At 33.6% G+C, this 72089-nt stretch overlaps 1 long non-coding RNA gene and 1 pseudogene across 1 annotated transcript; one reads left to right on the top strand and one right to left on the bottom strand.

Moving 5' to 3' along the window:
• Positions 1-3373: 3373 nt before the first annotated feature.
• LOC122221724 lies at positions 3374-25487 on the top strand. The gene is made up of 7 exons (XR_006203413.1): positions 3374-3635; positions 10438-10570; positions 11013-11195; positions 12451-12568; positions 21217-21358; positions 22120-22223; positions 22904-25487. It is a non-coding gene; the product is annotated as an uncharacterized LOC122221724 (long non-coding RNA).
• A 14689-nt stretch (positions 25488-40176) lies between these two features.
• Positions 40177-40669, bottom strand: LOC122222514 (annotated as a pseudogene).
• Positions 40670-72089: the final 31420 nt, after the last annotated feature.

Consider the following 72089-nt stretch of genomic DNA (forward strand, 5'->3'; position numbering starts at 1 on the left):
ATCTATTTGGGTCCTCTCTCTTTTCTTTATGATAATTCTGGCTAAGGGCTTATAAATTTTATTTATTCTTTCAAAAAACCAGCTTTTACTTTCATTGATCGATTCTACGTTTTTTCTTTCTATATCATTTATTTCTGATATAATCTTTATTATTTCCTTCTGCTGGCTTTGGACTTTATTTGCTGCTCCTTTCCTCGCTCCTTTAGGTATAATGTTAAGTTGTATATTTGGGATCTTTCTTGCTTCTCGAGATAGGCCTGACTGCAATGTACTTTCTTCTTAAGACTGACTTTGATACATCGCAAAGGGTTTGGACTGTCGTGTTTTCATTTTCATTTGCTTTCCATGTATTTTTTTATTTATTCTTTAATTTCCTAGTTAACCCATTCATTTTTAGTATGATGTTCTTTAACCTCCATATATTTGAGGGATTTCCAAATTTTTTCTTGTGAATGATTTCAACTTTCATAGTGTTGTGATCTGAAAATATGTATGATGTGATCTTGATCTTTTCGTACCTGTTGAGGGCTGATTTGTGACCCAGTATGTGATCTATTCTTGAGAATGTTCCATGTGTACTCCAGAAGAATATGTATTCAAGGGATGCCTGGGTGGCTCAGTCAGTTGGGTATCTGACTTCGGCTCAGGTCATGGTCTCACAGTTTGTGAGTTCGATCCCTGTATCAGGCTCTGTTCTGACAGGTCAGAACCTAGAGCCTGCTTCAGTTTCTGTGTTTCCCCCTCTCTCTGCCCCTCCCATACTCATGCTCTGTCTCTCTGTCTCTCAATAATAAATAAACGTTAATTTTTTTTTTAAAAAAGAAGAATGTGTATTCTGCTTTAGGATGAAATTTCTGAATGTATCTGTTAAGACCATATTGTCCAGTATGTCATTCAAATCCATTGTTTCCTTCTTTATTTTCTACTTAGATGATCTGTTCATTGCTATAAGTGAGATATTAATGTATTCTACTATTATGGTATTATTATTATAAATGGGTTTCTTTATGTTTATTATTAATCAATTTATATATCTGGGTATTTCAAGTTGGGGGCATAAATATTTACAACTGTGAGATATTGATGGATAGACCCCTTAATTATGGTATAATGCCCTTGTTCATCTCTTATTACAGTCTTTGTTTTAAAGTCTAGTTTGTCTGATATAAGTATGGCTACTATGATTTCTTTTGACATCCATTAGTATGATAGATGGTTCTCCATCCCCTTACTTTCAATCTGCAGATGTCTTCAGGTCTAAAATGAGTCTCTTTCAGGTACAATATAGATGGATCTTGGTTTTTTATCCATTCTGAAACTATGTCTTTTGACTAGAGCATTTAGTCCATCTACATTCAGAATGGTTATTGAAGGATGAAGCTGGTGCCGTTGTGTTGCCCATAAAGTTGGTGTTTCTGGTGCTTTTCTCTTGTTCTTTATTGTCTCTGTTGCCTTGGTCTTTTTTTTTTCTCCACTGAGAATCTTCCTTAAAATTTCTTGCAGGGCTGCTTCAGTGATCACAAACTCCTTTAGTTTTCATTTGTCTGGGAAAGTCTTTACCACTCCTATTCTGAATGACAGCCTTGCTAGGTAAAGAATACTTGGCTGCATAATTTTTCTATTCAGTACATTGAATATTTCCTGCCACTCCCTTCTGACCTGCGAAGTTTCAATAGATAGGTCTGCTGGTAACCTTAGGTGTTCACCTTTATAGATTAAGGAACTTTTTGTCCCTAGCTGTTCTCAGAATTCTCTTTATCTTTGTATTTTGCAAGTTTCTCTATGATATATCATAGTGTTGACCTGTTTCTGTTAATTTTGATGGGAATTCTCTGTGACTCTTGGACTTGAATGCCTGTATCTTTCCTCAGATTAGGGAACTTCTCAACAATAGTTTGTTCAAATAAAACTTCTGCCCCTTTTTCCCACTCTTCTTCTTGTGGGACTCCTATGATATGGATATCATTTCATTTCATGGAATCACCTAATTCTCTAATTCTCCCCTTGTGACCTAATAATTTCCATTCCCTCTTTTTTCAGCTTCATTATTTTCCATAATTGTATCTTCCATATCACCTGTTCTGTCTTTTGCTTCTTCAATCCTCATCGTCGCTTTATTCAGTTTGTTTTGCATCTCAGTTTTAGCAATTTTTATTTCTTCCTGACTAGATGTTAGGTCTTTGATATCTGCAACAAGTGACTGTCTGGTGCCCTCTATGTTTTTTTCAAGCCAAGCTAGCAGTCTTATGACTGTTGTTCTAAATTACTGTTCAGATTTGGGGCACCTTGGTGGCTCAGTCGGTTAAGTGTCCAACTTCAGCTCATGTCATGATCTTGTGGTTCATGGGTTCAAGCCCCACGTCAGGCTCTGTGCTGACAGCTCAGAGCCTGGAGCCTGCTTTGAATTCTATGTCTTCCTCTCTCTCTGTGCCTCCCACACTAACACTCTTTCTCTTTCTCTCTCAAAAATAAACATTAATTGTTTAATAAATAAAATAAATAAATTATTATTCAGATTTATCACTTACATCTGTTTTGAGCAAGTTCCTGGATGTGTTTTTTTCTTGACCTTTCTTTTGGGGGAGAATTTCTCTGTCTTGTCATTTTTTATAAATTTCTGTGTCTGCATGTTTTTAATGCTTGTTATGTTTCCTGCACCTAAGAGCACTGTTATATTAAAAATGGCTTATACACTGTCCAGTGCCTGTCAGTTCAGGAAGTGTTTCTGGTGCATGATGTGTGCGCTCTGCTGATGTGTTTTAGCTGCTCTTCCCGACTGGTCAGTCCTCTGCAGATATCCTCCTTGCTTGCAGTGGTCGGGTTCAACACCCCAATCTGGGACCCAGCAAGGCATGGGACCCAGAAAGACATGGACCCACTCTACCCTCCAGAGAAGATCCCTACAGCACTGTGCTTGGCACTGTTCTGTCTCAGAAAATCCATTGCATGGCCACACAGGTACCTGGAGCTTATGGTGAAACACAGTAAAAAGCTGCAGCCACTTTATCTGCCCTCTGCACACACCTGTGTACCCTGTGGTTGAATGGTCACTTAAAGGCACCAGCAAAGTCTTTTGTCCTTGGAGAGGCATTATACCCTCTTTCAAATGCTCTCCAAGAAGGGTAACTTTCTCCCCCAGTTCAACCAAAGGGATCCCCACACCACACTGTCTGATATCCACTCCTGGGCTTCCCCTTTATTCTCCTCAGGAAAACCACAACCAGCCTGGATACACTCCAGCAAATGGTGCAGACTTTGAAGAACTCAGAAATTGAGTTCCACTGTTTATAAAAGCTTGTAATAGTCAGTTTTTCACTATTCCCCCATCAATGGTTTTGAGGGAGTGCTTTTCTTGTGAAAACTCAATGCATTGCTCTCTCTCACTGTTTCCTTCTCCTCTCTGCAAAAATGGCTCCTACCCTTCTGCAGCACCACACCTTTTCTCTTCCCCAATTCCCTTCTCTGCACCATATACCTGCCACATTGTCTCCCTAAAATTGTACAGAATGTTCTCTTAATCCTCAAATCAATTTTTTAGGTGTCCAATGTGATTTGATGTTGATCTAGCTCTGTTCAAGTGATGAGACTAGATTTCGGTCCCCCTACTACACCACCATCTTCTGCACTGTGATTTTGTAAGGTTTTTTTTTTTAATTTTTTAAAACGTTTATTTACTTTTGAGACAGAGAGAGACAGAGAGAGAGAGAATGAGAGAGAGAATGAGTGGGTGACAGGCAGAGAGAGAGGGAGACACAGAATATGAAGCAGGCTCCAGTCTCTGAGCTGACAGGACACAGCCTGACATGGGGCTTGAACCCACAAACTGTGAGATCATGACCCGAGCCAAAGTCGGATACTTAACCAACCTAACCACCCAGGTACCCCAAGTGTTTTTAGATTATTTTCTTTTTTTTTCAAGATTGATTAAAATCTATTGATTCATACTAAGTTCACTTAATATATTCCTCTTATGTCAAGACTAATAATGAGACTATCCTATGAGATTTTTATATCATTTTCATTTATAAAGTTTCTCTCTCTTTTTTTTAAGATTCTTATTACTTATGTGACATTGGCTTAATTTTATTTTGTTCCACATGTTTTTTAGTTATAATGTGAACATGTTTATCATCACTAATTTTAAATACTTGTTAGACAACTAAATACTTGTTTTAATCTTTTATTGGTATATGTTTATTTTATGTTCTCATTCTATTTATACTGTGAAGCATTAATAATCTGGTGAGCCATTCATGCTGTCTTTTTTTATTTCCAGAATTTTTTTCTCTTTTCTTCTTAATATAGTATTTAAAACTATCCAAGCAAATTAATTAATAAACTTAAATTTAAATTTAGGTAAACAGTGAATCTTACCATCTTTTGCTTGGTTGAAAAATAGTCATTATTCTCATATATATACATACATATATATATACATACATATATATATATGTATGTATATATATGTGTATATATATGTATATATATACACTTTATTACTATATAGTTCAAGGTGGACAGAGATGGGTTTCATATAAAATATGACATGAAGAAGCACTTCAGGCATAGTTAGGCCAAAACATCCTCAAGGGCCAGTGGGAATTCTCACATCGGTAAGCATTTTGTCCTGAAGATACTGGAATACCTCTCAGGGTATTGTAACACTTCAGTGACAATGAGCCTCTGGTTATTCTACTCAGAAATGTGGTCACCAGTGATTCTGGTCTCCATGATTAATTTAGTGTTGATCAATGTCTCTTAGTATAACAGAATCCTGAATTCTCAGTGTATGCCATGTATCTCATTATAATGGTCCCTTTTATAAGTGTGCCTGGATAAATGATGACTCCACAAATGGATTTTGTTGGAATATGAACAAAGTGAGTAACAAAAATTAATTTTATGAGCTGAGGTCTAGTCCATGAATCATGCTGAATAAAAATGTGGAAAGGAATTCAGTTTGGTCAGCAAATGTTATTTTAAAAAATGCTATGGTATTGTAAAACAAACATGCTGGCATATTCTAGAGGATATGAGTTGTAAAAAGATGTATATAACCAACTGTGGGATGATATAACTACTCTTTGTGTACTTGACTGCCAGTGTTTACACATGTGTCATAAGTAGACCCTGGGGAACCACCACATAAATAATGAGTCCCATGAGAAATGTTTGTGACTATGCTTGAGTTATTCACATGTTTGAGCTGCTGGAAACTTCTGAGTGATGATGGGTGTCTTTAGTGAGCTTAGATTGTCAAAATCCAAAGATATTATGAAATTTTACTTATCATTTTCTATTAAGTAAAACAATGTGTGTTTCAAGAGTAGGCACTCTATGTTAAATCCTCACAGTATATTTTAATTTCCTTGTCAACCCACATACTAGGATTGGAACAGTTGGTTACATATTGTTTTCTTTGTTTTTTCTATGATCTAAGCAAGAAATTTCATATACTTTTGAGTGATGGCTTCAACTACATGGTAGATTAAACATTTTTATATGTGAGACAGTTATATTTTAAATTCTTGTATTCTTACATGAATTACATTAGCCTTTTTCATTTATCATATATGGGTTTCTAATGTGTGTAGAGAAACACCATAGTTATAATAAATCATTTCTCAGTGAATTTACTGGGGAAATTTTTAGACAAATATCTTAGAAAAAATTATTTCTGTACTGTTGAGATCAAAATTGTGAGCATAACAATTGTCATCAGATGGCCCAATGAATATCCATGAATAATTCTTATAATTTTTTATAACTAAATATTCCATTAGGAAAATTTTGTTTTGCAATTTCTCTAACTTCCTATATACTTTGTAGGTAGAGTGTAGTATCAGAATTCCATGGAATCTCATCACTGCACCAATGAAGTGCTGATTTTGAAGTGATCCCTTATCTGGGAAGGGAAAAAAACAATATACTCCTAATTTTAATACCAGACTTGTAGCAAATTTATGTATCTCTGTTGTCTTATTATTTTTTAAGTAATCCAAATTTAATTCAATTAGTGTATAGTTGGTTAATACAAACTATTATTAGCATTAATAATTGTGGGAATATGTGAAGTTTCAGTCTCCTTTATTTTTCAGATTTTACTCTTTCTTCTACTTTGAATAACCAGAAATATCCTATAGTAATAATAAATTAGTGTATTTTTACAGAAAGGTACATAGTGAGTACTCCTGCCTAGTGCAACTTTGACAAATGGTCATATATGCCATTCATCTTTCCACATTTATACTTTTTAACCAAAGGTAGGTGTGGGCCAAAAACTAGGTTTCATATGTATGAATTTAATCCTTCTCCTTGATGTATGACATGAGAGAAACTGTTGGGAATAATTCTGCCTCCCATCCTAAAGGGCCAGTGGGAATTCTAACATCAGTAATCATTTTGTCCTGAAAGTGCTGACATTTCTCTTAGGGAATCATAATACTTCAGTAACACTCCAGTAATACTGGCTACTCTGGTCAGCCATGGGGCTGGGTAAGCATTTCTCAAGGTGATAGAATCCTGAGTTCTTGAGTGTCTGTCACATATCCATTCTAAAGATCTATTTTATAAATATGCCCACATCAATAAAGACTTCAAAAAAAGTGGATCTTGTATAAATCTGAAGAAAATGAATAACAAGTCACTTCTATGAGCTGAGCTCCAGAATAGGGACCATGCAAGGCTAAAACTGTGTAAAGAATTCAGTTGTTCAGGTAGTAGTACCAACAGGGTACTTGAAAACTAACCTGACTACATATTAAGCAAACTTAATTGCAGTTAATTATAGTTGTCTATAAATATCTAATTGTTGGGTAAAATGATAAAATTCTGTTTGTTTCACAGGTAGCATCCATATACTCATACTAAACAGACCATGTAAAACAAGCACATGAGTAATTATCTCAGTGGAAAATGGTTGTGCCTATGTAGGACATTCATGCTATTTACTTAGATGCTACAATATGCTTAATAAGGAGCGGTCTATTGATGTCAATTAGATAGCTTATTTGAAGAACTTATGACTCTTATTTGGCATATATCTCTTAAATAAAATAAACAATTGGTAATTTTAAAGTTGGTTTTATTACTGTGAATGTTTTAGAGTGTTTTAATTTGATTGATGTTGCAGTCACAGGAAGTGAAATAGTTGTTTTTTGCTATCAGCCAGGAGGCAATTTTCTAGACATTAGAGTAAAGGATTCAGGTAGATGCTACATAAAACATTTTAAAATCATGAAATAATTAATTTCCAGTTCTTGGTATTCAAGGTAGATTTAATTTGCTAATATTTCCCCAGCCAATTTTATATGTATTTAAAGGTGGATTATAGATCCACAGCTAATATCATCCTCAAAGGGAAAAAACTGAGAGCTTTTCCCCTAAGGTCAAGAACACAATAGGGATGTCCACTCTCACCACTGTGGTTCAAGATAGTACTGGAAGTCCTAGTCTCATCAATCAGACAACAAAAAGAAATAAAAGGCTTCCAAATTGGCAAAGAAGAAGTCAAACTTTCACTCTTCGTAGTTGACATGACATTCTATGTGGAAGACCCAAAAGACTCCAAAAAACTGCTAGAACTGATACACAAATTCAATGAAGTCACAGGATATAAATCCACATACAGAAATCCATTGCATTTCTACACACCAATAATGAAGCCGCATAAAGAGCAATCAAGAAATTGATCCCATTTACAATTGCACCAAAAGCCATAAAATATCTAGGAATAAACCAAACAAAGAGGTAAAGGATATATATGCTGAAAACTATAGAAAGCTTATGAAAGGATTGAAGAAGTCACAAAGAAATGGAAACACATTCTTTGCTCAGGAATGGGAAGAACAAATATTGTTAAAATATCTATACTACCCAAAGCAATCTACACATTTAATGCAATACCTGTTAAAATAACATCAGCATTCTTCACAGCTGGAACAAACAATTCTAAAATTTGTGTGGAACCAGAAAGGACCCCAAAGAGCCAAAGTAACGTTGAAAAAGAAAACCAAAGCTGGAGGCATCACAATTCTGGAGGCAAACCATAAGCTGTAATCATCAGGACAGTATGGTACTGGAACAAAAACAGACATATAGATCAAAGGAACAGAATAGAGAACCTACAAATGGACTCACAAATGTATGGCCAACTTCAACAAAGCAGGAAAGAATATCCAGTGGAAAAAAGTCTCTTCAACAAATGGTTCTGGGAAAACTGGGCAGATACATGCAGAAGAAACTGGACCACTTTCTTACACATACACAAAAATGAGCTCAAAATGGATGAAAGACCTAAATGTAAGATAGGAAACCATCAAAATCCTAGAGGAGAAAACTGGCAGAAACCTCTTTGACCTCAGCCACAGCAACATCTTACTAGCCATATCTTCAGAGGCAAGGAAAACAAAACCAACAATGGGACCTCATAAAGATAAAAGCTTCTGCACAACAAAGCAGTAAACAAAACTAAAAGCCAAGTGATGGAATGGGAGAAGATATTTGCAAATGACCTATCAGATAAATGGTTAGTATCCAAAATCTGTAAAGAGCTTATCACACTCATCAGCCTCCCCAGTGAAGAAATGGGCAGAAGACATGAATAGACACTTTTCCAAAGAAGACACCCAGATGTCTAACAGACACATGGAAAGGTGCTCAACATCACTTATCATCAAGGAAATACAAATCAAAACCAAAACGAGATAGCACCTCACACCTGTCAGAATGGCTAAAACAAACAACTTGGGAAATAGCAGATGATAGCGAGGAGTCAGAGAAAAGGGAAAACTTTCGCACTGTTGGTGAGAATGCAAACTGGCCCAGCCACTCTGGAAAATAGTCTGGAGGTTCTTTAAAAAATTAAAAATAGAACTACCCCAGAGCACCTGGGTGGCTCAGGACTCTTGGTTTCGGCTCAGGTCATCATCCCACAGTTCATAATATCAAGCCCTGTATCAGGATCTATACAGACAACATGGAGCCTGCTTGGAATTCTCTATTTCCCTCTCTCTCTGCTCCTCCCCCCTCTCAAAATAAATTTTAAAACATTCAAAAAATAGAACTACCCTACAAACTAGCAATTGCACTACTACATATTTATGCCAAGGATACAAAAATGCTGATTTGAAGGGACCCATACACCCCCAATGTTTATAGCAACTCTGTCCACGATAGCCGAATTATGGAAAGAGCTCAAATATCCATAGACTTATGAACATATAAAGGTGTGTGTGTGTGTGTGTGTGTGATAGAATATTGCTCAGTGATCAAAAAGAATGAAATCTTGCCATATGAAACATCGTGGATGGAACTAGGGTGTATTATGCTAAGTGAAATAAGTCAGTCAGAGGTAAATACATGATTTCACTCATATGTGGAAATTAAGAAACACAACAGATGAACATGGGGAAAAGAAGAAAAAATAAGATAAAAACAGAGAGGGAGACAAACCATAAGAAACCCTTGAATACAGAGAACAAATGTAGGGTTGCTGGAGGGGGTTGGGTGGTGGAATGGGCTAAATGGATGATGAGCATTAAGAAAGGCACTTGGGATAAGCACTGGGTATTATATGCAAGTGATGAATCACTGAATTCTACTCCTGAAACCAATACTACATTATATGTTAACTAACCTGAATTTAAATTTAAAAAATAAAGATGGATTATAGTTATAATGAATGATCCTAAGGGGAATAATTGGGGAAACATTGACCTCAGTATCTTCTAAATAAAAGATAACTTCTGCTTCAGGAGTGACTATAATTTTCTTGCCATGTAGGTTGTCACGTGCATATCTATGGTTAATTCCTTGTAACCTGTTAATAGTAAACTTTCAATTAGAAAGTTTTTATTTTCAACTTCCATAATTTACTCCAAGCATAATAGGTTGGAAATTACATTGGAATTGCTTGAAATTGTTCCTGCCACACCATTTGAATTGCTGATGTTGTTACTTGTACAAATTTCCTCTTCTGGAAATGTTCAGAACACTGATTTCCAGGCTTAACATTGCAATTTTTAATAAATTTATTTTTCATGAATCATTTTTATTTTTAACTTTTGATTTAAATCTAGGTTAGCTAACATATGGTGTAATATTAGTTTCAGGTGTACAATATAGTGATTCAACACTTCTACACAACACCCCGTGCTCATTGCAGCAAGTGCACTCCTTTAAAAACACTTTTTAACTAATCAATAATGTAATTGGTTTTGCAAAAACTCTATGAATACAACAAATGTGAGGTTTAATAATTTGCTGAGTCATCTGAGGCTTCTGTCTCATTTCTAATAATATCAGAAAAATCCTAGTAGAGTAATCAATTAGTATATTTTACGTGCAGGTACATGATGAACCATCCAGTCTTTTCCACGGTTGACAAATGGACATGTATACTTCTAATATTTCTGTATTTTTACTCTATTTCCACAGGTTAATGTGAACCAAAACCTTGGTTTCATATGAATAAAAAGTATCTCCTTCCTCTTGAGATGTGACAAGGAACAAAGTATTGGGAATAATTCTGCCATCTCATCCTCAAGAACCAGTAGGAATTCTACCACCAGTAAGCATTTTGTCCTGAAGATATTGACACTTCTCTCAATACACTGTAGCACTCCTATTACGTTATGACTCTGCCTGTGCTTGTCAGCCATGAAGCCAGATCATTAACTGTGATGACTGGTCTCCATGATTAAATACTATGGTTTAGTGTGTTTCGGGGTGAAATAATCTGGGGTACTCAACGTCTGTCATATATGTCAGGATCAAGATTTTTTTTAAGTATGCCTGGAACAATGATTCTCATTGGAATCTGAACAAAATGAGTGAGAAAGTCACTTCTGTGAACTGAAGTCCAGCACAAGACACCATACTAGGCCAAAATGTGGAGGGGGTTCAGTTTGGTCAGCTGGTGTTACTAATAGGCCTATAGTAATTGAATTCTATCCTGATTGCATATATTAAGGATAATGAACTATACAGAGATCTATCAATTTCTGATTTAGGAATAACATGACAACTCTTTGAGTGCTTGGCTGGCAGTATCCATATATTCATAGTTACCAGACCCTGGAAAACCAGCATGTGAGGAGAGAGACCAGTGGTTATGCCTACCCTTGAGCCATTCACACATTTTTCTTACGTGCCAAAATCTTCAGAGTGAGGAGCAGTTGATTGACATCAACTAGGTAATTAACGTAAAGGATATGAGTGTTTACTGATTTATGTTTTAAGTAGAAGAAATGTGTAAATTGAAGAGTAGTTTATATTTGTCAAAACTTCTTAAAGCATGTTTTAATCTCCTTGCTGATGAAATCACAAGAATTGCAACACATTTTTCCCTCTGTCACCCTAATAGACATTTGGGCTGTGGACTTAAGTAGATGCTGCACTAAACATTTTTAATTATAAAATGATTACATTTTTAATTCTTGGTGTTTTAGGTACATTTTACTGCCTAATATTCATATTTTGTTAGTAAGCTTCATAGTTAGCATTGAAGGGAACATCGTTTTATTATTTATTTATTTTTGGGTTTTTTGGGGGTTTTTTGGTCTCTTTTTTTATTATTATATGAAATTTATTGTCAAATTAGTTTCCATGCAACACCCAGTGCTCATCCCAAAAGATGCCCTCTTCAATACCCATCACCTACACTACCCTCCCTCCCACCCCCCCCCCCCATCAACCCTCAGTTCTCAGTTTTTAAGAGTCTCTTATGCTTTGGCTCTCTCTCCCACTCTAACCTCTTTTTTCTTTTTTTCCTTCCCCTCCCCCATGGTTTTCTGTTAAGTTTCTCAGGATCCACATAATAGTGAAAACATATGGTATCTGTCTTTCTCTGTATGGCTTATTTCACTTAGCATCACACTCTCCAGTTCCATCCAGGTTGCTACAAAGGGCCATATTTCATTCTTTCTCATTGCCACGTAGTACTCCATTGTGTATATAAACCACAATTTCTTTATCCATTCATCAGTTGATGGACATTTAGGCTCTTTCCACAATTTGGCTATTGTTGAGAGTGCTGCTATAAACATTGGGGTACAAGTGCCCCTATGCATCAGTACTCCTGTATCCCTTGGGTAAATTCCTAGCAGTGCTATTGCTGGGTCATAGAGTAGGTCTATTTTTAATTTTTTGAGGAACCTCCACACTGTTTTCCAGAGTGGCTGCACCAGTTTGCATTCCTACCAACAGTGCAAGATGGGGGGACATCCAAGTTTTAATGCCTGATGCTGATGGAGGCCATTTGGGGAAACTTTGAGACCAAGGTCTTATGACCTTCAATGCTTCCCTGTTTCAAGGACTGAGCATAAATTTTGTTGTTACATGGATAGTCACATGACTATAGTTTATTTTTTATAATTTGTTATTAATAAATTTCCAATTATGGTGGTTTTGTTTGTCAAAGTTTCTAATTTCCCTTTATATTTTTTATAGATTTAGAAGTGATACTGGAATTGGATGGAATTCCTATTACTGCTCCAATGAACTACTGATTTTGTTACTTGTTACCAGCTCACTTCTATGGGAATAATCAGAACAGTGCACTCCAGAGGTAACATTGCATGTTTAATAAAATTTATTATTTATTATTATTTACATTCTATGATTTATCTTTAGCAAACAAAATTACAAATGATTTTGAGAATCTGTTAATACAAACAATGTGAGGCCTTTATAACCTTAGTCATCCGAGGATTCTGTGTACTTCCCCCCACCCCCAAAATTTGTATGCTTCTTCTATTAAATAATATCAGAAGATCTTACTTGAAAGATAGTATTACTATATACTTATGTATAGTAAACCTCTTGTGTTGTACATGATACAGATGGATATGTATGCTTCTCATTTTTCCCTAATTTTATTCTATGCTAGCAGATCAACATGGACTAAGAACTCAGTTTCATATAAAATCTTTTATTTCTTCCCCTTGAGACATGAAATGAAAGAAAGTGTTAGGAAAATTTCTTCCTCCCATCCTCAAGCGTCAGTGGGAATTTTCTTGCTGGTAAGCATTTTTCCCCAATGATACTGGCATTCCTCCCAGTGAATTATAACACTCTAATGATAAGAATTTGGCTAAGTTAGTTAGTCATGAGGCTGGGTCCTTGACAGTAGTGGCTAGTCTCCATAACTGAATAGTATGATTCAGTGTGTCCTAGTGAGACAATCCTAATTTCTTAATGTCTGCCTTTTTATATCAGGATCAAAATTCCTTTTGCAAATGTGCTTGGATCAGTGATGACTTCAAAAATGGGTCTTGTTGACATTGGAAGAAAATGAATGACAAAATCACTTCTGTGAGCTGAGGTCCAGCACAGGGACCATAATGCTAGACAAAAAAAAAAAAAAAATGTGGAGGAGAATTCAATTTGGTCAGGACATAGTACCAAATAAAAAAGACTATAGCATTGGAAAACTAGCATGCTGATGAATGCTAGAGGAAATGAATTGTACAGAGGCAATAAATAACCATTATGGAATGACATGGCAACTCTGAGTGCTTGACTGGTAGCCTTCATAAGCCCACAGTAAACAGACTGTGGAGAACCAGCACATGAGTAGTGAACACTGTGAGAAATAGTTGTGCCTACGCATGAGCTATTTACACCATTTCTTTAGTCATAGTCATTTGTGAGAATCAACATGTTTAGGTCTTATTAGATAGTCAATTAGAAATTATTCATTTTTTCTACTCATTTATCTCTTAAATAGAATAATTATGGGAAAATCAAAGAATAGATTATATTTATTGGATGATCTTATATGTTTTAATTTGCCTGCTAGCCCAGTTGCAGGGATTAGAACTTTTTTTTTCTTTTTCTTGTCACTCAGGAAGAAATTTTCTAGATATTTCATGATGGATTAAACTAGGTATTTCATTAAACGTTTTAACATTAAATTATTAAATTTCTAATTATTGAAGTTTTATGTTGATATAATTGGCTAATGTTTATATTCCATCAATGGGTTTATATGCATAAAGATAAGTTATAATTGTAGTGAGTAATGCTGGGGGTGATCTGGGTCTAATACCTTGAGACCGATGTATTAGAAATTTGACTTTCTCTACCACCTTTTTCTGAGTAAAAGCATAATTTTTCTAGTTATGTAGTCAAGGGAATATATGGTTAATTCCTTAACTACCTCTCATCAGTAACCATTCAACTGGAAAGGTTATTTCACAACTTTTTAAATTTCCTCTGTGCTTTTGTAGAATGGAATAATTTTATGAATGTCATAGAATACTCACTATTGTAGCAAAGAAGTGCTGATTTTGTCATTTTTATCTGTTCCTTTTCTCTGGAATGGAACAAACCAATGCACTCCAAGGGTTATAATCAATTTTAAATAAATACTTTTATGGCTTTTTAAGTAAAATACTTATCTGTAATTAAGTAGATAATTGGTTTTGTGAAGTAGCTGTTAATCCAATGTGACTTCTTAATTATCAGTGAGCCATCCAATATTTTGTCTCTTTTATTTCCAAGATTTTTATGACTTCTCTTTTTGAATAACAACAGAAACATCCTAGTTAAATAACATGAGTTCTTTTGATATGAAGGTGTATTATAATCCTTTCTGTGTTACGAATGTTTGACAAAAGGATGTGTATACACATCTTTCCATATTTTTACTCTGTTTCCACAGGTTGACAAGAACACTAGCTGGGTCTCATATGAGTTTATTCCCTTTTCTTGAAAGAATTCCAACAGGAATTCTAACATTAGTATTTTGTCCTGAAAATACTGGAATTCCTCTTAGGACATTCTAACATTCATATGACACTAAAACTCTGTACTAATCAGTTGTGAGATTGAGTCATTGACTGTGATGACCAGTCTCCATGATTAAATGGTATAGTTGTGTCCCAGGGAGACGGAATCTGGAGTACTCAGTGTCTACCACATATCTTAGGATCAACGTCCCTTTTATAAATGTGGAATCTGAACAAAATGAGTGACAAAATCACTTCTGTGAGTTGAAGTCTGCTGAAGGATCCTGTAAGGCAAATACATATATTTGTCAGGTAGTAGTACAAGCCAGGTCTGTGGTATTTGAAACCTAAGCTGATTGAATTGTACAGAGATCTATACATATCTAATTTAGGAATGACATGGTACTCTGTGAATGCTTGGCTGGCAGCAACCATAGACTCATGATAATCAGACACTGGGGGACCAGCACATGAGTACTGAGACCAATGAGTTATGTTTTTGTCTACCCTGAAGCCATTCACCTGATTTCTTTATATGCTGCAATCTTGTAAGGCATAGTCCATTGAGGTAAATTAGATAGTCAATTCAAAAGATATTAAGTCATTAGTTAACAATTATTTTTTTAGATAAAGGAAACATAATGGAAGCTGAACAATAGTTTCTATGTATGAGAATGTCTCAGAGAGTATCTTAATTTGCTTGTTAATCCAGTCACAAGAATTCATAGTGTTTGATTTCTTGTCACCCAAAGAGAATTTTTCTAGACATTTCAGTGATGGAGTCAAGTACATACTGCATTCAATATTTTTAAATTTTTTTTAATGTTTATTTATTTTTGAAAGAGTGAGAGAAAGACAGAGTGGAAACAGGGAATGGGGCAGAAAGAGAGGGAGACACAGAATCTGAAGCAGGATCCAGGCTCCTAGCTGTTAGCATAGAGCCTGACACGGGGCTTAAACTCATGAACCGTGAGATTATGACCTGAGCTGAAGTTGGATGCTTAACCAACTGAGCCACCCAGGTGCCCCTGCATTAAATATTTTTAATGGTGAAATTATTGCATTTCAAGTTCTTAGAATTTTAATTGTTAATATTCATATTACTTTGGTCTGTTCATTTCTGTTTAAAGGGAGATCCTAGTTTTGATGAATGATGCTTAGAATTCTTTGGAGAAACTTTGACTAGGTCTTAGAACAAATAACTTTGTATACTATTCTATTCCATGGAACAAGTATACTTTTTTCTTGTCATGGTCAATGAATGTATGTAATTACATATAACCTCTTATCAATAAACACTGAATATAAAAGTTTTTTTTTCTTTTTCAGCTCCTCTGATTGTCCTTGTGGTTTGTAGGTTGGAAGTTAAGATAGTAATTTCATGGAATTCTTGCCATCTCACCAAAGAACAGTTGATTTTGTCACTTTTACCAGCTCTCTTATCTGAGAAGAAATGCAATGATGCACTCTCATGGTAGTTCTGAAAATTTGAGAAATGGTTGTGCCTACACATGAGCCATTTACACATTTGTCTGAGCTGCATAATTTTCTCAGTGATTATTGATTCCTTGAGGGCTGTTAGATGGTCAAAATTAAAAGAGATTATGGATTTTTGCCTTTCTTTTCTATGTTATGTGATAACAAATATATGAAAATTAAGCAGTAGGTATGCATTTTGTCCCAATAATACTGATATTCTTTTAAGGAACTATAATAATCCAAATGACAGTGAGATTCTGTCTATGCTAGCCAGCTATTGATTGTGTTTGCTGGTCTCTCTGACTTCAAAACATGATCACAGTGTCCAGTGATGTCAGAATCCTTAGTGTTTAGTTTCTGTCACCTATTTCATGCTCATAGTCATGGTTATAAACATGCCTAGATAAATGATAGCATCAATAATTTATCTGTTGGAATATATGGAAAACATGAGTGACAGAAGCACTTTTCTGAAACTGAGTTCAAGACATATAAAGGCTATATAACGAAGTTAGTGTTAACCTGAAATTATGATAATTTGAAATATACTTTATAAAGAGTAGGATGAGTCCTCAATAATAACTCAAAAATATTAAAAGAAGTACAAAGAATTTAAACAGTGTAATAGGAAAAAACTTACTTAAAACAAAAGAAAGCAGCTAAGAATGAACATAGGAACCAAAAAGATGTAAGACATATCAAAAAAAGAAAAATGGCAAACATAAATCCCACCCTATGACTATTATATTAAATTTAAAAGACAGAAACTGAAAGATTCCATCAAAAATTAAATAGCTATATATTATTTATGAAAGATACAATTTAGAATGAAACACAAAAACAGTTTGAAACTAAAATGATGGATAAAACTGTATTACTCAAGGAATATCCAAAAAGGAACTGGAATGGCTATTCTGACATCAGAGAAAACAGACTTTAATGTAAACTATTATTAGAAATGAAAAAGAATATTATATAGTATTAGAAATGAAAAAGAATATTATATAGTGATGGATGGTTTAATTAATCAGATAGATGATAGATTGGTAGATGATAGGTAGATAGATAGATAGATAGATGATAGATATAAAACATAATCAGCTAACCACAGTGCCTCAAATAACAAAGGAAAAACAGACATGGTTGAAGGGATAAGTAGATAGTTCAGTAATAATAACTGGACACTTTAGTACCTTCTTCTTAATAATTGACAGACCAATTAGAGAATCAGTGTGGTTATAGCATACTTGAGCAATCTTACCAATAAATTTGATCTGATACACACACACACACACACACACACACACACACACTCAGCAACAGCAGAAAACAAACTATTTTCAAAAACATCTGGAGTATTCTCCAGCATAGACCATATGCTACATCATACAACTAGACTCAATAAATTTAAAAATATTAAAATCATGTAAAGTATGGTCTATAGCCATAGGGGAATTAAATTAGAAATCAAAACAAATAAATCTGGGAAATCACCAAATATTTGAAAATTAACATACTTCAAAGAACCAATTGGTCAAAGATAAAATCATGAAAAAAAAAAAAAACTAGAAAACATTTAGAATTGAATGGGATACATAAAAAGAGATGCTTAGAAGAAAATTATAGTTTTAAAAAAAATTTTAAGGGGTGCCTGGGTGGTTCAGTCAGTTGGGTTTCGGACTTTGGCTCAGGTCATGATCTCATGATTCATGAGTTCGAGCCCCACGTTGGGCTCTGTGCTGACATCTCAGAGCCTGGAGCCTGTTTTAGATTATGTGTCTCCCTGTCTCTCTGTCAAAAATAACCCTCCCCTGCTCACACTCTGTGCCTCTCTCTCTGTCAAAAATAAACATTAAAAATTTGTTTTAAGTTTATTTATTTTGAGAGAGACAGCACGAGCAAGTGAGGGGAAGAGAGAGGAAGAGAAAGATAATCTGAAGCAAGCTTTGTGCCATCAGTGCAGAGCCTGGTGCAGAGACTGATTCAGGGCTCAAATTCACAAAATGTGAGATCATGACCTGAGCCAAAATCAAGTTGGTGGCTTAACCAAATGAGCCACCCAGGTGCCCTAGAAAATTTATAGTTTTAAATGACTATCAGAAAAGAGTAAATATAAATACATCAAATAAATAACCTAAACTTCCGCTTTAAAAAATAAGAAAAAGACTAAACTAGAAAATCAAGTGAAAGGAAGTAAATAATAAATATTTGAGCAAAAATCAATGAAATAAAAACAAAACCCAGAATTACTAGGAAGAAAACCCATGAGACCAAAAATTGGATTTCTGCAAAGATTAATGAAACTGACAAGCTTTAGTTAAACTGAACAAGAAACAAAGTGAGAAGACATAAATAACTAGACTTAGGAATGAAGGAGGGGCATCACTACTGACTGTGGACTCCATTAGAAATGTTATTTGTCTCATGTTTTCTTGAGGGGAGATGGATATGGAAGAATCCAAGGTTTTAGTTGCACTTAAGACTCAGCAACTAAACACTGATACTTAGATTTCCATCGTCAACAATGGTTATCTCTGCAAATCTTCCAGAAGTTCCCTTGACAATATAATGTCACTCATTCATATTTATCTATGTTTTTAGCCAATATTTAACTAGTCAATAATTTAATCTATTTTATGAGAACTTTTGTAATCACATCACATGTATACATTAATAATATGGTGAGTCCTCCATGATTTTCATTCCTGTGTATTCTAGAATTTTTGACATTTATGTGCTTAGCCCAAAGCATAAAGGCATAGTTCCTTTTTTGGGCATAAAGATTATATTGGACCAAAGTGAGATATGTGATTGAGAGAACATCTCTGAGCCCTCAGTAGTGTGTCCTGTTGAGTATGAGCATCAGAAGAGAATGGGAAACTACCCCAAACACATTTCATGATAAGCTGGAAGACTCTATATGCTCCCTACCTGTTTAGTTATTTTTCTCCAATTACTATACACCATGATTCTCAACATAGTTGATGTCATACTTCTGAGGTGAAAAGTAATTCTTGGGAAAAAAAGAAATCTTAAATATTATAGTGGTTTATGGCCCTCCAAACAGTCACCATTCACATACACACATAAGCAGATATACAGAATATTTGTGGTATTAAAATTGGTGGGGGGGGGAGGATTGAAAACTAGGGGAAAATGTCTAAAAAGGATATTCAATCACGTGATAATAAAAAAAGGTTGAGACACACTGTCATACAAGTCTAAAGAAATTAATATATTTCTGTCATCTAACTGTGTAACAATCAAGTGTAATAGAAGCCAGAGCAGTCGCTATACTTTGCCAAGATTTCCTCAGTAGTAACAGGCTTTGCAGAGACAAATTTAATTTTAAATTTAGACAAATTTAATCTTCTAATTTTAGAAGATTGTGTTTCTTTTCCCATTTAGACTCACCTAATATCTTTCTCTTCCATGATACATTATCCTAACTTAGATCTTAATACTTTTTGAAGAACTGTGTCTCTATGGTTCCTTTGAAGGGAAAGTCTACTTGTCTTCCATTAGGACTTTAAGAAAAGTCTAACGTCCATATTCATGTATTTTCCAACAGCAATTTTCAGGACCAAATTTACTCTTAAACGAGAGAATTATGTATGCACAGTGATATACTATTACTCTGGCCCCAGGATTTATAAACGTTCAGCAGGAGCCAAAGTTCTATTGGAAACAAATTATCTAGAGCTACTAACATGTATGCCAATGTATGATGAAATATGTAGATCTTATAAAAATAGCATCTTTAAAATATCTGTAATTGAAAATTTAGGTAAGATTATTTTGGGGAAAATATGTTTGAAAATAGAAATATAAGCTGCTACATTATGATAAATGTTTCTAAACTTGTCAGGAAACAGGAAATGAAATAAGACGATATTACATCAGCATGTTTATATTCTGAAGACAAAAGCATGTTTTAACAATTATGTTTTTTGCCTACTTTTTTCTTTAATGTAAATTTAAAAATTTTATACCTTTACATAAAGCTAGTATTTCAAGATATTTTAATGGTTGACATGATGAAAAAGAAACCTAAATACATTTGATTAAAGTTGAGATATGGTGTTCTGCAGATGACTTAAGAAAGACATTGTTAGGACATTGCTTTAGGATACACACAATTCTTTATTTTTTACTGAGTAATCAGCAAATTTGAGATCAGAAAATCAAATGTAAGCCATTGTTCTGTGCATTTTTGAGGATACTCTGAATATATTAATGAAGTGTGCTCTTCATTTTATAACACCTATACTTTATTGTTTTATTGAAGTTGTTTAAAACTGATGATTTACAGTATGAGCTTTCTTCACAATCATAGATAAAAATATTGTATTTATGAATTCTTTTAGATGAAGAGTGGTTAGAACATTTATGATTCTTGCACAGGAATGTATCCTTTCACGAGATTATTGCTTTGGAGTAAATATTAGACTGTTATTATAAAAGAGATATTTAGTTTAATCCAATCCTTCCAAATATTTACATGTTATTGACATACATATTTTCTTCTAAAGATGGTCTTGTGAAAATTGATAAGCTAGAAACAATTTTCTTTTGCCAATGGAACTGTGGGAGCTTCTCTTGGACTTCATGAGATGGTAATAGAAAAACCATGTTTTTATTGAGATATATATATAAATGTTTGATAACATTTAGCCCTTAATAGAAAAAGAATATTTTACCTTGATAAAATAATTACTAGCCAGCCATTTTTTGGGTCTATTCAATGTCAGGTGGAAGGGAGAGCAATGCATGTTTGAAGGTTGTGCATGTGACACACAAGAACTTAGCAATATCCACTCTTTCCAGTCTGTATAGCACTATACCCACAATTTGTGCATGTTTTATTGTTAAATTAGATTACATGTACATGTGTTTGTGTAATATTTAAAAATATATAGTTTATATGTACATATAGGTAAAATTTATACTATGTATGTATATTTTGTCTTAAAATGTTATTTTTCCTCTTGTTTTCCCCTGCCAGGTAATGATGGGGCCTAAAAGGGAAGAGAAATTATCTATGCCTTTTCCTTTCTTGAATTCTATCTCCAGAGAGTAAGATGATAACTTAATTTTAAGTCAGTGATTTGCCATTCCTACCTGTGGTCTTTTGGACACCCTTGCAGGTATGACTGTATTATCAGGGAACATCATGTTTACTGGAAAAAAGCCCAAGATGGATAGGATCTGATAGATCTTCCTCTTCTTAAGCTTGATAACATTTGGTTGTAGCTAAGTATTATTAAAAGCCCATCTAATATCCAGTTAATAGTGGGCATTACAGTAACTAGGAGTTATAGCTGTGGGTAATAACAGGTATCCCTAAATGGAGGACTTTCTCAACAACCCTAAACCCTCAACAGTCCTAAAACTGTATCTACCTCTATGAGACCATTTACTAAGTTACTTCTCAGGTCTTTATTTCTGTGCTTGATTCATCAAATGGGCTTTTAATTTCTTAATGGCCTGACATTTTTAGTTTACTTTTGTGGTACAAGTAATTATAGATTTCCAGGCATGGAATATGTTCTCAATAAACTTTTACTGAGAATAGATACATAAATAGATTATACTGAGCGATTTTGTAAGTAGCCTGGCCAAATAAGCAGAAAATAATAAATGATGGGGGGAAAAGAGACATAATGTTCAGTGGGATTCAGGCAATCCAGTCAATTTTGGAAATGCACAAGATATAAGGGTCTGATATAATATCCTTATACTGAAATGTATAGAGCTATGGAGCAGCTAGCTATAGTTTCTGAGTTGTGTGAGAGTAAGAAGCAGCTTCCAAATAAAATCAATAAAGAGTACCAAAGAATAACTTCCCAGCCTCCAGCTGAATTACCTTTTTCATTGGAAGTGTAATTTTTCATTTTTTTCCCCTCAGAAGATCACTTCTTGGGAACTCATTTGAAGTGAGTGATACCAGTAAATCCTTGAAACAAGACTCTTCAGACAAAGGGGCTGTTGTCCAAATGCTACCCTCTGAAGGTAAGGTTTTTTTTCAGAATATTCCTTGCTTTCTAGGAGCAACCATGTCTGGGCAGAAAATTAGATGTTAATTTTCTGAAGATTAATGACTTCTGGTTATATTCTAGTTGACTTCAAGGGCCAGAATGCATAGTGAGTTAAGAGATACAGCTTTTCTTATATACATTCATAGATTTTCTACATTTCAGTTAGTATAGTTATGGTTAATAAGAAAGATTTTCTTAACTTTTCTTATCCAATAAACTAAGCTCCTAATTGGCTGGATCCAATGTGTTAACAGAGTCAGTTTCATGAGTTTCAGTGGTTCTCAAAAACCATTAGACTGGAGGGAAGACAACTATTTTCTTCTGAAATAATTGGCCAAATGAATGAGTGACCTAGAACTTTAAGAAGCCAATACAGAGGGAAAGAGATAAAAATCTGAGATAGTTGGAGGTGCCTATCACTTTTTAGCCCAGCAAGGAAGAAAAAGTAGCACTGATGTTTGATTTAGGGAGATTTAAAGTAATTTTTCTGGCCAGTGTGGACCCAGCAGCTGAAAATGTGGCTTTCTGTGTGTCCCCTGGGTAGATTCATTCCAGGATATGTACAGGTAGAGTATATAAGAATTTCATAGCCCCCAATAAGCTCCTTAGAAAAGTCCCACAACTTTGCCAATTTTCCCTCCTGTATCCTTGCAGGTGATGACCACAAATGTGAGGTGGATTTATTATTGAGGGTGCCATTACTTCTACTACAAGCTTCACCAAAACAATGATACAGTCTTCTTTATGCTTGGAGACTCGTCTCTTTCCTGTGTTGCAGTGGACACCTCCTGCAGATAAGAAATGCTTAACTGAGAAATGCTCATGTTGGGATATCATCGATGAGACTTTAATTTGGGCATGGTGACTGTTTCCCTTGCTGCCACTTGACTCAATCCCAGGAGCCTCAGTAGAGGAAATATTATTGCACAAGAATCTCAAAATGATGGAATTGCTCAGTGCTCCCATAAATATACATTTATAATTTCCATTTGCCATATGGTAAAATTTAAATATTGGATATATTGAAAAGAAACTTTACACAATTTTTTTTCAAATCTTCAAAGTGTATCTAAATATCTAATATATAAATTAAGTTCCCTCCTCCCTCCCAATTCTACCCCCCCAAAGTTTTCTTCTATTAAGGGAGTTGTGTGCACTCTTTAAGTGGATAGATGCACACATACAGTCACACAGACACATACACACAAACTATTTTGAAGGGTTCTGAAAGTAGGGCCATATTGTACACATTCTTCTGCAAATTGTTTTTAATTTAACAGTTTTAATACCCTTTTCTATTTCAGTAATACACATCTGTGTCATTTGTTGAATGACTGCACGACTGTTTTGTAGGTGAAATATAATTAAATGTTATAAGCATTTCTCATTCATAGATATTTATGTTAGCACCAAATTTCTGTGCAATGAAACTCCCTATCAATAATTCTACACTTGTCTATTATATCATAATAAATTACTTAGCAGTTCAAATACTGGGATTAAGGATATGCACATTTCAAATTATTACAAGATTTCCTTAAAATGTGGTGACAACTTTATCCTCAAATGGCAATGAATGAGATTGCCAGCTTTCCCCACAACTTCACAGATAATGGATTTTATAAATATTTAAATTTTTTGCCAATGTGATAGCCCAAACTATTGTCTTAAATTGTATTTCTTTTGTTTTTGAGTTTGATCATTTTTTCATGTTTATTAGCCATCTGTATTCTTTAATTTCCTCTTTATGTCCAATTTTGGGGGTGGGGGTTTAGATTTCTGGTTTTGAAGAGCTCATTTATTACTGGGAGAATAAGCTTTGGATTGTGAAGCATTATAGATATTTTTATGCACTTTTATACTTCATTTTTGTTGTAAGAATGTGTATGATTGTTATATGTCCAAGTATAACCATGTTTGCTTTTATGGCTTCTGAGTTTCATGTCATTTTGGAAAAAATATTTATACTGATTTCATAAAACCGTTCACCTATGTTAACTTCTTATTCTTTTGTGTTTCTTTTATTCAAATTCTTAAATCATGAGAAATTTTTTTGATTTGAAATCTTAAAGTTGCCAAGTTATTTGCCATTACTTGCGATTATTTGCCAATAATTGCCCATTTATCTGTAATGCCATCTTGCACATATGCTGTATTTCATCTGTGACTGGCACCATTTTTTTTCTGTGGATATGTGTGTCTCTTCTTCTGCCTCCTGTCTCATGTGTCTTCTCGTTGGAAGAAATTACAGTTTAGACTGCAATTTCATCAACTTAAGTAAATTAATTTAGGGGGAATTGATTTTTAGTAATATAAGTCTTCCTATCCAAGGACAAGGTATGTCTTTCTTTTTATTCAGCAATTTTAATTACTGTTAACATTTTCAATTTGTGATTTTTTTTCAGTTTATTTTCTTAGTTGATATTTTTTCTAAATCTGAAAATTTTGTTTTGGGGGGGAAGGTGGTCACCTTATTCTTCTCATGACTTTTCAGATTTTGTCAAAGTACATACCAAATCATTTGCAAATACTGATCATTTTGATTCTCTCCTTCCAAGTGATCTTGATTTAATTATGTTGATAATGTTCACTGACTGGTACTTTCAGAGCACTTAAACAAATGTGGAACTTTTACCCACCATTGATTTAATCAAACCTTGGGTTTGACCAGTATATTGTTGCTGGTCTATTAACCAAAAAGACTCCAAGAAAGAACGATGATCAAGAAAAGCTGAGTGACTAAGTAAACTTACTGCAGCAAGGGAAAACACCACTTTGACAACGTTTAGTAGTGTTTCAAAAGTAGGCTTTGGGGTCTGGGTTGATGTGGTTTGAGGTGCATTTTTCAAAAAATGGAAATGGTTAAGAATGGACAAAATTTGGCATACAAAAGTTTAAGATTGGTAAAAGAGTAACATGAGGTCCTTGATGGGAGTGTAGATAATCAAAATTTTTGTCTGATAAATAAGCTGTTTGCCTACATGAGTAAGATATTTTCAATAATAGAAGAGCTATAGCTTAGATGGGAAAACTGTCAATGTATTTATTGGTTTGTAGTTCTATCTTGTGTATAGGACTCTGCTAGGGGTGGTATCAGGTCCTAAACTTAATAGGTAAGTTATGTTTATTTAGGTGGTCTCAATCATTAATGCAATATTTGAATTTTAAATTTGAGATATTTTTGTGTATCATATTAGGTAAGTTTCCCACCTTTTATATTTTTAAGAAATTTCATCAAAACCAGGTGGTAATGTAATAAATATTTTTTCCTAAAAAAAATGTATTATTCTTCAATTAAACTTCTATTATTGTGAAATAATTATATTATTGAAACTTTATTTTATTCATTGAATTAATAATTTGGTAAAAATGTTTTGGTAAAAAATGTTTTGCTCTAAATTTACTAAATTATGAATATCTTAATTTGATTTGGACTTTTTGCAAGTATACTATTAAATGAAGTTGATCCATGATTTTCTGTCCTATTTTTGTCATGGTTTTATATCAGATTTTCTGGTTGTGTTAAATTAATTTTGAGGATATTCTGTGCTATAGAATGGGTTGAAAACCTTTAGCATTAATATGAATGGCTAAGTGAACACATCAATTAAATAATCTGAACTGTCCTTTCTTCTGGTGGTTTGAAGTAGAACTGAGGCTATCTATAAAATTTTCTCACTTTTTTCTATAGTGACTGTTTGTTTTATGTCTGGCATCTTATATTTAACTTGGTTTATCCTAGAACATCACAATCCAAGCAGATTTTCCAACAAAGTAACGTGAAGTTATACAAAGGGTTCTTTCATCACTCTCTTAATTTCTCATTTCAACTGATACCCATTTTCATTCCAGTTTTTGTTTTGCTATGCCTTTTTTTTAATGAAGTAAATCTGACTCGTGGATTTTTAGCATCATTAGTTGATCCTTTTCTTCTCCCCCAGTCAGCTTGTTGGTACAACTTATCAGTGTGTTTTTTTAACTGTTTTAATTTATTTATATATTTTTCTGTAGTTCTTTGCGTTTTCTAAATAAATTCTTAAACATGTATAATCCACTTATTCACTTGTTTTCTTTTGTAATGAAGATATGTTCTATTGTGAATTTTATAAAACTACTCACTGTGAACACAGGGTAAACATGCAGAGTATAAGGAGAAAAGAATGATAAACTTGCACCAGGAGCCCAGGTCCCACCATTATCAATAGTTTGCCAAAGTGTCTTCATGTTAATTGTATACCCATGTAATTAGTACCTTATTCAGGAGGTAGAATATTTTTATTACTTGAGAACCTCCCCTATTGTCTCCTTCTAGCCACATTTAATTCTCATAGGAAACAATGTTTTTATTTTTAGTGTTATACATTAGTTTTATCTGTTCTTGAGATTAATGTAAATGGAAACACAGTATGTGTCTAGCTCCATCCACTCATCATAATCATATTGGAATTCATCCATGTTATTTCCGGTATCAGTAGATTTTTAAATTTTTCTTTCTAATTGCAGAAAAACATTCCATTGAATGGGCATATTTCAATTTGCATACCCATTCTCCTGTTGATGGTCATTTGTGGGTTTTTTTCAGTTTTTAGCTACTTTGAATATATTAGCAGATCTCTTCCGTAATCGCCTAAAAATGGAATGTGATTGATTATAGGATAGATTTTGTTTAACTTCATAAGGAACTGCCAAAATGTATATTAAATATTTGGAAGTATTTTAGACTTTCAGACAGTCTGTGATATCTTCAGCTAATATCCATCACTATTAAAATTAAATATTCTTATTCTTTTATGTTTTACCTATTTCAGTGGGTGTGAGGTGGTATCTTATTGTGCCTTCAATTTTCAACTTGGTCACTTAAAAAGATAAACAATTTTTCATGAGGTTAGCTGCCAGTTATAAATCTTCTTGGTAAAATTTCTTTTTATTTTTCCAAATTTAACTTTTTATTTATATTTTGGTTAGTTAATATACAGTACAATATTGGTTTCAGAAGTAGAATTCAGTGATTCATCACTTACATACAAAACCCAGTGCTCATCATAACAAGCACCATCCTCAATACCCATCACCCATATAACCCATCTCCCACCCACATCCCTCCATCAACCCTCAGTTTTTTGTCTATCTTTAAACATCACTTGTGGTTTGTTTACCTTTCTTCTCTTTTATTCCCTCCTTCCCATATGTTCATCTGTTTTGTTTCTTAAATTCCTCAGATGAGTGAAATCATATGGTATTTTTCTTCCTCTGATTGACTTACTTCACTTAGCTAATATAGTTCAGCTTCATCCATGTCATAGCAAATGGCAATATTTCATTCTTTTTGATGGTTGAGTAATATTCCATTGATATATATACCACATCCTCCTTATCCATTATCAGTCGATGGACATTTGAGCTCTCTCTGTAGTTAGGTTATTGTTGATAATTCGTCTATAAACATTGTGGTGTACGTACACCTTCAAATCTGTATTTTTGCATCCTTTGGGTAAATACCTACTTGTGCAATTGCTGGATCATAGGGTAGTTCTATATTTAGTTTTTTGAGGAAACTTCGTAATAATCTCCAGAGTGGCTGCAACTGTTTGCTTCCCACCAAAAGTGCAAGAGGGTTCCCCTTTCTCTGCATTCTTGACAGCACCCATTGTTTCTGTGTTGTTAATTTTAGCTATACTGACAGGTATGCAGTGATTTCTCATTGTGGTTTTGATTTGTATTTCCTTGATGATGAGTGATGTTGAGTCTATTTTCATGGGTCTGTTAGTCATATGGATGGCTTCTATGGAAAGATGTCTATTCATGTCTTCTGACCATTTCCTAACTGGATTATTTTGTTTTTTTGGTTGTTGACTTAGATAAGCTCTTTTTTAAAAAGTTGTAATGTTTATTTTTGAGAGAGAGACAGAAAGCAAGGGAAGGGCAGAGAGAGAGGGAGGTGCAAAATCTGAAGCAGGCTCCAGGATCTGAGCTGTCAACACAGAACCTGAAGTGGAGCTCAAAATCACAAACTGTGAGATCATGACCTGACTTGAAGTTGGATACAAAAGACTGAGCCACCCAGGTGTCCCAATAAGCTCTATAGATTTTGGATACTAACCCTTTATCAGATATATTGCAAATATCTTCTCCCATTCTGTAGGGTGCCTTTTGGTTTTGTTGATTGTTTCTTTTGCTGTGCGGAAGCTTTTTCTCTTGAAGTCCCAATAGTTCATATTTGCTTTTGTTTCCCTTGGCTCTGAAGACAAGACTAGTAAGACATTGCTGTGACCAAGGTCAAAGAGGTTGCTGCCTGTTTTCCTCTCTAGAATTTTGATGGCTTCCTGTCACATTTAGGTCTTTCATTCATTTTCATTTTATTTTTGTATATGGTGTAAGAAAGTGGTCCGTTTCATTCTTCTGCATGTTGCTGTCCAGTTTTCTCAACACCATTTGTTGAAGAGACTGTCTTTTTTCCATTGGATGTTCTTTACAACTCTGTCAAAATGAGTTGACCATATAGTTGTGGGTCCATTTCTGTTTTCTGTACTGTCCCATTGATCTATGTGTCTGTTTTTGTTCCAGTAGCATACTGTCTTGATGACTACAGCTTTGTAATATAGCTTGAAATCTGGAATTGAGATGCCTCTAGGTTTGTTTTCTTTTTCAGGATTGCTTTGGCTATTCAGGGAATTTTGTGGTTCTATACAAATTTTACGATTTTTTGTTCTAACTGTGAAAATTCTGGTGTTATTTTGATAGGGATTGAATTAAATGTGTAGATTGCTTTAGGTAGTATAAACATTTTAATAATACTTGTTCTTCCAATCCATAAGCATTGAATCTTTTCCATTTCTTTATGTCCTGTTCAATTTCTTCCGTAAGTGTTCTTTAGTTTTCAGCATACAGATTTCTTACCTCTTTAGGTAGGTTTATTCCTAGGTATCTTATTGTTCTTGGTGCAATTGTAAATGGGATTGATTCCTTGATTTCTTTTTCTATTGCTTCGTTATTGGTGTATGGAAATTCAACAAATTTATGCACTTTGATTTTATATCCTGTGACTTTGCTAAATTCATTTCTTAGTAGTAGCAATTTTTTGGAGTGGTCTTCTGGTTTTTCTACATAGAATATCATGTTATTTGGAAATAGAAAGTTTTACTTCTTCCTTGCCTTTTTGCATTCCCTTTATTTATTTATTTTTTTGTTTTCTGACTGATGAGGCTAAGACTTCCAGTACTATGTTAAATAGTAATGGTGAGAGTGGACATCCTTGTCTTGTTCCTGACCACAGGAGAAAGGGTCTCAGTTTTTCCTCATTGGGGATGATATTAGCTATGGGTCTTCCATATATGGCCTATATGATGTTGAGATATGTTCCTTCTATCCCTACTTTCTTGAGGGTTTTAATGCTTTTTCTGCATTTTTTGACAGGAGAGGATCATATGGTTATTATCCTTTATTTTATTAATGTAGTGTATCATGTTGATTGATTTGCACTATTGGACAAGCTCTGCAGCCCAGGAGTAAATCTCACATGATCATAGTGAATAATTAATATACTGTTGAATTCAATTTGTTAGTATCTTGTTGAGAATTTTTTCATCCATTTTCATCAGGAAAAGTGGCCTGTAATACTCATTTTGCGTGGGGTCTTTGTCTGGTTTTGGAATCAAGGTAATGCTGGCTTCATAGAATGAGTTTGGAAGTTTTTCTTCCATTTCTAGTTTTTGGAACACTTTGAGAAGAATTGGTATTAACTCTTCCTTAAATGTTTGTTAGAAATCCCCTGGGATGCCATCTGGCCCAGGACTCTTGTTTGTTGGGAGAATTTTTATAATTAATTCAATTTCTTGCTTGTATGGGTCTGTTCAAATTGTCTATTTCTTCCTGTTTCAGTTTTGGTCATTTGTGAGTTTCTAGGAATTTGTCCATTTCATCCAGATACACAGTTTGTTGGCATATAATTTTTTATAGTATTCTCTTATCATTGTTTGTATTTCTGTGGTGTTGGTTGTGATCTTTCCTTTTTCATTCATGATTATATCTATTTGGGTCCTTTCTCTTTTCTTTTTTGGGTCCTTTCTCTTTTCTTTTTGACTAGAAGTTAATAGATTTTGTTTATTCTTTCAAAGAACAAGCTCTTACTTTCTACTGTTTTTTTGTTTATATATCATTTATTTCTGCTCTAATTTTATTATTTCCCTTCTGATGGTTTTAGGTTTTATTTTCTGGCATTTGCTACCTCGTTTAGGTGTAAGGTTAGGTTGTGTATTTGGGAACTTTGTTACTTCTTGAGATAGGCCTGTATTTCAATATACTTTCCTCTTAAAACTGCCTTTGCTGCATCCCCAAGTGTTTGGATTTTTGTGTTTTTATTTTCATTTGCTTCCATGATTTTTCAATTTCTTTCATTTCCTGGTTAACCCATTCATTTTTGTAGGATGTTCTTTAATCTCCATGTATTTTAGGGCTTTCCAAATTTTTTTCTTGTGGTTTATTTCAAGTTTCATAATGTTGTGACTTGAAAATATGCATGGTATGCTCTTGATCTTTTTGTACCTGTTGAGGGCTGATTTATGACCCAGTATGGGATCTCTTCTGGAGAATATTCCATGTGTACTTGAGAAGAATGTGTAATCTGCTGCTTTAGGATGAAATGCTCTGAATGTATGTCTTAAATTATTCTGATCCAGTGTTTCATTCAAAGAGATTGTTTCCTTGTTTATTTTCTGTTTAGATGATCTGCCCTTGCTGTAAGTGGGGTGTTAAAGTCACCTACTATTGTTGTGTTATTATCAATGAATTTCTTCATGTTATTTTTAAAATTTATTTATACATTTGGCTTTTCCAATTGGGGGCATAAGTATTTACAATTGTTAGATATTGACCCCTTAATTATGATATAATGCCCTTGTTCATCTCTTGTTACAATCTTTGTTTTAAAGTCTACTTTGTCTGATGTAAGTATAGTTACTACAGCTTTCTTTTGACATCCATTAGTGTGATATATGTTTGCTCATCTCCCCACTTTTCAATCTGCAGATCCCTGAGGTCAAAAATGAGTCTCTTGTAGGCCACATATAGATGTATCTTGCTTTTTTTTTATCAATTTAGAAGCCCTATGTGTTTTGATAGGAGCGTTTAGTCCATTTATATTCAGAGCGAATATTGAAATATATAAATTTAGTGCCATTGTCTTGCCTGTAGAGTTGGTGTTTCTGGTAATGTTAATATTTTCTGGTCTTGTCTCTCTTGCTTTTGGTATTTTTTGTTTGTTTGTTTTATTTTTTTCTTCACTCAAGGAGTTCCCCTTAAAATTTCTTGCAAAGCTAGTTTAGTGGAAACTCTTTACTGCTCCATTTATTCTAAATTATAGCCTTGCTGGATAAAGAATCCTTAGCTGTATATTTCCCATTCAGAACGTTGAATATATGCCGTGACTCCCTTCTGGCCTGCCAAGTTTCTGTGGACAGATCTGCTGCAAAGCTGACCTGTCTTCCTTTGGAGGTTAAATACTTTTTTCCCCTTGTTGCATTCACAATTCTTTCCTTGTCTGTGTATTTTGTAAATTTGACCATGATATAGGCCTTGGTGATGGTCAGCTGCTGTTGAATTTAATGGGAGGTCTCTGTGCTTCTTTGATTTTATTATCTGTGTGCTTTCCAAGATTAGGGAAGTTTTTTAGCTCTACTTTGCTCACATAAACCTTCTGCCACTTTTTCTCTCTCTTTATCTTCTGAGACTCCTATGATACAAATGTTATTCTTTAATAAGTTACTGAGTTCTCTAGGCCTTGTACTGTGACCTTTGTGCCTTTGTTTCCCTTTTCAGCTTCATTATTTTCCATAAGTTTATTTTCTATATCACTGATTTGCTGCTCTACTTCATCCATCCTTGCTGTTATGGCATCCATTTGAGATTGCATCTCATTTATAGCATTTTTAATTTCAACCTGACTAGATCTTAGTTCTTAATCTCTGTACGAAGAGATTCTCTGGTGTCTTCTATGCTTTTTTTCAACCCCAGCTAGTATTCTTATAATTGTGCTTTTAAATTCTAGTTCAGAAATCTTATTTATATTTGGGTTCATTAGATCCCTGGCCATGAGTTCTTCTGTCCTTTCTTTTGGAATGAGTTTTTCCATCTGATAATTTTTTCAGGAAAAGAAAAGAGCAAAGAAAGAAAAGGAAAACGAAACAAATGAAAAGCAAAGAAACAAACAAAACAAAACAAAACTACATCCTGGGTGTGTTTTGGTCTGCTTATTAAAAGATTCTAGATCCAAAAATAAATAAAATAAAGTAAAATTAAATTAAATTAAAATTAAAACAATATTAATGAAATAATAAATACAAGCAATATTAACAATAATAAATAATAAAATATAAGTACAATTAATAAAATAATGAATAAAAAATAATAATAGTAGAAAGTAAAAAAAAAGGAATATAAAAAAACTAAGAAAATAAGTGAAAAATTAATAGTAAAAAAAAAATAAAGAATAAAAGTAAAACAGAAGTTAGATCCTATTTCCCCTAAAGCTGAAGTCTATTATCAGTAGACTTGGTGAATGCAAATTATTTCTGCTGCTCTTCTGCAGGAGGGATGTATTTCTGTGGGATGCTGATTTTCAGGCTGTCTTGTATCAGTGGAAATGTGCCTCCTGGGTGCAGGCGGGGCAGGGCTTGGCTTAAGTGGCTCTTGCCTACACTAGGTGGTGCCATTTTGCTCCCTGAAGGCTTTCAGTTCTGAAGGGCAGAATGACTTTGGCTGTGCCCTGCTCTATATCTCTGGAGCTGAAAGTTAGCACCATCCACAGTCAGGAAGTCCCCACAGAAGAGTAATTAATTACCCCTCTTGTGTCCCCAGTTTTCATCAGAACCCCACATTCACCTTTACTGTGTCCAAGCTTTTTTTAATCTCAGGAGCATGTCTGAGTTTCAAAACTCCAAATTTTAGGGATTCCCACAGTGTATACCCACACTGTTCCTCTTGGGAAGAGTCTTGTCATACTTTTGCCTGACCAAGTGAAAACAGTGGTGGGCCTGTGTGGCTGTTCAGAGTTTATGTCAAAACAAAGAAGAAGGCCGACACCCTTGCTTACTGCTGTCAGCCAGAATGAGTCCCCTCTCTTATCCCTGGAAACAGCACAGCATGTTGGCATATCCCATCTTTCTTGTGACCCAAGGGATTCTCAGACCATGCTGTCACTCCTGGTATTCTACACCTCTTTACCACTTGAACACTTTTATGCCTGGCACTTCCCACTAATAGAGAAATGCAGAAGAAAAGTAGAAGTACTCAGATGCTTTTACTACTTTGCCTCTGTAAGCAGGCTCCCTCCCGGTAGCTGCACCCAGAGCAATATATTCCCTTGTAAACTCTCTACACTTTCTACCTTCCAAATGGTGGTCTCTTTCCTATACGTAGTCTCAAAGTTTTTGTTCATTTAGACATCTAATTGATTTATTAGGTGTTCAGAATGATTTGATAACTATTTAGCTGTGTTCAAGGGATGAGACATTCTTAGGGTCTCCCTACTCCTCCACCTTCTTAACCCCCTAATGTACTTTTTTCTTCCACGTTTGTTTGTATTTATTCATTTATTTTCAAGTTTGTATTTAAATTCTAGTTAGTTAACATACTGTGTAGTATAGGTTTCAAGAGTAGATTTTAGTGATTCATCACTTACATGTAACACCCAGTGCTCATCATAACTGCCCTCCTTATTACCCATCAACCATTTAGCCCATCTCCCTCCCACATCCCTTCATCAGCCCTAAGTTTGTTCTCTATAGTTAAGTCTTATTATTTGCCTCCCTCTTTCTCCTCCCCCTCTCCCTATATTCATCTGTTTTGTTTGTTATATTCCACATATGAGTGAAATCATATGGTGTTTGTCTTTCTCTGCTTATTTCACTTAGCATAATATACTTTAGCTCCATCAATATTATTGTAAATGGCAAGATGTTATTACTTCTGATGGCTGAGTAATATTCCATCACACACACACACACACACACACACACACACAATACATCTTTACCCATTCATCCATTGATGGACATTTGGGTTCTTTCCATAGTTTGGTTATTGCTGATAATGCTGCTATAAACATCAAAGTGTCCTGTTGAATCTGTGTTTTTGTATCCTTTGGGTAAATGCCTAGTAGTGCAATGCTGGGTCGTAAGGTAGTTCAAGGAATCTCCATGCTTTTTTCTACAGTGGGTACAGTGGCTCTACCGGGTTGTATTCTCACCAAAAGTGTGGGTGTTCCCCTTTCTCCACATCCTTCCCAAAACCTTTTGTTTCTTGTGTTGTTAATTTTAGCCATTCTGACAGGTGTGAGGTGATTTTTCATTGTAATTTTGATTTTTATTTCCCTAATGGTAAGTGATGATGACCATCTTTTCATATGTCTGTTGGCCATCTGTATGTCTTCTTTGAAAAAATGTCTATCTCTTCTGTTAATTTTTAATCAGATTATTAATTTTTGTGGTATTGAGTTTGATACATTCTTTATATATTTTGGATGCTAACCCTTTATCTGATATGTCATTTGTAAATATCTTCTCCCATTCCATAGGTTGCCTTTTAGTTTTGTTGAATTTTTTCCTTTGCTGTGCAGACACTTTTTATTTTGATGAAGTCCCAATAGTTTATTTTTGTTCTAATTCCCTTGCCACAGGGGACGTTTTATAGTAAGAAGTCTCATTAGCTTCTTATGTATCTGAAGACGTTTTATTTATTACACTTTTATGACTATCATGACTTCTTAATGTATTTTTTCCTGTTATTATGTTTCCCTTTATTTTAGATATATTCATTGTCTTGAAGTTTGCTTTGTCTTAGAATAGTAATACCAACTTTCCTATGATTATCACTTGTCTGATATGTCTTTCCACCTATTTACTTTTAATCTGTGTCTTTATATTTATAGTGTAACTGTTGTAGAGTGCATATGGCTGGGTCTTAATTTTTATCTAGTTTAACCATCAATGCCTTTTAAACCTTTTGAAATCTTTTGGTCTATTTACATTAAATATACCTGTTGATATATTTGGATTTATTCCTATTATTTACCTACTTTTCTCCCCTATTTGTCCCTTTTAGTTTACACCTTTCTCCCTGCTTTGCTTCCTTCTTTTTGCAAATAATTAAATAATTACAAAATTATTGAACTAATTGAATGTATATTAGTATTCTATATCAACTTCTCTATTTACCTGTTACTTCTCTCTTTTTAAAATTTATTTATTTGAATTCAAGTTAGTTAACATACAATGTAGTACTGGTTTCAGGAGTAGAACCCAGTGATTCATCACTTACATATGACACCCAGTGTCATGCCTTCCTTAATGCCCATCATTTATTTAGCCCATCTTCCCACCCACCTCCTCTCTGGCAACCTTCAGTTTGTTCTCTGTATTTAAGAGTCTCTTATGGTTTGTCTCCCTCTCCCTTCCCTTCCCCTATGCTCACCTGTTGTGTTTCTTACATTCATTACACGTGAGTGAAGTCATATGATATTTGACTTTCTCTGATTGCCTTAATTTGCTTAGCATAATACTCTCTAGTTCCATCCACATTGTTGCAAATGGAATTATTTCATTCTTTTTGATAGCCAAGTAATATTCCATTATATATATATATATATATATATATATATATATATATATATATGTGTGTGTGTGTGTGTGTGTGTATCTCCATTCATCAGTTGATGGACATTTGGGCTCTTTCCATACTTTGGTTACTGTTGATAGTGATGCTATACACATTGGGGTGCATGTGCCCCTTCAAATCAGCACTTTTGTATACTTTGGATAAATACTTAGTAGTGCAATAGCTGGATCATAGGCTAGTTCTATTTTTAATGTTTTGAGGCACTTTCATACTGTTTTCCAGAGTGGCCTCACCAGTTTGCATTCCCATCAACAGTGCAAAAGTTTTCCCCTTTCTCCAACTCCTTGCCATCATCTGTTGTTTCCTGAGTTGTTAATTTTAGACATTCTGACATTCTGACAGGTATGAGATTGTACCTCATTGTGGTTTTGATTTGTATTTCTCTGATGATGAATGATGTTGAGCATCTTTTCATGTGTCTGTTAGCTATCTGGGTGTCTTCTTTGGAAAAGTGTCTATTCTTGTCTTCTGCCCATTTCTTCACTGGATTATTTGGAGGAATTTTGCATGTTGAGTTTGGTAAAGTCTTTGTAGATTTTGGATACTAACCCTTTATCTGATAGGTCATTTGCAAATATCTTCTCCTATTCCATCGATTGGCTTTTAGTTTTGTTGATTGTTTCCTTTGTTGTGCAGAAGCTTTTATCTTTATGAAGTCTCATTTTTTATTTTTGCTGTTGGTTCCATTACCTCTGGAGACATGTCAAGTAAGAAGTTGCTGCAGCTGAGGTCAAGGAGGTTGCTGACTATTTTCTTCTCCAGGATTTTGATAGTTTCCTTTCCCACACTGAGGTCTTTCATCCATTGTGAATGTATTTTTGTGTATGGTGTATGAAAGCCATCCACTTTTATTCTTCTGCAAGTCATTGTCCACTTTTCTCAGCACCATTTGCTGAAGATACTTTTTTTCCATTAGATATTCTTTCCTGCTTTGTCAAAGATTAGTTGGTTGTACAGTTGTGGATCCATTTCTGGGTTTTCTATTCTGTTCCATTGATCTATGTGTCTGTTTTTGTGCCAGTACCATACTATCTTGATGATTAAAGCTTTGTAATACAACTTGAAATCTGGAATCGGGATGCCTTCAGTTTTGTTTTTCTTTTTCAATATTGCTTTGACTATTCAGGGTATTTTGTGTTTCCATACAAATTTTAGTATTGTTTGTTCTAGCTGTGAATAATGCTGGTGTTATTTTGATAGGATTGCATTGAATGTATAGATTGCTTTGGGTAGTATAGACATATTAACAATGTTTATTCTTCCAGTCCATGAGCATGGAATGCTTTTCCATTTCTTTGTGTCTTCTCCAATTTCTTTCATAAACTCTCTATAGTTTTCAGCATACAGATCTTTTACCTCCTTGGTTAGGTTTATTCCCAGGTATCTTATGGTTTTAGTTCTATTGTAAATGGGATTGATTCCTTAATTTCTCTTTCTGCTGCTTCATTATTGGTGTATAGAAATGTAACCAATTTCTGTACATTGATTTTATATCCTGTGAACTTGCTGAATTCATATATTAGTTCTAGCAGGGCAGGAACATAACAGAGAAGTCCACTCTCACCACTGTTGTTCAATATATTACTGGAAGTCCTAGACTCAGCAATCAGACAACAAAAAGAAATATAAGGCATACAAATTGGTAAATAAGTCAAACTTTCACTCTTCATAGATGACATGATACTCTTATATTTTAGCTCTACTTTTATGTATTTTTGTTTAGGGGTTCCCATATGGATTATAATATGTAGCTTAACTTATGTTAGTCTTAGAGTTAATATTGTATAATATTTAAAGCGTATAATTTAAAGTGTAAAAAACTTTCAGCAAAGTAGTTATACTTAGTATTCCTTTGTCCTTTGTTCTCATCATATTTTATGTCTACATATGCTATCAAATCTATATATTAAAATTTTCCTTTCTGCAATCAGTATTTTAAGTAAATTGAAAATATATTTGTAATTACTTATATGATTGTCATTTCTACTTTTTCTTTTTTTTCTGTTTCCATCTTCTGCTCTTTTTCTTCAGCCTGAAGAACTTCTTTTAGTATTCTTGCAGTGGTAGTGTATTAACAACAAATTTTCTCACCTTCCATTTGTTTGAAAAAATATTTTAATATCATTTTTATTGAATATACAATTATAGTTGGACATTTTTTTCTTCTTTTAGCACCTTAAGCATGGCATTTTATTGCTTTCTGGCCTCCGATGTTTTGAGAATTCATTCATCCTTGAATCATTATTTATGTTTATTTATTGTATCTGCGTTCCTGTGTATCTGTTTAAGGTTTTTCTTTATCTTTGTATTTAAGTGCGGTTTTCTTTGTATTTATCTTGTTTGGTGTTCACCAAACTTTTTGATTGTAGACTGATGTTCCTCATGAAATTTGAGATACGTTCAGCCATTGTTTTTTCCAGTATTTTTCCCCCTTACCAGGCCCTCTTCTCATAGTGGACTACAACTATGTCTATGTTAGAATACTACTTTATTTTTGCACACATTAGTGATGTGTTCATTTTTTTAAATATTTTTTTGAAATTTCCAACTCAGTTATTTCTCTATTGATCTGGCCTCTGGTTCACTATTCTCTGCTTCACTAGAAATAAAAGTCTATTTATTATCCATTATCCATTTTCCAATTTTACTTTAAATATTTTACTTCTGTATTTTTCTTTTTTAGTTCTAGAATATTAATTTTGTTCATTTTTGTAATTTCCGTTTCTCTGCTTATATTCCTATATATTCATCCATTATGAGAATCTTTTCCTTCAAATATTTAAATACATTTTAATGAGTTGTTTAAAGTCCTTATCTGTTAATACCACATCTGAGTCATCTTAGATATTTTTCTATTGACATAAATGTCATTGGAATCTTGGGGAAAGAGAAAAGGAAGCAGAAAAATAATTTAAGATATATGTTGGTTAATAAAATACATGTTTTATCTTTTCTTTCAATATTTGAAAACTATTATTATTATCATTAAAACCTAAGATTATAATAATGGTTTGTGGGTGTTGTAACATATATAAATACAATCTGCATCACAATAGTACATAAGATAGAGCAAGGATGATGTAACTATAGTAATGCATGTTTCTCATATTTTACATAAAGCTGTACTACATAAACTCTATGCGGACCCTGATAACCTGAATATGCATACTATACCCATAAACAAATACAAAAAATTGTACAGAACTATAGCTAAAAAGCCAATAGCAGGATTAAAATATAAGGATAAAAATAATTTATTAACTAAAACTAAATCAGAAAATAATAAAGGGAGGAACAAAATATACAAGGATCTATAGAAAACAAATAGCAACATGGTGGCCCTAAAGCAAACTATAGTGATAATTACTTTAACAATACTCTTGTTTGTAATTTCCTTGATTGGTCAAAAACTGAGTAGTGTTTTAAATTTTCTCTGTTGTTTTACTTAAATCCCATGGATTTTCTGCAATTTTTGCTCTATAAAATTTGATGGTATAATATTTATCTTTAATGGGGTCAGGAATTGTGTGTGTGTGTGTGTGTGTGTGTGTGTGTGTGTATTATACCTTTTTGTCCATCCTCATTTTATAATTATACTCATTAGATAAACCACAGTAGCCTGAGGACTTCTGGAGAGAAGTTTTAAAATATGAGAATTTTATACCACCTTTGTTACATTATACTCCCATTCAAAATCTTTAATTAGGTGCACCTGGATGACTCAGTCAGTTAAGTGACTGACTCTTGGTTTCAGCTCAGGTCATGAACTCATGGTCCATGGGATGGAATCCCACAGCATGTTCTGTGCTGACAGTGAATAACTTGTTTGGGATTCTCCTTCTCTCTGTGTCCATCCCCTGCTTGCACTCTCTCTGTCTCTCTCAAATAAATAAACTTAAAAATAAGTTATAAAATCTTTAATCAAATGTCACCGAAGTTTACTAGATATATTGCATGCTGTGATTAGCTTTCTATAAACAACTTTGCATTCTCTGCACAAATCAGTGTCAATGAAATTTTAAAAAATAAAACTATATGCTAGGCAAAAAACTTTATTAACCTTGATTCAAGCTTTATTCCTAGGCTTCTTCAGCTTAATTACCTACGAAGAATGAAATGTGTATAAGCAAAAACTGCCACGAGCTGCAGTGTCCAAGGGGTGTGGGCTTAAAAATATTCAAGATCTAGATTTTATCAGATTCATTAATAAAATTTTAAAAATCAATCATAATATAAAATAGCAGCTCCCAGTAATTTCTTCAACTTTTATCTCCTTCAGAAGGTGACTTAATTAAGTTTGTTTCATTCTTAGAATGTTTATCTAAATTCTCCACAAGATCTAGAACTTCATCATCAACATCTTTTCTGGCAGCAAGTGTTGCTTTTCCATCCATGGATTTTTTTTGAGTAGAGTTTCATCCAGTCTTCTTAAACTAGACAGAATGTGTGGATCAAGTTGGCTTAAGATACTGGGTAGTTTTTCTGTCAGCTGCTTTGTCTCAGCATGGCATGTATTGGTGAAAGTGTTTGCTGTCAGGAATGCCTGAACTTTAGGGTTGTTAAAGTGGATCCTTAGGTTGTGAACATAATGACTTACCTTAACAAAGGTAAGAAGAACTGCAGTTTTTTATCATCTGCTGTAGCTGTTCTACAAACCACCTTCTTCTTTGGGGGAGCAGTTCCCTTCCCACCAATGCACACTTGTGCTTGCAGTTTGGGGAGTTTCTCCTGGTTCATGATAGTTTCTTTCATCTTGGAGTGGAAATGGAACTGAGGAAGGGGCTAGGATTGATGCTCAGTGTGTCTCCGGCAGACTAGCTGAGATTAGGTGCACACCTACAGGGACACAAGATGTCAACTCTTGATTATACCTTTTATCAAGAGTATCTTATTCTTCTGTTTAAATATCCTGTTAGTCTCAGACTTGTCTTTTTTTAATAAAACATTTTTTGTGTTTTTTTATTATGATTTTTAATATGATTTTTAAATAACATTATTCTTATGTAACAGGGATATTATTTTTATTTGCATTTGCCATTTTATAATTATTTTTAAGTGGTTTGTGATATTTCATTTCACTTTGATTATTTTTATATAACTTACGTTTCCTCCATTCTATTCATTTAAAAAATAGGTTCCTTGGGGCACCTGGGTGGCTCAGTCAGTTAAGCATCCGACTTCAGATCAGGTCATGATCTCAGGGTTTGTGGGCTTAGGCCCCACATTGGTCTTTGTGCTGATAGCTCAGAGCCTAGAGTCTGCTTCAGATTCTGTGTCTAACCTCTCTCCCTGCTCCTCCCTTGCTCACGTTCTGTTTGTCTCTCAGAAATGAATAAACGTTGAAAAATAAAAAAGCCTGTGTGTTTTGATTAGGCTGCTTACATGCCTTTAAATTATGTGGTGAAACAATGTTTGTTTGCTCCTTTTTTATTATTTTATTTTTTAATTTAAATTTAATTTACTTAAAATACAGTGCAATATTGGTTTCATATGTAGAATTCAGTGACTCATCACTTATATACAATACCCAGTGCTCATCACAGCAAATGCCCTCCTTAATAACCATCACCCACCTAACCCATTCCCCACCCACAACCTTCCATCAACATTCAGTTTGTTCTCTATTGTTAATCATCACATGTGATTTGTTTCCCTCTGTTCTCTTTTATGTCCCCCTTTCACATATATTCATCTGTTTTGTTTCTTAAATTCCATATACGAGTGAAGTCATATTGTATTTGTCTTTCTCTAATTGACTTATTTTGCTTAGCATTATACATTCTACCTCCATCCACATCATTGCAAATGGCAAGGTTTCATTCTTTGTGAGGGTTAATATTCCATTGTGTATATATACAACCTCTTTATCCATTCATCAGTCCATGGATATTTGGGCTCTCTCTATAGTTTGGCTATCATTGATAATTCTGCTATAAACATTGTGGTTCATGTATCCCTTTGACTCTGTATTTTTGTATCTTTGGGGTAAATACCTAACTGTGCAATTTTTGGATCATAGGGTAGTTCTAGTTTTAGTTTTTTTTTTTTTTGAGAAACCTCCATAATGTTTTTCACAGTAACTGTACTTGTTTGCTTCCCACCAACAGGGCAATAGGACTCCTCTTTCTCTCTATCCTCTCCAACACCAGTTTTTTTTTTCCTGTGTTGTTAATTTTAGTCATTCTGAATCATGTGAGGTCGTATCTCATTGTGGTTTTTATTTGTGTTTCCCTGATAATGAGTGACATTGAGCATCTTTTTATGTCTCTGTTAGCCATCTGGATGGCTTCTATGGAAAATATCTATTCATGTCTTCAGTCTGTTTCTTAACTGGGTTGTATGGTTTTGGGGTGTTGAGTTTGATAAGTTCTTTATAGATTTTGAATACTAACCCTTTATCAGGTATGCCATTTGCAAATATTTTCTCCCATTCCATAGGCTACATTTTAGTTTGTTCATTGTTTCCTTCACTGTACAAATTTTTTAGTTGATCAACTTCATAGAGGCGTCCTTGTTTGAAAGAAGGAAATAGCACATGTCTACAAATTCCTTATTTATGTAATAATGAGTATGATAAATGTTTTTGTGGCACACTTAAAACTGGTAGATTCTGTGCTTTTAAATGTTTATAAAACTTGCATTTTAAAAGTGGGTGATGGGGATTGAGGAGAACACCTGTTGGGATGAGCACTGGGTGTTGTATGGAAACCAATTTGACAATAAATTTCATTTAAAAAAAAGTGAATGCACAAAGATGTTTCTAAATTAAATATTTGCATGAGGATGCTACAGAAAGTTTTCAGTACATTTGTACATTTCAAGCGCTAGAGAACAAAGGACATTAAATATAATTTTAAAAACATAATTATCTTTTGTGACTCATAACTAGGCAGAAGTTGAATAAGTAAAAATAACTAAAAAACTAAACCAAGATATCGACATTATCACTATTTATAATTGAATATTGGTGTATGTAATATAATAATTATAAAATCAATAAGTGAAAATAAATACAAGTTAAAAAAACTAAAAAAAAGATTTCCAATTATCCCAGAAGATATATATTACAATACTATACATTTGATACCATATACATGTTTTTATACATGGCTAAATGACATTCATACCACCATTTGCTCTTTTAAATAGTAAATTATGTAAATAAAGCAGCTTAGAAAGTTTGGGACATAATGCTGCTGCGAACAGATGCTGGGGATGGCAGCAATAATGATAGTTCTTATAGTAACTGGTTGAGGCAATATTTTTATCTATATACATCTTAACTGAAGAACTATTGACCTAATCATTATACCTTGATGCTGTCCACACTCTAGTTTCTCTTTGTTGGCATAAACAGAAAGTTTAATCCCATGGTCACATATTATATTTGTACAAGTTTATTCATTTATTTGTACAACTACATTAAATTACACAGTTAAATTATTAAAATATTTTATCTGATTCTGTTTCACAGCACTAGATACCATATGATCAACAATTAATTACATATCAAAGAGAATTTGATTGTCTCCTCTTGCTCTATGGTACCACCTTCATATCACTATTTTATCTCTTTCTCGCTCTCTCTCTATTACCAGTATGATGTTCTAAGTAAAAATTGTTCAAGGAGAACTCTGGAAATAACATCATTCCTAAGCTTTAATATTATTACCACTTTGCTTTTTCTCATAATTGTTTTATCATTCATATCTCTCAGTTATTAATGAAAGATATACAACCCAATATCTTAAAGAAGGACAATGGAGTTCATAAGTTTTTCTAACCATACTGAGTCTATCTTCAGTCTCAGAGGAATATAGGAGTTTGATCTAAAGAATAATCTGGCCTTGTGCTTTCTTTCCATTTCTTAGTTCTATGTTTCTTGGTTTTGCTTAATCCTACAGTATTTTTTTAATTATCTTATTGGAAAAGCAATTTGAAGCTCTAGGTTTAGTTATCTTCTTTGTAAGCATAGTAAAATGTGAACTTTTCTCTTCCCTTGACTATATAGAAGTCCAAGAATAGAGGAATGGACCTAGATTGATTCAGAAAGATATTTACTGACTCTGCGTAGTTTGGTCATAACCCCAGTAGAGGTATGGCACCCCATGATTATCAGCTCTCTAGCAGTATTTCATAGTCTGGAAAAGAATGTTCCCTAACAGAAAAGGAAAGGAAGTGAGTTGTAAACATGATCGGGCAACTATAGTGTATAAGTGCCACCACCAACCATTAGTGTGCCAAGTGCTCAATACAAGTCTTTGTGACCATATACATTACATTAATAATTACTACCAGCTTACATGATCAAACAAATCCACATACCACCAAATATTCATTATAGCCTGATGGACAACAGCAATGAATTTCAACTGAAATGAATTAATTGGTCAATTAATCTAGATGTCCCTGTTTTGCCTTGGGGGAAGAACTTAGTTTTCTAGTGGGCTTAGAAGATGTATAATGACAGTGGTAGAGAGTTCCTTCTTTGTGTACTATAATGACTTAGAAATTCATTTTATCAATGAATCAAGGAATTGTTATTCTTTTGTGGTTAGGCTTTAGGTTTCTAATTCGTATATACAATTCCCTTAGAGCTCCAGGCTAATGGGTGGTTTGATTGAGGGAACACCTTGGGATAGAAAACATCATTAGGCACCACTACCAATGATGGTGCCTAAATTATGACTCCATCTTTAGAGAGAAAGTGGTTCTTTCTGCCTTGGCCTCAGGGTGCAGAAATGGGTAATAAAGGATAGTATTTAAACATTACTTTATTTCTGGGGCAATAACCTACTAAGTGCACTGTTCTAAGGGCTAGTGTTGTATACCTTCCATTAAAGAAAGGATCATGTATAGGGAGATATTGATAAATATTTCTAATCTCACTTTTGGGGAAGAATATGTCTATTGAAAGTTTTCTATCTCCATGACTGGTTCTCAGGCTTCTTACATTTTGTAGAAAGAAAAGGCTTCTCCAGAAATTTGTATGCTATTGTCTGAATTTAGAAAGGCAACTTGGAATGACACTTATTTATTCATGTCAGCACCCTCATGAATAGTTAACATACCCTTAAAAACATTATATATTTTGATAAAGACTCTAAGGCCCCAATCCATGAATATCCAAAAAGCTATATTAATGCACTGCTTGGCATTATTTCAAAATAATTACCAGTTTTCCACTGGAAAGGCTATTCAGTTAGACATAGGATATTAGAATATGGTAGAACTTCCTCAATTGAATGAGACGAGTGAAGAAAATAATGTGTATGAGACACATAAATTATTATTCTGTCCTTTGATTATTTTGCTTTTAATTATGTGAGCCCCGATATCTCCCCATTTTCCACTTCAGTGATACTCTTCAGGCAGTTGTAGAATTGTGTGTGTAAAATTAAATTACCATTTCATATTCTAACACTTAAAATGAAAGAATTTGAGAAGGAAACCACATATCTGATATAGATATAGGTTATTAGTGGGGTGCTTGGGTGGCTCAGTCCGTTGGGCATTCGACTTCAGCCTAGGTCATGATCTTTCCATTCCTGGGTTCAAGCCCCACGTCAGGCTCTGTGCTGACAGCTCAGAGCCTGGAGCCTGTTTCAGATTCTGTGTCTCCCTCTCTCTACCCCTCCCCCACTCAATGTTCTGTCTTTCTCTCTCAAAGAGAAATAAATATTTTTTAAAAATTTTAAAATAAATAGGCTATTAGCCTGTAATACAAATGGAAGGGTTTCGTACATATAAATGAAAACAGTACCAATTAAAGAAAAATATTGGGGACTCATCCATTTCTCTAATTGTAGTTAGAGTATAGGTTTTAAAATTTTAGTGGCAGGCATATAAATGCAATATTAGCAAGTTTCAACTTGAAGGAGTTACTTGTGTCCTGGGTTGGCCACATGGGAAATGGCATTAATTGCATGTTTTATTTATACAATTAAAAGTGGTATTGCTTTTTTTTTGTCTCTGGTTCCTCTCCTGAAAATTCTGTAAAAGACATCAATATCTGTTGTCAGACCATGGGAAACTCACTTCACCATGTTCCACACTCTTCTGGGAAGGACTAACCTTCCTCTACTCTGGTTTGGAGAAAAATTACATTCATTATTAACAAAATTAAAGATATAAATTAAAAAAAATATTTGGGAACCTGGGTGACTTGGTTAAGTGGCTCTTAATTTCAGCTCAGGTCACGGTCTCGTGTTTCATGAGTTTGAGCCCTATGTTGGGCTTCCGGCTGACATTATGGATCCTGCTTGGAATTCTCTCTCTCCCTCTGTCTCTGCCACTCCCTTGCTTATGCTCCCTCTCTCAAAATAAGCAAATAAAACTTTTTAAAAAAATTAGAAATATATCCTCTAAATAAAACTTCAGGAAAAATTCAAATCATTATTTTTAGAGCTGTTTGTAATTTCACCCAGTTGTCATTTTTTTATTTAAATTACTGTCAACATTTTTATCATCTTAGGTAATCTATAAGCTTCCTTTATATTCTTTTTTCATTCTAAGTGCTTCCCACATTTTGTGATCATATGTCCTTAATAAATGCAACTTCAGTACTTTGGATGATTTATTATTGAATAATTGAAGGAATGGGCAATTGCATACACATAATTATATATACATAATTATTTATAATATAATAATATTCAGTAATATATATATTATACATACAAACAAATAAAAAGCTGTATAGAAATTCATAAATGTGCAATTGCTATATTTATATATACATGTATATATATATATATATATATATTCCATTCTTTAGTGTTTTAGTGAGTATGCATAAAAGTGTAAGTTCAAAAGATAGAATAAAAAAACTTACCTAGAGTGAGTATTAGAGATGCAAGTGATATATAGAGTAAAAGGGCATCAACAGCTTCATATTGGCTATCAACACTATTCTAAACTCCATGGAAGCAATCAGAGAAAGAGTTGTATTCTTCCTGTGTCTGGTACAATACCAGACATAGAAGAGATGCTACAGCAATGTTTTTCTGTTCAATTAATCACCAAAAATACATAAATGATTGAATAAATGGGCAAAATAATTTTTTGCTTACCTTCTGTCTGAAGTTTCTCATAGTTATTATCTTTATGAAAGAAAGAGTTGTATCAGGAGAGAGACCATAGCTAAAATCATGATGAGACTTAATTTTTAAGCCAAAAATGGATCTTTTTTTAACCAATTATAAGTGAAGAAAGTTTAAAACATAATACTATGTGTGCTTAAACTGATGCAATTATTTTATTTTTGCTCTTGTTTAATTATTATTAATTTGATTGTTGTTTGATTTATATTCTATATTGAATAAGCAAATAGATGCAGAGGTAAATGTGATAATACTAACTATCCTATTATTACCATTTGTTGAGGTCCTGTACCAGCCACATACTTTATCCCCATGTCATCTTTCTAATATGCATCTATCATCTACTATTTATCTATCATCTATCTACACACACACACACACACACACACACAGGGTTTAAATTAATCTAAATAAGAAAAAACCCCAGTATTTAGAGATCAAAAAAGTTGATCTGGAACATACTTTGACCTAGTGGCAGATAAGCTTACCTCCAACATTTGAGAAGAATTCCCATTAGAATAATATGACTTTACTCCCTCATAAACTCTACCTACTTTTCCTTTTCCCTTTTAATTTCTACTTCTGGGTAAGATGTATTAAACACTTAGTGTATCTATAAGCTCCAGAAACTCAGAGAACAACTTTCAACATTAAAAAAAAAAAGAAACAAAACTAAAACCATAATACAGATTTTTTTATGTTACTAAATAACCAGGAACAAGCTGAAGAAAGTTAGGGAATATACCACTTAACAAATCATACAGGAAAGAAAAGAACTGGGGTGAAAGTGATATAAGAATAATATCATCATCATCATCATCATCATCATTATCATCAATGACACACTTTATGGTAACAAGTCTATTCTAGTACTTGTGGTTGCTGATTTGTGTAATTCTGCCATATAACCTTTAGCATGAACCTAAATGTCTCCTTCATTACAAATATAAGAAAAACAAGATAATTACTAAGTAACATACGTATTAGTCTAATTTTGTCTACTGGATTCAAATCTGTGTTCTCAGATATCACTAAGTGTACCAACATGGAATATGTTTTAAATCTATTCACCCTAAAGTATTTGTGGATACTGTAGTATGAGACAGAATTTTTTTTGAAAGTGGAGAAAAAAGCATGGGCAAAAGGGTAAGACTCTCTGTAATCATGAAAATAAAATGTATTAATAGATACAAATGCATACTTTTAAGGAAATGGATACTAGAATGCATTATCTAGATTCAAAGTCCCATTTACCATCTCTTCCTTGTTGTCTCTGTGGTGAGAGATGAGATTTGTTAACAATTACCAAAATTAAATGAGGTCTGTTGGTGAAAGATTTATTTTAGAACAGTATCTGGTGCATTATGTGTTCAATAAATATTACTTGTGACTCTTTGTGGAAACATACATTTAAAAATAATTATTTATGTTATGTATTTCAAATGCTGGCTCCTGAAAAATATCATCAAAAGTACAATGCTGTCTTTTGATAGCAAGAGAAAGTCCACCTTGGCAGAGTCCCAACAGTATATCAAAAAAGAATAGACATTTTGAAGTTTCACTGAAGGTGGGTCTTTCATTTGGGGTGCAGGGATGGAGGGGCTTGAAGAGAAAAGAAAAAAATATAGAATTCCCCTTGAGTGGTAGGTCTTCAGATCTCACATTAAGGACTAATTTTTCTTTCTCTAGAATTAAGTTATATAAGGCTCTCTTCTCCTTAAAAGAGAAATTAATTGTCCAAAATAGAACTTTGGTGATGTCAGAGACTATAATGAAGGCAGACTTGTTAAAAACTTTTTATTTATTTATTGATTGATTGATTGATTGATTGAAAAGGAGAGGGAAAGAGAAGGCAAGTGGGAGAAAGGCAGAGAGAGAGAGAGAATCCCAGGCAGGCTCCTTGCTGTCAGCGCAGAGCCTAATGCAGGACTTGATCTCACAACTGTGAAATCATGACCTAAGTCAAAATCCAGTGTCAGACATTTAACCAACAGAGCCACCCAAGCACCCTTGAAGGCAGACTTTAATTTACCAAGGTAACAAGCTCCAGTGCAGAGTACAGGACATATGTGCTCACTTAAGCAGCACATATGCTAGAGTAGAGGACATAGCCCAGAAGACTTTTGTTTCACTAATCCAGTATAAGTCTTTCAGTTACCCAATGATCTGTTTAAAGCCAAAATATTTCTATGGATTGTAAAGCTGTAATGTTTCAGTATTATTTGTCAAGAATAGTTTAGTGCCAGACAATAAATTTTATCTTATCAATACCATTTGTAGATCTAAAACAAAAGAAATTGCAGTGGATCTTATAAGATCTGAGAAATTTAGATACCTCTATATAAATACTATCTGCTCTCAAGTTCTCATGCAAGTTCTAGTTCTGTGAAAGTTTAGTTACAAAAACTGACTTCCGCCAGAGATCATCCAGTACTTTTAGGTAGACACAAGAAACTTATTTTCCAGGTATAGGATAGGCATTTTTAAATTTCTGTCTATCATGTTGCTGTGTTTGCCTTGCCATATATTTGTTAAGTCTCAGTTACTGATTTATTTTCAGGAATTAGAAAAAAGAGAAATTAGGTGTCTCACAAAGGAAAATGTGTACAAACCCAACAGTCAATTTATTGCATGCATTAACCACTTCATACAAAAATCATAAATCATTAGACTTATACTAAAAAGTAACTAAAATGCAAAATAAATAAAATATAAATAACAAATGTTTTATAAGTAACATAGTTAAATGTAACCTGAAAATAAATAAGAAAAGAATGAAAGAATGCAGATTAAAACATGTCAATTTATAATACTGTTCTGTGGGTCTTGAGTGGAAACTGTCTACATTTCATACAATCATCTACTCAATTTCAAGGTCTTAGGTAAAAGTAATTTTCCTCCAAAGACCATCTACTTCCTAAGATTTCTCAGCTTGAAGCCTCCAGCAATGATTTAAGATGGTGTATCCCTCTTTGAATGAGAGACATTGATCTAAGTAACAGCCTGATGAAATTTTACTTCTGAACTAGTTTTAACCATGCCTAATTGGTCCTTTCGGAGTTTGAAGGCTTTTTCTCCTAAGTTTTAAACCAGATCTTTAAAATTTAATGGTTGTTTATGAGAATATTGAGGAAGGGCTATTTGTACCTCATGGTTTTATAGGAGGTCCTAATCTAAAATCAAGCCAGCAGTTTTCACTATTTTAGTTACTGTGGCTATTGCCACTGAGTCAAAACAGATACTTTAGTAAGCTGGTCTCTGAGGATTCTAATAAAGTTGTCATAACACCAAGAGCTTTGTCCACATTGCTCGTTTACAAATTTGTAGAAAGTTTTATAATTACAACTAGATGGTTGACTAAGTTACCTGCGATATATGGCCAAGATTACTTAGAATAGTGCAGAGTCTAGAAGCAGAGGTAGTATTCCTAGACTCATAGGTTGTCCTGTTATTAACTCAAAAGGAAAACTTCAATGAAGTCCAGAAGTTACATTTATTGCCATTTAAGCAAATCTTAGACAATGGGAGTTTGAGAGTCTCTGAGAATTTTGTGAATATGAGCTTAAGACTTCTGTTTATTCTACCTTTCATGAAGATTTGAGTGGTATGGACAATAAGGTTACTATATGACTGGTAGAGCTGTACAGAACTCTCTAGTAATAGTCTCAGTAAAATGGTTGTGCTTGTGCCCACTATTATAGGGATATTTGGGGAACACAAAATCCAATGTAATATATTGCTACTAGCAAATCTAGAAGTCTCCAACAAGGTTTTAATCCACCCCCCAAAGAATCAGACAATTACAGCATATAATCAAAATGCATTGCAGAAGGTGTTTATGAAATATGGAAGTGTTCAAAGAGCCCGGAGTATTTAGCTCTTGCCCATGTCTCACCTCTACAGTTTTATAAATAATGACACATGAGACATACACCACACACACTTTTAGTAATTTTAGTACATTTTATCCACCAATGTTGACCGAGCACAATAGCCAACTTGTCCTTGCTATGGGGAATACGTTTATATTAAATTTTTGCAATTTTCCATTTGAGGTCCTCTGGCACTACTAAGCGCCCATCCTGAGAGCGTCAGAAATTATTCGCATGTAATTTACCTCTGGTAACTCTTTACTGACACTTGAACCAATGTATGGTATTCTGTAATAACCCGTTTGAGCCTCTCAAAATATTTAATAATGAGGAATGGGTCTTAGTACCTGGTGGGGCATTTTTTTTTTTAGCTTTCATGGTATCCCTTTTTATGAATTTTTCCTTTTTATTATAGCCAATTCTTCAGAAACTTTCAGAGGATTAAAAGGTTATTTTGCTGACCATTCTTTTTTAAAATTTATTTATTTAAATTAAAGTTAGTTAACATACAGTGCAGTATTGGTTTCAGGAGTAGAACCCAGTGATTCATCACTTACATAAACACCCAGTGATCAACCCAAGTGCCTTCATTAATTCCCATCACCCATTTAGCCCATCTCCTCACTCAGCTCCCCTCTAACAACTCCCAATTTGTTCTCAAGAGTCTATTATGGTTTCCCTCCCTCCCTGTTTTTATTTTTCCTTTGTTTCCCCTATGTTCATCTGTTGTGTTTTTTAAATTCTATATGAGTGAAATCATGATATTTGACTTTCTCTTTCTGAATTATTTTACTTTGTATAATACACTTTAGTTCCATTCACATTGCTGCCAATGTCAAGATTTCTTTTTTTTATCGCTGAGTAGTATTCCACTGTGTGTGTGTGTGTGTGTGTGTGTGTATACCATTCATTTTATCCATTCATCAGTTGATAGACATTTGGGATCTTTCCATAATTTGGCTATTGTAGATTTGCTGACTATTCTTCATTGAATCTTCTCCTGAGAGAAAAACAGTGTTTATTTACAAAGCATTCCAAAACCATGGACTACAGTCAAAGTATACTTAACATAATTGTGTATAATCACATTCTTATCTCTAACTGACCAGATTTGTGGAGTGCAATGACTTCTGCCATCTGGGAATATTTTCCTTTGAGTACAAATATACTGATTTTCCTGGATTTACAAACAAGTATAGACTATTTTGATCCAAAGGGAAACTAACAAAAAAAGTAGAACACAAATCTACCACTATAGCATGTACAGCCTCAAGGAGTCACTGAAAATAAAATGGTATTTTGGTGTGATGTAGGGAAACAGGAAATGACTATTTTTGCACATGGCTATGAGGTCTGGAACAATGTATCCACTTAATGGGTTTTTGAAATTGGAGAGTAAAAGTATTATAAGAACTGGTACAAGTTTTAGGCTTTTCTTTTTAGTCCCTTTTAGTTCCAGGTTATAGATGATGTTTTGCAAGTTTGGGTAGCAGTTTATATAGATAAATCTAAACCTTACTGTGTTTATTCCAGATAACCCTACTTATATTATTAGAAATTTTTGTGCACAAAAATATTGAGTATTTCCTTGAGATCTTCTTTTTTCATTATTTATTTTTTTATTATTTTGATATTTTTATTTACTTTTGAGACAGAAAGCATGAGCTGGGGAAGGGGCAGAGAGAGAAGGAGACAGGAACTGAAGTAGGCTCTGTGCTGAAGGCAGAGAGTCTGATGCGGGGCTCGAACTCATGAACTGTGAGATCATGACCTGAGCCGAAGTCGTATGCTCAGCCAACTGAGCCACCCAGGCACCCCAGTTCCTGAAGATCTTAATTTTGGGATTGATTTAGATGCAAAAGTAGTAGTAAATCAATTGCCAATTATCTATGGACTTTTTATGAAGAAGGGAGTCTTCAAAGTCTTGAAGCTTATACAATCCAGAGTGTTTAATTTGCAATTCCATTTTCACAGTAAGCACCTACCTATCAAGTAAGTAGTTATGGTATTACAGTATAATAAAATAATGCAATTTAAAATCTGAGGGTAATTTCTGATAGTCTGGGACATGGGGAACAGCTGAAGATTATTGGATAAATCTACCACCTAAATTATTTGTAATTTCTGAGGAAGAAGAGTAACAATGGGTTTTTAAAATTAACATTGTGGCACCCATATCAACTGGAAAAATTGTAAATTTATCCTCTAATATTTAAAGTTTTCTTTTGACTTTAATAATAAAGTTTCTTTTGACTTTTAAAATAAAATGGATAATTAAGTTCTTAATTTAAGCACCTAGATTTTCTATTTCATTTTTTTCTTTTAGATTTTCAACTAATGCAGGACAAATTATTTTTCCAGTGTACTTAGTGTTTACAACTATCTGGAATGGGAGGGTGTAGTTTGATCTCTATGTGATTTTGTTTGTATTATAAAACTCAATATGTTTAGTGAGGTGTAGGAGATCTGATAATGTCACAAGTTTTCATTCTAGTTTTTATTTGCATATTAAATCCTCTATTTATTTCCTAAGTTTATTTATACGTCTTTCCATGACTTTGGACACTAATCATCTAGTATAAAGTATATTTAATATTTTTATCTTATTGGTTACTTGTACTAGAATGGAAGCATGCTGAGAATACAGATTTTGGACTGTTACTTTTCCTGCATGAATCCCAATTTCCTGACTCTGCAAAAGAAATAAAAATTAACTCAACTTTGAAAATCAGGAGCTAAATTAGTTCAACTTATTGATCAGGTAAGGGAGAAACTGCAAGAAAAATTTCAACTTCTTGCTTCTTGAAGAAAGAAGCAATATTATATAGAATCCTGAGAAAGTGTGGAATTTGGTTAAATTTATAATAAGCAGTATTTTGGTTAGGTAAGATAAGGATGGAGCTGATTGGATTGGTTTTATTTCATCAAAGGCAATTGGAGATAATTGAAACAATTATATAGTAGGCCAGTTAAAGTAGTATTTGCTGATTGCGGTGGGATTTTTCTAAAACAAGTTTTGACCTTTTTTGTAGCTTCCTGAGTTCTGGGAAATCCTGTTTTTCGGGTGATAGCAGAATTTGCTGATAATTTTGTACGTATGTATAATGTCTTTTAGTCAAGGGTAGCATTTTTATCTCACTATCAAAACCTGGTAAAATGTAAAAAACACAGAACAATGTTCATAGTCATCTCGATGATCTATTTGTCTTTGTAGATTATTGGAAAATCTCCTAACTTAAAAATTTTAAAACATAAAGAAAATTTGAAGAGGAATTTTTCCCAATTATTTAAAAATCATTAATAAAGTGGGGGGAATTAAAATACAACTAGGGAAAAAATCACAAAATGAAATGGAAGAGAACTATTTGATGATTACCAGAGAGGAGGTGGGTGTGGGGTGGATTAAATAGGTGATGGTTATTAAGGAGTGCATTTGTTGTGATGAGCACCAGGTGTTGTATGTAAGTGTTGAGTCTTTAAATTATATATCTGAACTTAATATTATATGTTAACTAACCAGAATTTAAATAAAAACTTTAAAAAATAGAAAATATAGATTATTTTATATCTGTTAAAGACAAAGACATCTTTCCAAACAAGAATATTCCAGACATAAATACTCTAGGGAATTTTTATAAGTATTTAAGAAAAACTATATTATTTTTTTTAATTTTTAAAAATATTTTTATTTATTTTTGAGGGGGAGAAAGAGAGAGAGAGAGAGCCAGCAGGGGAGGGGAAAAGCGAGAGGAAGACACAGAATTCGAAGCAGGCTCTAGGCTTTGAACTGTCAACACAGAGCCTGAGGTGGAGCTGGAACTCATGAACTGTGAGATCATGACCTGAGCCAAAGTCTGATGCTTAGCCAACTGAGCCACTCAGGCTCCCCAAGAAAAACTATATTATTAACTATCATTTTCTCAGACTAGCTTAATTCTAGTAACCAAACCAGAAAATGACACTGTTAAAATTAAATTTATAGAATATGGCTACTATGAATACAGAAGCAAACATCTTAAATGCAATAATATTACACATTAATTAAATAAAATATTTTTTAAATGCATCAGAGCCATTTTGGGTTTACTTAAGTAATGAAATATTTCTTTAATGTTAAAAAAATTATTCAAGACTTCTGGTTTCAACTCTAACATGTGAAGAGCTGTAAGCCACCACTTCTGTCCTTGCAACCAGTTAAAGGTGAACAAACTGAAAAACCAATACTTCCCTTGGATCCATCAGAGATCTGAGGCTGCAGGGAAAACCAACACCCCAAAATTTGTAGATACAGTCACCCACTGACATATAGGTGAGATATTCTTTGTCAAAATGGAAGCCACAAATTGATAAGAAAACTTAAATGGCAATTTACATAAGTAGGTAGACTGAGTGTGGACTAGAATTAAAAGGAAAGACTTTTGGGAATTTCCACACTTCTGGGGACTTTACCTACAAGAACCCCACAAATTTACAATGGTAAAGATTTGATAAAGACCCCTTAATGACTCTGGGATGGAGAGAAGAGTAATTATTGTGACATATACCCAGAGAATTTTCCACAACAAAAGTCTAATATCCAGGAGAAAGACTTGGGAAAACTCTTATCCCAGTTGAGGGAAGGGTATTCCTCTCACTCCATCTTATTCTAGCCATCCTATCTCACCAATAAGAAAATGCATACACACACAAATACACAAGTCAACAGAGGTTAGTGCTTTGAAGAAATGGACGGGGAACACTAGAGTCAGGGAAAACAGTAGAAGACAAGAAGAAAAACAGATATGATATTGGAGAAATACTCATGAAGGCCACAACCAAAACATACAGGTGCACAAAAACAGACTTATTCAAAAAGTTTTGGATTACTAAATTCCCCCACAGTTCACCATCCCACAAACAGTTTTCAGCATAACAGTGGATTACAGTTGAAAAAACTGAAAAATAACTCTCTCAGAAAAAGCAGAGGAGCCCAGAGTGAAAGAGAGAGAGGGAGAGAAAGAACACACTAAAGGAATTTGACATTATTGATACCTCTACCAATAGCAATCATTAAACAGAAAAACTCCTAGTCAGATTACAATAAATATCACACTAAAGGGCTATTTATCTCAATCCCTGATACGAGATACAACTCAACAACAAGAAGCAACAACAACAAAAATACAACTCATTCCATGTGATGAGGGGATAAAACAGTCTGCAGAGACAAAGCAATTAGTGGAACCAGACTCAGGGCACATATGTTGGATTTATCAAATAGGGAACCTAAAATAACTATGATTAATATGTTAAGGGCTCTTACGGAAAAAGAAGACAAAATAGAAGAACAGATAAGCAGAGAGATGAAAACTATAAGAACCAAAAGTAAATACTTGAGATCAAAACAACTGTAATCTAGGAGTGGCTCAGTTGGTTAAGTGCCCAACTTCGGCTTAGGTCATGATCTTTCTGTTCATGAGTTCGAGTCAGCTCGGAGACTGGAGCCTGGAGTCTGCTTCTGATTCTGTGTCTCCCTCTCTCTCTGACCCTCCCCAGCTCATGCTCTGTATCTCTGTGCCTCTCAAAAATAAATAAAAGAATAAAAATATTCAAAACCACTGTAACCTAAATAAAGAATGCTTTAACAGGGCCATCACTAGACTCAACACTGTAGAAGAAAAAATCAGTGGGCTTGAATAATAATTAATAGAAATTTAACAAAATGAAATGCAAAGAGAAGAAAATAATGGAAAGCCAGATCATAACATCCAAGAGCTGTTGAACAAAAGTGTAACAGACATAACTAGAATGCTAGAATGAGATGAGCAGAAAATTTTTTGAATTAATAATGGTTAAGGGTGTTCCAAAATGAATGACCAATAGATCATTCAGACTACAGATGCAGGGAGCTCATAAAATACAAAGAAAAAAAAATGAAAACAACAACAACAACAATAAAGCCTGGGAATATAATATTCAACTGTAGGAACACAAAGTCAAAGGAAAATCATGAATAGAGCTAGGAAAAATCCACAATGCTTATCTGTACAGAGATACTATACAGAGTTACTATACAGAGTTACTATAAATTATAGTGGACTTCCCATCAGAAATCATGAAAGTAAGAAGAGAAGTGAAATGTTTGAAGTGTTGCAGGAAAAATAATCTCTCTAGAACTCTATATTAGCGAAATTATCTTTCAAAAGTAAAGGAGAAATAAATACTCTCAGATATGCCAAAAATGAGGGAATTCTTGCCAACAGACCTGCCCTACAAGAAATTAAATAAAAATAAGTTCTTCAGGCAAAATAAAAATTCTACAGGTTAGAAATGTGAGTCTTCATAAAGAAAAGACCATCAGAGAAGGAATAAAGGAGATAAAATGAAATTATTATTTCATCATTCTTAATTAAATGTTTCCAAGGTAATAATATTAATATATTGGGTGATTATGTCATATGGATAATAAAGTAAATTACAACAATATCATAAGAGATGAGATGGATAAGTTGAGAATCATCTGATATAAGGCACCTGCACTTCATATGAAGTGGTATGGTGTAATTTGAAAGTGAGTTTGGATTAGTTGAAAATGTACATTGTGAATTCTAGGAACACCAGTGGAAAAAATCAAAAAGAAAAAAAATAATTGATATGCTAAGAGAGAAGATAAAATATAACCTTATAAAAGGATCAACTAAAAGCAGAGAAGGCAGTAAAAAAAATAAATGACTAAAAAAGTAAACATAAAAAATAATCCAACTATAACAATAATTATTTTAGAGCAGGATTTATTCCTGGGTTGGTTCAATATTCACAAATTGGGGCATCTGGGTGGCTCAGTCAGTTAAGTGTCTGACTTTGGCTTAAGTCATGATTCTACAGTTCATGAGTTCAAGCCCTGCTTTGGGCTCTTTGCTGTCAGTACAAAGCCTGCTTTAGATCCTCTGTCCCCCTCTCTGATGCTCCCCCACTAGTGTTTTCCCTTTCCATCTCTCTCTCTCTCGAAAATAAATATTTAAAAATATTCACAAGTCAACCAACTTGATACACCACATTACTAAAAAAAAAGATAAGAACAATATGTTACTCTCAATAGATGCAGAAAAAGAATTTGAAAAAAACACAGCATCCAATTCTTGATAAAAACCCTCAACACAGTAGAGATAGATGGAACATACCTCAACATCATAAAGGCCATATACTAAAGACTCATGGCTAATATTATTTTCAATGGGGAAAGACTGAGAGCCTTTCCCCTATGATCAAGAACTAAACAGGGATGTCCACTCGCATCATTACTTGTTAATATAGTACTGGAAGTCTTAGTCTCAGCAATCAGACAACAAAAAGAAATAAAAGGCATCCAAATTGGCAAAGAAGAAGTCAAAGTATCACTAACTATGAATATCTTGAATTAAAAGGCAGATAGGATCCATGGGGGAGGGGAAGGAAAAAAAAGAAAAAAAAAGAGGTTAGAGTGGGAGAGAGCCAAAGCATAAGAGACTGTTAAAAACTGAGAACAAACTGAGGGTTGATGGGGGTGGGAGGGAGGGCAGGGTGGGTGATGGGTATTGAGGAGGGCACCTTTTGGGATGAGCACTGGGTGTTGTATGGAAACCAATTTGACAGTAAATTTCATATATTAAAAAAAAAAAAAAAAAAAAAAGGCAGATAGGGTGCCTAAATGGTTCAGTTGGTTGAGCGTCCGACTTGATTTTGGCTCAGGTCATGATCCCACAGTCATGGAGTTGAGCCACATGTTGGGCTCCATGTTGGGTGTGGACCCACACTACTTAAGATTCTCTCTCTCTCTCTCTCTCTCTCTCTCTGTGTGTGCTCCTTTCCCCTGCTTGCATGCTCTCTCTCAAGTATATATATATATATATATATATATATATATATATATACATGTATGTATATATGTATATATATGTGTATATATATATATATATATATATATAATTTAAAAATAAAGACAAAGGTTGTCAGAATGGATTAAGAAAAACAAGACTCAACTAACTGTTGCTTACAAGAAACCTATTTTTTTTTCCTTTGAGATAAGGTTATTACCTTGGTTTTAGTTTTTATTTGTTTTTTTGAAGATTGTTTCTTGCTTTGTTTTCTTTTTTTTAATATGAAATTTACTGTCAAATTCGTTTCCATAGCACACCCAGTGCTCATCCCAACAGGTTTAGTTTTTATTTAAATTCCAGTTAAATAACATACACTGTAATATTAGTTTCAGATGTACAATATAGAAATTCAATACCTATTCAACAAGAAACCTACTTTAAAATTAAAAATTTAGATAGGATGAATGTAAAGGGATTCAGAAAGATATACCATGATAACACTGAGCTAACTTGAGAAACTATATTGATTTCAGACAAAGAAAACCTCAGAACAAGGAAGATGATCAGGCATGAAGGATGGCATTACATAATGATAAAAGACCAATCATTAAAGAAGACATAGCAATCATAAAACTGTATGCCTCAAAACATCATGTCAAGATACATGAGGTAAAAATTGAAAGAACTAAAAGGAAAAGCAGGCAATTCATTATTAAATTTGGAGACTTCAACGTCTGCCTGGCAATAATTGATTAAATAGGCAAAAAAAGCATTTGGGATATAGGCGATATAAATATCACTATCAATTATTTGTCAACCAACAGATTACTCCATCTATCAATGAGAATACACATTCTTCTAAAGTTCATATAAAACATTCACCAAAAAATATCATGTTATATGGAATAAAACAGACTTTAACAAATTTAAAATATTAAAAATACAAAGTAAGTTCTTTGGCAATAATGGATTAAAATTAAAAATCAATAAAGAAATGTATAGCTGGAAAATTCCTACATATTTGAATTAAACATTACACTTCCTATACAACAGGTATATCAGAGAAAAAGCCATTAGAAAAATGTTTTAAAGTATTTTGAACTAAATCCAAATGAAAATACCACTTATCATGGTTTGTAGGATGTATCTACAGCAATGCATTTGGGAAAAAAAAATAACATTAAATTAATGCATTAGAAAAGTAGAAATATCTAAAATCCATAATCTAATTTTCTGCCTTACAAATAAGGAAATAACACTTTAAGCCTAAAACAAATGGATGAAAATAAATAATAAAAATTAAAATATAGGTCAAATTAAGAACAGGAAAACAATAGAGAAAATGAATAAAAACAAGAGCTAGTTCTTTTATTTATTTATTTTTATTTATTTTCTTTTTTAAATTTACATCCAAGTTAGTTAGCATATAGTGCAACAATGATTTCAGGAGTAGATTCCTTAATGCCCCTTATCCATTTAGCCCATACCCCCTCCCACAGCCCCTCCAGTAACCCTCTGTTCTACATTTTTAAGAGAAGAGCTAGTTCTTTTAAAAGATCAATAATATTGCTAAATACCTAACCAGACTAAGCAAAGGGAGAAGAAATAAGGAGACAGGGAGAGAGACTGAGAGAGAGAGAGAGAGAACAAGAACACAAATAACCAATATCAGAAATAAGAATTATCAGTTCTGATTCCATGGATATTAAAAAGATAATTACAAAATGCCAAGAACAACCCTATGCCCCACAAATTGAAAAAATTAGATAAAATAGAACAATTTCTTGAAAGACAAAAACTACCAAAACTCACACAAGGCAAAATGCGTATCTTGAATAGCCCTAAATGAATTAAAGAAATTGAATTAACACATAATAAACTTCCAAAAGGAATGCATCAAGCCCAGATACTTTTCCTGGTGAAATTTACAAAACATTAAAAGAAGAAATAATACCAATTCTCCACTATTACTTCCAAAATATATAAAGAGAAGGAACACTTGCTAACTCATCAAATGAAACAATTATTACCATAATTCCATAATCAGATAAAGACATTACAAGAAAGGAAACCTATAGACCAATATTTGTCATGAGTATTTATGTAACAATCACCAACAAAATATTAGCAAATCAAACCCAACAATGTATAGAGAAAAAAATTATACAACCAAGTGGAATTTCTTGCAGGTATGCAAGGCTTTTCTAACATTCAAAAGTCAATCAATGTAATCCATCACATCAAAAGTCTATCAAAGAAAAATCATATGATTATTTAAGTAGATATTGTAAAAACATTTGACAAAATCCAACACTCATTCATAATAAAACTTTAAGAAAACTAATAATACAAGAAAACTTTCTAAATTTGATAAAGGAAATCTAAACACTCTATAACTACCATGAGATCTACCAGTGAGAGACTTTATGCTAATTTCAGGGAAAAGGCAAGGATATCCTTTTGCAACACTCCTATCCCACATCATACTGGAAGTCTTATCTGGTGCAATAAGACAGGAAAGGGGGTGAAGAGACATACAGATTTAACATGTGATAAAACTGTATTTAATGATAACATGATTGTACAGGAAATTCCAAGGAATCTGAGGGTTCCAACGGTTAACGAACACAATATAAAGAACAAATTTGTAGGATTCATACTACCTTATTTCAAGACTTTTACTATAAATCTACAATAATCAAGACAACATGGTATTGAGAAATGAATAAACACATCAATTAATAGTACAGAACAGAAACCCCAGAAATAGATACACACAAATATAGCTAGCTGATCTCTGGCAGGAGAACAAAACTAATTCCATGAATAAAGAATAGTCTTTTAGTAAATGATGCTAGAACAAGGGGATATCTATATGTGAAAAGGGGACCTAGACACAGACCTTAAATGTTTCACAAAAGTTAACTCAAAATAAGCCATAGAAATAAATGTAAATCCAAAACTATAAAACCTCTAGGAAAAAAAATGAGAAAAATCTATGTAAACTTGGGCTTTGTGATGAGTTTTTAGCTATGACACCAAAAGAACAAAGGATGGGTAAAAAATAAGTTGGATGTATTAAAATTAAAATCTCTGCTTTGGCAAAATACATTGTTAAAGAAAGGACAGGACAAAGATTTGTGACAAAATGTTTTCAAAACACATATCTGATAAAGATCTTTCATCCAAATATATAACTAACTCTTACAACTCAGCAATAAGAAAATAAACAATTTATTTTAAAATGGACAAAAGATATAAATAAACACCTCACCAAATATACAGATGGGAGGTAACGATATGGAAAAGTGCTCTACATTATCTATTATTAGGGAGATGCCAATTAAACAACAACAACAAAACACATTACACACCTGAAAAAAATGGCTAAAATCCACACAACTGATGGTGTAAATCATTGGTGAGGATGCAAGCAACAGAAACAATCATTCATTGGTTATGAGAATAAAAAATGGGACACCCACATTGGAAGACAGTGTGGAAGTTCTTAGAATGCCAAATGTTTGACCAAACAACCAGCCACTGTGCTCCTAGGTATTTACTCAAATGAGTTGAAAACATATTCACACAAAAACTGCCACATACATATTTAGAAAAGCTTTATTTGTAATTGCCCAAAACTAGAAGTAACTAAGAGATACTTCATAGGTGAATGGATAAAAAAACACTGTGGAATATCAACATCTACAAAAAGACACAGATGAATCTTAAATACACTTTTCTAGGTAAAGAAGCCATTTGGAAAAGGATACATAGTGTGCTCTCATTTATATAACATTCCAAAAAAAGCAAAACTGAAGTTATGGTAATCGTATACATGGTTGGCAGTGGGAGGTTAAAACCTGAATAGATAGGAAGCAGTGAATCTATTCTGTAAGGTGTAGTGGCATATATATATGTGTGTGTGTGTGTGTGTGTGTGTGTGTGTGTGTGTATCCCTATGCATTTGTCAAAACCCATAGAAGTTTACAGCACTAACAGTGAACTTTAATATATGCAAATTAAAAAGTGGTTAGGGGACCCTAAGATAAATACAGAATGTAAAAAAAAGGTAACCTACTGCATTATCAATGTATAAAACAACCTCGCTTGATGGGTTTGGAAGGAAAAGGTGCTGATTTAAGTAACTAGGGAACTCAATGGAATCTAAGACTAAAGGCAAAGTGACTGTACATAGTACTGTGTTAAAGTTGTCTCTCACTTTACATTAACACTGTATTTGATAAAGTTGTTTCTCATGGTTGTTTAGGTTAACAACTTTGAAAGCATTGTATACACACACTGGAAGTGAACAATTAAGTAAATGGTTGGCAGATGGTGTCTTTTCTCACTGGGGTAGAAGGTTACAGATAACCAAGGAGAGCTTAGAATAATTCATGTGATAATGGATTTGAGGTAGAAACATCAGTATAAGTCATGTTTAACTCAGAATAACTCATATTTGTGTGTGTATATGACTACCCATATAAATATTTATATATGCAGTTATTGTACATATACATATTTCCTTTCTCTGTTAGTTGAGAAAGAAATGGCAATTCAGTAATAAAAGGCACATCAAAAACACAGATCTTGGTTTCTAATACCAATCTCCCATAAAACAAACCAGGGATTCTTAAAAAAAAATGGCTGATTCTATGAATGGACAAGAAATATAAAAGATGTCCTAGAACAACTTACAGTGCCAGAAAGTAAAGAAGTGCTAAACACACACACACACACACACACACACACACACACACACACATGTCTGAGTGACACAGGAAGCAACCAAAAGGGCTTCTTATTGTCAAAGAAAGCTAGAACAACTTGAACAAAATAAATGGCATTTATTTTACTTTATTTATTATTTATTTTACTTTACCCAAAGTAAATAATAGATATTTGTGAATTGATACTAATATTAAAAATGAAGAAATAAATTGGGGAGAAAAGACAATTTGCTTGTGCAGAAGAATTAAAAATAATCATTGTCTTCACTCCTCAAATGTGGGCTTGCATAGTGATTTCCTTCCAAAGAATACAATATGAAAATTGCGGATGGAAGAAAAAGTAACTTCACAGTGGAGAAACCTGACAAACACTACTTCAGCCAGGTAATAAAGACTAAAATAAATAGTGATAAATCATTTTGATAATATGTGCCCTTGATATGATATGATATGATATGATATGATATGATATGATGAGAATGGTACTTTACCTTCATGATCTTTATCTGCAAAACCCACACCCCAGTATTAATCATGAGACAATAATTAAACAAAGCCCATTTGAGAGACACTCTACAGAAAAGTTGATCAATTCTAAGAAGTGTGAAGATCATCAAAACATGTAAAATCTGTGGTGCCTGGCTGGCTGGTCGGTAGAGCATGTGACTCTTGATCTCCAGGTCATGAGTTCAAGCCCTGTGTTGGGCATGGAGTCTACTTAAAAAAATATAAACAAAGAAATAAAAATTAAGAAAAAAAAAGGAAAGTCTGAAAAAAAACACAAAGTCTGAAAAAAATGTTACAGTCAAGAGGATCCTAAGTAGACATTAAAACTAAATGTAGTGTGACACCTTGTATAGGATCCTGAAACAGCTGTAGGACATTAGGTAAAAACAATATAAATATGAATAAAATATATACTTTAGTTAATAATGTGTCAATATCGATTAGTTGTAGGACAAATATACCATATGAATATAAGATGTTAATAATAGATGAAATAAGGTATGGTATATTTTGGAACTGTTTATACTATCTTCACAACCTTCATTTATAAATCTAAAACTATTTTAAAATGAGTTTATTTAAAAAAATCATTAAAAGCCATTCAATGTAATTCATCATAGAACACAAAAGAGGGAGAACATATGATCATGTCAAAAATAAAGAAAAAAATATTTTATAAAGTACAAAAGCTATTCCTCACAAATCTCATGGGAACTAGTAATCGAACAAAATTATTTAATGAGATAAAATAATTTACAAAGGATGTAAATTGCAAAATCATTGATAATGAAGATATTGACAGCTTTTCCTCTGAGATTGGGAATAAATAATTTTTTGTCACCATTTCCATTCAACACTATACTGGACATCCTAATGTAATAAGTTATGGAAAAGGAATAAACAATGTATAAGGATTAGAAATGGAAAGGTATAAATTTCTTTATTTATAGACAATAAAATAGTGTGTGTGTATAATCTATCAATCTATCTAACATCTATCTAATCTATCATCTACTAAAAGAATATGAACATGAAAAATTAAATTTAGGACTTAGTTTAGCAAAGTTTATTAATAAGCAAATAACTACAATGATATGCACTTCTACGTGAAATAGCAACCAATTAAAAAATGAAGATTTACAAATATAACACTTTCAGAAATATCAGAAACATCAGTTGCATAGGAAAAGACCTACATATAAAATTACAGAACATCTCTGAAAGAAAGTAAGTAATATCTTACAAATGAAGGGATATAACATATTTAAATTGGCAGGTTCAGTTACATATAGATATTAGTTCCCTCCCCAAATTCATTTTAACTTTAAAGATACAATGTAATACCATTCCAAATCCAAATCCAAATCCAAATCCTGTTAAGTTTTTTTGGAAATTGTCAATGTAATTTCAAGAATTATATAGAATGCCAAGATCCAAAAAGCCCAAAGTCATCTTGATGAAAATAAACAAAATTTCATGAATTAAATGAGAGAATTTTAAAGGTTTTTATAAGATTATGGCAGTTAAGATTGTTTACTGACAAAAGATAGAAAACTCGTCCAGTGGGGGAAAAATACTCTATAATCAGATCAATGGATATATGATTACTTTACTTATAATAAAGCGCTACTGTTGCAAGTAAAGAATGGTGTGTTCAATAGTTGGTTCTATATACATTAGACATCAATATGAAAAAAAAAATAGTCCCATTTTCAAGCCATGCAAGGGAAATACAAATGGGGAGAGTGACATAGCAGATGGGGAAGAGCATCTGCAGGGGAGCTGTCTTCAGTACTTTTTCTTATCCTGGGAAAATTAAATGATATGTTTCACCCATGAAGGGAAGTTCTGGAGAAAATAGAAATATCACTTACATGATGAACATATTTGTTGAAGTTAAACCAATAATAACAATGCTGTTTTACAAATTCTGGGCTGCAGAGGAATGTATAATAAATACTTAATCTGTGTGGAATAAAAAGCCAAAGAGCTAAGCTAAAATCTTTTTTAGCACAGGGATAAATTATCCATGGTTTACAGAGTTGAGTTGAAAACAAAAGCTGCAGTAGCAACAGGTATGAAAAATGGGTAAAATGATAATTACCAAACATAAAAATTAATCTGAATTCCTTTAAATAATTACAGAGAGACATAATTACAAATACACTTACAGACTAAGAAAGAGTAGTCTCTAAGATGGTTAGGTTAATTCTTTAAGAAAACATAGGTTTTATTATGGCTAATTTTTCTCCATGAGTGAATCACATAGATGATATCCTCATGAGAAGTTAATACCTGAAGCTTTGCTTTGATTGTTGTTGAAAATCATATAATTCATTGATATTATTTCTATGATACATTATTGGGTTGTATCTAAATTTATATATAGATTTTTTTTCTGTTAGATTATTTTGAGTTCTCTAAGGTGCTGTGAAATTTGTGGATCATAAATGAACAAATCACAATTGAAGGACCTTGGAAATTGCAGACAGAAGTTTGAGATTTAGGTATATGCTTTGCCCGTGATACATGAGATAGAATAAAATTATAAGAATGCTGATACCTGATATCTAGCTTCTTATTATCACATGAAATCATTAGGTTTACCTTAGGAGGAAAAAATATGCTGTGAGAGATGCCAGTTTTTTTCTGGTCTGGCTTCCTGGAAGATACAGCAAAGAGCTAGTTAATAGTAAGATACTGTTTCTATATAAATGCTCCTGGAAGGTTTTGAGACCAAGGTACTTTATTTGCTTTGACTTGACTGTTTAGTGAAACTCTGCTCTATATTAAAAGGAATGTGGCCTTTTTTTTTTTTTTACTAAGGACAACAAATACCCCTTATGTAGAAATCACAGAGTAACACTTGAACAATGCAGACATGACTTTGACTCCTGTTCCAACACTGTCCTCGTGGACAAGTACAAATGGAGAAAAAAACCATTTAGCCTGCTTGCCCTGAGGCACCATTAAATACACAGTTGCCTTGTACTGAATTTCTCATATATCCTATCCACTTGGGAACAGAGATTAATGATGCCTTATCTAATAAGAGTTTTCAGGACAAAGAACTTATAGGTGTAGGACATGCTATGCTGTGAATGAATGATGATGTCTTGATGTCTTGATAACTGAAAAATCATGCTCACTAGGATTACATTGGCGCTCAGCAGAAATGATAATCCCAGAATGTGAAGTGGAGGAGGGGGTTCTTAGCTTTATTAGAGTAAAAATTCTAATAAAGAGATTTTTATAATAAATCCCCTGTGAGAAACTTGTTCCACCCATCTCTTCCTGTCTCCTTCCAAGTGAGAAATACTTTTATATTAACTGGATTTTGATGCATCATTCTCACAATTTTTGGAAATTATACTTCACTTCTTTTTTATATTGTATATTCCAGTAATTTGACTGGAATGATGTACACCATTACATGAATTAGGGCTACCTTTGGTAACTGAAAAATTCTAAATTGATTTTTAAACTAGTAAAGACTTGCTTCTAAGGCATTTAGGTTTATTTTTTCAAACAACATGAATATTATTATGGTGTCCTTTTCACCCTGGGTCATGTATATGATGGGACTTTCAGTAGAAGAATTTTACTTTTCACCCGAGCTTGCTTTAACTGAAAATTAAGACACTTTTATGATTCATTGGCATTTCTATGTTGCAATATTTGCTAGGGTCTGAATGCTCAAGTAGACAAATCATCCCTTTTACATTACTTCAATTTTTCTATTTTTATGGATTATTTTGGGGTTGTGAATATTTAAGTCTCTTGACAATTATAGCCAAAGAATTGACAGTCCTATATTTGTTTGCCCATGGATGTAACAAACAATAAAATTAGTATATTCTTGGTATACTCTTTACTATTTAGCAATAGTGCCCAAGAAATGCAGTCTTCAACTTTGACTTCTCTCCTACTCCTGTCCTCTTAAATAAAGACTACTGAAGAAGAGTACTTTCTGACATTCTACACTAGGGATACATGAAAACTATCCAGACTAACTTTACTGAATCTTCCCAAACTCTAATCTACTTTGTCACAAGGGCTTAAGAATGCCAACACTGCTGGTGGGAATGAAAACTGGTGCAACCGCTCTGGAAAACACTAGTGAGGTTCCTCAAAAATTAAAAATAGAACTATCCTATGATCCATCAATTGCACTACCAGGTATTTATCCAGGGATACAAAAATGCTGATTCAAAGGGGCACATGCACCCTGATGTTTATAGCAGCACTGTCAACAATAGCCAAATTATAGAAAGAACCCAAATGTCCATTGGCTGACTAATGGATAAAAAAGATATGATACATATACACAATGGAATATTACTTGGTGATCAAAAAAATGAAATCTTGCCATTTGCAACAACGTGGATAGAACTAGAGTGTATTATGCTAAGTGAAATAAGTCAGTCAGAGAAAGAAATATCTGATTTCAGTCACATGTAGAATTTAAGAAGCAAAACAGATTAATATAGGGGAAAGGAAGCAAAAATAAGATTAAAACAGAGAGGGAGGGAAACCATAAGAGACTGTTAAATGCAGAGAAAAAAACTGAGGGATGCTGGAGCATTTGGGGGGGGGGATGGGCTAAATGGGTGATGGACATTAAGGAGGGCACTTGTTGGGAAAAACACTGGGAGTTATATTTCAGTGATGAATCACTAAATAACTGACAATAAAATCAAAGCTTTCTTTCTTTCTTCAGAGAAAAAAAAGAGTAAAGAATTTTTGTAATAAAAAAAGAATTCTGGGGTGCCTGGGTGGCTCAGTCGGTTAAGCATCCGACTTTGGCTCAGGTCATGATCTCACGGTCCGTGGGTTTGAACCCCACATCGGGTTCTATGCTGTCAGTTCAGAGCCTGGAGCCTCCTTCAGAATCTGTGTCTCCCACTCGCTTCCCCTTCCCCACTCCCTCTCTGTCCCTCAAAAAATGAATAAACGTTAAAAATTAAAAAAAAAAAGAATTCCAACCCTAGTGAGAATTTTCAGGATCAAATAGGTCTATAATGGAAATACCATGACTTGGGTCAGAAGGAAACTTGACAACATAAAAAATTAGGTGACACCCAGCATAGGTGCCATTCTTAAGGGGGGATGTAGTAGTGTCTTAGGCTAAGAAAACATAGCTATGAAAGCAGATATAATTAAGAAAAAAACAAATAGTCATTGAAAATTTGGATAAGACACTGTCAGAATTAAAGCATCAAGTTTGACTGTGTTTTTCCCAGTAAACTGAAAAAAAATGGAATAAAACATTTATGCTAATAAATGGCAAAATTGGAACTGAAACTACAGTGCCATGGAAACCAACTTATTTTTCATTTTGATATACAGTATAACAGCCCTATTCTTTTGTAAATCCAGCAACTCAAATCTCTTTTAGAATGTATCCAAGACTGCTGAAAGAATGGAACATGTTAAGAGTCCGTATGTCCTTTTCCCCAACTAAGATGAACTATCCTAAAAATTCAAGTATTTTGGAGATATCCAGAAAACTTTCCTGAGGTGCTCTGCTGTTTTCATTCTAAAGCTTTATACATTGGGATGCACACTGGATTCTACATCAATTGTTGCCTTTGGTTGACTAATTGAAAAGGCAGAATGGAGGCAAAATGGTAACCCCCACATCAGTAAGCAACAAATCCTCACAAATCCAAATCTACTCTTCCTGCAACAACCCAGGCTATTTTTTGTATCTTGGAAACCCAACATGAGGGACTGATGGCAAGAGTCCTTGAAATATCTCTACAGAAGTTGAACTTGGAGAAGGTAAATACTGCACTCAGAAGCTGAGTGAGTCCTCCATTGGTTTTCACACTTTTACTTAAGCATTTCCTAAATTTAAAGATAAAATCCATGTGAAAATCAGAATACACTACTGAGCCTCTCCATTTTTAAGGCACTTTTGTTTTCAGAAATTCAACAAAAGTGGAAGAAAAAGTAAATTGATGGCAAGGACAGATAGTTTCTCAGATATTGATGGCAGCAACCCAGTTCTGAGAAAATATACAGAGATATAAGATACAAAGAAACTTAAAACTGTAGTTTTATCTGCCCACTTATAAGTATTTACAAAAAATATTATGAATAATTTACAATAATTCACAAGTCCCTTTATTTGGGGCCACCGACAAATAACAAATCACACTATAATGTAAAGCCAATTAGTCACTATTGGAAAGTCAAGAAGTTGTAAAAAGGAATGCTGAAAAAGACTGAGGAAGATGCAAGTGACACTATCTAATTAAATCATTACCACCTCCTCAACATGATCCTCCCCACCCCCAGGAAATAAATACTTGGCAAATGGTGCAAACTAATGGGCAAAATGAGGGAAATGGGCAAAAATGAGGGAACCTCAGAACTGGGAATGAGAGAAATTTATGTGTTTATTTTCTCCAACTTAATTTTTTCCTGTGTGTGTGTGTGTGTGTGTGTGTGTGTGTGTGTACTGGAGTTGTGAATATGCAATTTCTATTGACTTATCTTGTTTTACATAACCCAGCAAAACATCCAAGGTCTAGGTGATTTTAGACAATCATGTACATGTTCTTTCTCTTCTGAAGTTTCCATGCAAATAGGCCCTCCTCTAGAAGAATATGCCTTGTCTGCCAATGTGCTTCATAATCTGTTAGTAAGGGACCTGCTGTCCAGTTCTGTAAACCACAGGCTATGATATTCTATAAAAAGGATGCAGTGTTTCTGGAGAACCTAAGACATAAGCTATATAGTTTGGTAAATATGTGCTTTCTGAAACAAAAGGACATAGGAAAGTGGCAGTCTCACCTAATGCTGAAAAATTACACCCATATTATAGGAAATAGATCTATCTTTATGGGTTCTAAGAACAAATTATAGCAGGTTAATAAAAGGGATTGATTCCATTGTTATCAGTTACAATGAAGAAAAAACATGGCCACATATAGAACATGTTCCTTATTTTTAGCTTAACTGTATATAACAAGTAATCAGAAAGCTATATAAACAGGGCATAATTTAAAAAGGACATGTATCTTGTATTTTTCCATATTACCTGTCAGAAAGGAAGAAAAAATTGTCAAAGAAGGTCAATTTGTTTATAGATTGTGCATGATAAAGAAGAAGTCACAACTATGGTACCCAACTTTGCCACTCTCTTACCCACTGTGGCTGAGTCAGCTAAATATTTTTTTTTCTCTATTAGACGTGTTTAGTTTTGTATTTAAACCTTTACCTGAGGAGTCAAGGTTCCTACTTAAGTTAACCCATGGAAGCTTTTGATTTTTATGGCAATTGATTCCTCAGGATTCAAAGATTTGCCTACTTATTCTCCTTGCATTTATAAGAAAGCTTAAAGAATTTTTCCACCTTAAGTTTCTATACTAATCCAATACCAGTCGATTTATTGTTAGCTGCTAATATCTTACATGCTAGTAAAAAGGATACTTTAGCTTTACCAAATTTCTTAGTCTCCCAGGACAAAAATCTTCTTGGATAAGTTTCAATATTATCAAACTGAAGTCAAATATTTGAGATATGTATTATTGGCCAACAAATGGAAGAGAGTTGCATCCTGAACTCAGCCTAATATACAAATGAAAGAATGTACCACATATACACACACAAAACAAATCTCCACCAATTTTGAGTGTTAGTTGTGGATCTTGCCTGTTAAGAAAAGGCTAAGTCTTTCCTGAGATGTTATATTAAGTATCAAATTGTAGTCAACATAAGTTGAAGAACCCTTTCAAAGTCTTAAAATAGTTGTTTCCTCAATGATACTAGTTTTTAACTTTGACAAAACCTACATTTTCTGTCATGAGATTAAGGGTGATTCTAACAGTGTGCTTATTCAAAGAATTAGTGCCTGGACTTAAGCATGTTGCTTACTGTTCTGTGTTATTAGATTTTGTTTCTCTGGGAATGCAAAGGTGTTATTAATGCATAGTAGCATCATTCTCCTGATTGAAAAAGCCCGGGCTTTGACCTTGGGACACTTAACTCACTAACATATCATCATATTATTATTTTACAAGTTCTTAAGATTCATTCATGTCTCAGTGTGCTGCCTAACTATGAACAAATATTACTGTCTAATCCTAATGTTATTCTGTGCAAGTGTAACTTTT

This window comes from Panthera leo, chromosome B3 (assembly GCF_018350215.1).
Source record: "Panthera leo isolate Ple1 chromosome B3, P.leo_Ple1_pat1.1, whole genome shotgun sequence".
Classification (NCBI taxonomy): domain Eukaryota; kingdom Metazoa; phylum Chordata; class Mammalia; order Carnivora; family Felidae; genus Panthera; species Panthera leo.